Genomic DNA, 72,089 nt, shown 5'->3' on the forward strand with positions numbered 1-72,089 from the left:
CTGAAGAGAAGAAGTTTTAAATAGTAGGGCTTGGAACTCTTTCTAATCTTTAACAGGGTAGGGTAGCTACATACTTATTGCAATGGCGTGAACATCCCACATGACCTCATTTATTCCACTCCCTCCCAGTCCCACCCAACCCTTCTTTCCGTTAGGCTCAGGCTTCCCTTTTCTTAACATTTTTTTAATTGAAGAATCTCTTCATTAACAGAAAGAGGCTTTTTCTGTCACTTTCAAGAAGCTTCTAGAAGAGTTGGTTTGAAAAGAAAAAATAAAAACCTAAGATTTGGGATTTGGGTCCTCTGTAGTGCGACAGGGAGTGTAACACATTATCTGACGACCCACAGTGTTTGGATACACCCGTCTAGGATGTGCGCTACACTTCCTATCCCGCTACAGAGGAGCCCAACGCAGAATTTTATGGCCTGTGAATAGACCGGATCCAGCTAATCTGAATCGACCGGGTTTACATGAGGTCATCTGAGACCCATTGCATTTTGGGTCATGGGTTACCTGTGATGAGCCATGAACTTGTGATCACCAACAAGTTAATTGTATCAATCCACCACATCACCTTCATACTTGATAATTAGGTCACTTTGACACCAAAGTTATTAAATCCACCTATCTAGGTTGCCACCCCCCGCTCCTCCATTTAATATTTCTAAAACGGTGGCGAGGGTTTTAATCACATTAAAGCACCTCTTCCATCTTTTTAACTTCAATATAGCTATAATTTCTAATTAGACCAGCCATTTGCCTTTCCTCTAATGGTTTATGGACTTGTTCTACGTCGATTTCACATTTTTGGACAATAAAAACAACTTTTATTATCATTCCTTAGTTTCCTTCACCCATGCTGATGGTTGGATAGGACTCCAAAAATATTACCAATTAAGGGCATTTCTGACTTTGTAAAATAATGGGAGAAGAGAATAGTGACAACCCTGTGGGTTGGATTCTCTTCACCTGTGGTCCTCTAGTGTGAAGAATAAATTTTGCCTAGTTTTAGTTTCCAGCCAACCCTCCAGTCCTATATGTAATTGTAACTAATTGACCCAATAGATCTAGTTACCAGTCATTACAGTCCTATATATGTAAATTACCACATTTTGATAGCCTTGGGCCCTCATTTGCCCTGTGCTGGTGTAGAAGCCACACAACCAGACAGTGATCTCTTGCCCTAAACAAAAACAGAGAATGTGACAGGGAAGACTAATTAAGATTTTGTATCACATTGGATAAGAACTTACCAAATATGAACTGCTGAATGATAACATGCTCAAGTAATTTGAGGCTGTATGGCCCGAGTACAGATCTGCTACCCACATGGGGATGGGTGGGGATATTTATCTGAACCCTCCATGGGATGTGGGACCCGCCTCTAAGGTGTGGGACCCACGCCCCTAGGAGGGGTCAGATCAGTCCCCACCCGTCCCCATGTGGGTAGCTGATCCGGATTCGTATGGCCTACGTTCTATAACTCAACTTACCAAATCTGAACTGCTGAACGCTATCATGCTCAAGTATTTTGAGGCTGTATGCATGGCCTACCTTGTAGTACTTAACTTTCCAAATCTGAACTGCTGAATGCTACCGTGCTCAACCAATTTGAGGCTGTATGACCTACCTTCTATAGCTCATTTATTCCAGTCCAGTTACTCTGCACGTACACTCAATGCTCAACACGTCTCATCCATTAGAGTGCCTTAAATGACATTTTCGAAAACAAAAAGAACATGTGTTGAGGGTTAAGCGTATGTGCAGCATGGCTGCCACTCTCCAGTCTCCATATATCCTTCTCTTTTTACTAGTTCAAACTATGATTTTTATCTTTCGGGAAATGGCTGGACATGCTGCTAGTGTGGTCAGGACAGCATGTGTCTTACTCTTTCTTCCCTTTTTTGGAAAAGACCCCTTGCTTTCCTGTGCCAACCCTGTGATTGATGTGTGCCACTAATTTATTGAAAGCTGGCCGTGAACCCACCCCAGCCTTCTCCCCTTATCGTTTAACCATTTTTCTTTGCTCTATTTGAACCAGTCTATTCAATGAAATTTAGGCCCCAATTAACTGGTTCTGCCACGAAGACGAAAAACCATCCCCTTCCTAGAAAAGAATGGTCTTTTGTCTGTGATAATAAGAGTATATTCTCGTACTTAGTAGTCTCAGTCTTTTGAATCTTGCTAAATAGTATGTGTATAAAAAAAATTGGATATAACATGTAGTTTGTTGCAATGGTAAGTTTGCTCCATTTCAACCCAATGGTGGTAGGTTCAAGTCGGGAAACAACACAGGAATCCAAACACATGATTTCATCAACAGCAATAGTTTCTCTTCTCCCACAGTGAAGGAATTCTTTCACCATGGCCATCGTACCGTCGGATTGCATTAAAGAGGAGTAGTATCATCGACCATACTTGTGGAATTTATGTAGTTCTTTCGGGACTACTATTTTCCAATGCATCAACTATACAAGTACATTCGTTCATTCATTCTCATATACGTAGGGGTCTAATTATGCCTAAAATTCATGAGCCAGCATACGAAAATGTTGTAACTTTGACATAGGAGACGGACCAAAGGTTACATAACCAACTACAAGAGATTCAAGGTTATCCATGAGGTCTCCTTCGCTTAATTATTGCATAGTGTACTGAGACAAAAGGTTCATGAAGAATTTCCTCAAATTTTCTATATTATAACATGTATGTAAGGGTTAAAGGAATTTTAGATACCTGTGCGAAGACGGTTTTTCAAGCCAAGCGACAAACCTCATATTGGTGGGGCAGAGCTTCAAATGAGTAGGAAGAAAAGAACTTCCAAAATGGTGGCAATCTGGTATTCCCCTCCCCCCCCCCAATTCACCTCAGACTTGATTTCTGGTCAAGTGTCTCTTCATCTATTACCATCTATGAATTCAGTTTCTTCATCATAGGGTGCATCTTTTTGTTTCCTTCCAATTATTTTATATTCTACTACTCAAGAATTTTCTCTCCAGTTGAGAAGAAGTTCCAGACCAATGTGCCAAAGATATACAAGGCGACAGCCACTTTAAAGACATCATCCCACGAACCTTCAAGAGTTAAATAAGAAGATCAAATAATCAAGTTCATCCAAAACAGTTGAGAATGAATGTGATATCTTCCAACTGTTAAAATATTAAGTAAACAGTGCTGGTTTTGTGGCTGTACCTCGTTGGAGAATGTATCCAGTGGCGGCTGTGCCGAAGACTCCAGCAAGCACTCCAGCAGTGTTTGATAGTCCCAGCAATACTCCCTATGTTTCCAAAATTTACAAAACAAATCGAGTTTTCGCATGTCAAAAGTTAAAAGATTTCCATCGTTTCCATGAAATATGAAGGAGATATGTGCAAATAAAATAGACAAGACTATTGATATGTGTTAATAGTCATATATGAATATGAAAAGAGAAGATTTTGATTGTCATCATTATTTGAAAATTTCATTTTAGCTCCCTTAACTTATTTCTTTGACTCACCCACCCTAATGTAGTATATTTTAAAGATCAAAACAGTACCAAGAACAGGATCGACATACAGAGAATAGATGAGCACATTTAGGATCAAATTAAACTAAATCAGATGGATGGATGGGGCTGAAACTCAATTGTGTTCAGTAAACATGTAGGACAATAGTTTCTGAAAATTAGAAACTGATCAAATGGTTGGATCAGAAGATGTAGGAGAATCCTAGTCGCAATAGGATAGGGGTAAAACAGTAATTTGGCCAATCAAAATAAAGAATAAAGATCAAGGAACAGAATTATATTGAATTTTTAATTCCGATCACAGGGTATAATTATCAGCCAAAACAGATTAATACTGACACAAATCGATTCAGTGAATAACTCAGTAAAAAACAGTAGTGTAAAACATAAGAACAAGGGTAGTTTAGAGATTTAACTAAATATACAAATTTGAATCGAGTTCCTCTTTAGGGCTGAGGAATAACTGGTCAACTTTTGGATGAATTCTAACGACTGGATTGCTTAATCTCAAGAAAAGGTTTAACGTATAAGTTCCGGATAGAACAGAAGTAGCAGAAAATTTCCAGAACTTTAACTTACTTGTTAATAGCAGATTTAGAAGATAGAATAAAAAAAAATCCAGTATAAGAGTAGCATCACAAGGACATGAGCACTAGAACAATCCACCCAGGCTTCTCACCGCAAGGTGTTGATTGGAATCTCTCCATATGCAGAGCTTCTCACTCTTCACTGAGTCTCACAGCATACATACTTTTTCAGCAGCGAAAGAAAAGGCTCAAACCAAAATCTCATTAATCAAATTCGTGTACAAGACTTTAGTCCCTTACAAACTTATATAAAATACTCAAAAATAGACTCAAACACTAAAAAGGAAAGGCCTAACCCAATCCTTAACTAATAAGGAAACATAAACTGACTAGGAAACTAAAATAATGAAATAAACTAACTCAAAACAGGACTCTAACTAAACTAATGAAGTAAATCTCATTTTCCTACTTTCTATCCATATTTTAGGCCTATTAAAGTGGCTCATTACATAGAAACCCAGGGAATCAAAGGCCCAACACCTACATAACCCAATCCAAGGCTTATTTCTAATAAAATAAGCCCTTTAGGTGACTTATCTGCATCACACCTCCTTTTCAAGGTCCGTCCCATAAGTTCCTTTGTTCAAATTAGTGCCAAGGGTAGTTCAAAAGTTCAGATTCAGCATCAAATTTGTATGCAATAAAAAAGCAAACACTGTCCCATAATGTATCTTCCAAATATGCTAGTCAGAACCCAGATGTGTGTACCTGTTATCCTTATCTTCTTGCGTTTCTCACATCTTTTCATCCAAGGATAAAAGAAATCTTTCCTTACACTTATATTCTTGTGTTCCTCATATACTTTCATGCCAGAGATAAAACAAAACTTCCCTTTGTATGTAGCTATCCAAATTGTGTGATGGTTTACAAAAAGAAAAAAAAGAAAGACTTTGTGCCACCCTATCACCACTTACCATGGCCTCCTTGACAGAGGGACTGCGGCATCGCACTTCTAGTGGGTGTCAGATCTTCCAACTCGTGAAAGGAAATATGTCCCAGGTTTCTGGTTGTGCCAAAGGTCAAGGCCCCTTAACATGTCAAGACAGCTGGCCTGACTGACCTACTCCAACCTGAAACCATGTTGCCTTTTGAAATTCAACTTCATGATTCTGGTCAACCTTTTCTTCAGCACCCGTGAATGAGTTGGAAAGTTTGCTTTTGGTGGAAATATGAAATGTCCCCAGGATCCTGGGTTAAAAGGGAAAAATGATAGAATGGAATAGAGAATGTTGCCAACCCAGAATCCCACTTGACCCCTTCAGAAGGGCCGTAAACCCTGTGCAAGTCCCACTTTTGCAGCGTCCTGGAAGGGGTGGATTGGATACAGTCCTAACATCTGGCACTTCCACACACAAAGTGGCCATTCTCAGACTCAAACCTGTGTCTACACAGTAGATGATTGCACCAAGAAATGGCCCCTACTCACCCGAAAACTCAAAAGAGGAAGAGGTCAAGCTTAGGGACCCCAAAGTTTGCAAATGTAATAATACATTCGAGCGCAGACTTGATACCCCAAAGACTGCAACATAGAATGAATCCCTCATTGCTGTTTTCTTCACTATTACCGTATGAAATTACCTTTTGTTTTCCTGGCAGAATAAATTTATAAATACCATAGAGGTAAAATTGCTTAAATGGAGAGCAACGATTTCTGGAGCTCATATCAAAAGAAACATAAGAAATCTCACACAAAGTAAGCAAGATATAAAAAGGCAAACTCACTGCGTAACGTGGTCCAATGTCTTGGTGATTAGAATAGAGACCAGACTGTGAAAAAGCATCTGACCCCTGTAAGAAGGAAAATATGTACAATCAATTTAGACTACATTACAAAATGGTTTTTCTTCATTCTTCATACATATTTCAACTGCTTTTACTAAATTCTGTGTTCTCTAGTACTAAATTATGTGGAGAACAGGCTATATAAGAGAAAGGATACAATAGGCTACTACGTACAGTAGCAACCTGGGGTCCGAAGCCAAACTACCAGTTTTTGTGTATGTTTTTTTCAAGCTAATGATTTGAATATGTGTAACCATACTTAAATAGGTTTGCCTGAAGTTTCAGGGGAAAATTCAATTATTTGACTACCGAAATGCGCATTTCGGACTTTTAGCTGAAATGTGCAAAATTTTGGTTGAAATTTCACTATTTTGTGAAATATATCGGTTTCGACCAAGATCGAAATTTTGAACCTTGATCCCAACTTATTGGAGTCGGCCACATGACCTGTCACCATGCCACTCAATTTAAAGACATATCAGCTTTAAGTTATCCCATTGTTCTTATCATAATACCATCTAAGTAAAATATTAAGAGCCTAGCAAAGAAATATTGAAGTGTCTTCATTGATAGAAAACTAAGTCCATCTTTTTATTTAAGACCATTTTGACTTTTCTCTAGCCAGTCTTTTTTCCCTTACCTCAAATTTGATTGCAATTTTTTTGGTTTCAGTTGTTTTCTCTAGTTCCTTTGAAGCTTTGAAATAGGATGCCGGATACAGGTGACACAGCTTAGTTTCTCAATATTTATTTCACTAATTGCTCCACTGGATTGATTTTCTACCTCTTCTTTGAAATGATTTGCATATTTTGCGACAAACTGGTTATGCCTCCATGCTAACAATTATACTACTTGATACAAAAGCATATTCAAACCCATGTGAATGCCCAGGCATCAGTATGCTAACTGTGTTGACTGAATAGTTCTTAGTGTACAATGACTTTTTTTTTCTTTTTTACCCTTTTGTCTAGGGAACATTATAATCTGTACAATTACTTCCATTCTCTTTACAAGATCTGTTTAAATAATCAAATTGGCATAAAATGACCCCAGAAAAGGACTAAGTGAATTACCAACTCAAAGCAAGTCAATAATAAATACAATCAACCCCAAATGCATTTTTGCTAATTTATGGGACCAAACCTGACTGCATGCCATGCATAGCACTGCTAAGGCTGGGGTTCGGACATGGCTCAGTTGTGTGAGAAAAAACGCTGGGCCCAGGAATCCAATTGATTGCATGATCTGCAGCAATGGAGGATTTAGAAGAAAGTTAAAAAAGAAATGGAAAGCAGAAAAGTGTTAAATCATAGTTTCACCGAACAATTTTGAAAGCATTACTGGTTCTCATTACTAAAATTTATTTTATAGCTTATGGTCCAAATTAGTTCACCTTGTAAAATATGTAAGTTCTAAAAAATTACAAAAGCATTTGTTAAAGGGACTGTTGGACTCTATAATTACGTCGTTGGGAAAAAAAACAAACCCTTTCCCACTTGTATGCAAGTTACTGGAGATACACAACAACACAATATGTGCAAAGCTAATAACAAAAACACACACCAATTTTTAACGTTGAAAACATGTCAAAGGTGAAAGGGAAAAACCACGAGACCTAGTCCAGAAAAAATTTCCACTATGAGAAATAATGGAGTTACAATTCTCTCTAGTCAATGCTAGAGAACTACCAAACATCAAGAGAGAAAAAAATCCTCTTGGAAAATAAAACAGCTCACCAGAATAGGTTGATTTACAATAGCACAATACTCTCACCTCAATACCCGACATGACAAACCCAGAAAAAACTGCACACTTCCTTCTTCTCTAGACAGAGAGAACATCACCACGCTGCAACCTCGTACAAGGAAAACCTCCTTTTGAGCGTGTACCATTCTATGTGCACCATTCCATGTACACTATACGCAATTCTGTGCACTCTCTATATGCCATTCTGTGCACCCCAGAGCAGTTCCTGTACTACATCTCTCTCACAAAGCACCCTCTCTGTGGTTTAACTGTTCTCTCTTTTCTCTACACTCAGGCAACAGGATGATAAAAGGGCTGGCAAGCTTGTCACGACTCATGAGGATGCTCTCATGGCAGCAGGAGAGAAATCCCGCATTCTCTCCATTACCGCCTCTCTCTCCTTTTTATACACAAAAAAGTTAGAAAGAGAGGATGAGTCGGATACAAACTTCTCACTGCCATTAATGCATGTGGATCTCCCTCCTTCATGTGACGAGGATACCCAACATACATGCATATACAGAGAGTGAAAAGCATTAAAGCTAATTAATCCAGACAACTCATAGTCAAATAAGAACAGGAAAAGCAATTATTATCGGTTATTTTACAATAGTAGATTTTCTATCGTGAACCATAAGCTTCTAATCAGATATTCAGAAACAATGAACAGATAGACACAGTAAAAGCACTGGAACATCCACCTTGATGGGCACTAAGAAAATGTTCATAGATAATTCCAGTTATGTGCTCCTTGGTCAACACTGAGCAGAGCTTACCTTTCGAACTGCAGTTATTGAAAGACCTTTGGTTACGAGAGTATCGGCAATCCACCCTCCTATATTTGCAAACACAGCCATGGTTAACCACGGTAAGACACACAATAATCCAGATTCAGTGAGGTTGAACTTCAACACCTGCACAAAGAAGAGGGGAGAAGTAAGATTCATGTAGCTCACTGTCATCTTAGTCAATACCCTGTATTCTATTTGAGGGATGATATTGAGTTCTATCAAATACCATTACACATGTGTGTACTTACCATGTGCACTATCAGATACCATTACATTTGTGTGCTTACTATGTGCATGTGTTCATTACCAGTACAAGGAAAATCTGAGTTTGCAGCTACAGTTTCATAATAAAAAAAACAGGAATATGTATTCTGTGCTTCAAGAAATCCATTGAATTGTATAAAACTTTATTTGTTCGTGGAAGTTGAATGGGTTCAGACGTTGCAGCACTAAAAATATATCAATAATTAACAACAATAGATATCTGGTAAACATTTTATCCTGCCTCCCTCCTCCAACCCAAGTCTGCACTTGTGGTTAATAATTAAGTAGCTGACCAAGATTTCCATTTGTCAAAACCACAAGGCCCATGAATTTCTACTAAAGCTGAATGGCTATGCTCATGGTGCATGACATCAAGTGATAGGATTAGAATTCAAGCCACACCAAAACAAAACCAAAAAAAAAAATTCAAAATCTTCTGGGAGCATGTTTTAAGCATGCGAATCCAATACATGGAAATGGCATCATGGACTTATTACATATGACAAAGTCATAATGTATTTTCATTCTATCCATGCCTTCTGAAGTACTTACCACTTCTCAAGAGCTCAAGCATTAAATAGATACCAATATATCATCAAACTTCAAAATAATTATCTCCTACTCTTGACACGATCAAATACCTGATTATAGTATGTTGGCATCCATGTAAGAAGAATAAAAGTTCCCCAATTATGACAAAAATGGGAGATTATAAGAGCCCAAACAGGTCGTTTTGACAAAATTAGTTTCCATGGAATGACAGAAACAGGATCCTTCAAAGCACTACCACCCAAGGTAAGCTTTTCATCAGCAGAAAGCTCTGGGTCTTCTTTTGGAGAGCTGTGTGCCTATGAAAAGCCAAAAAGAAAAGGAAAAAGAAAATTCAGAAAAACTTCCACGAAATAACATTTGGAGCATCAAATAGCACTCAAATGTACCATTTTATTAAGAAGTAATGTTAAATAGATGAGAGAGAAGTACTGTTAAGTAAGAGCGAGATCATCAAATAGTGTTGTTGCCTACTATTCTATTAAGAAACAATGTACGAGAGAGAGAGAGAGAGAGAGAGAGAGAGAGAGAGGTTAGCTCATGCATTTAAGTAGGCAAGTATATTATAAATTTATTCCAGTGTAGAAGCTAGGATTTCTTTTCTCAATACCACTATCATGTCCAATGCCCCCAAAAAAAAAAAAAAATTACCAAGACATACCTTATTCAGCCATAGTGCGAACCAGATACTTCCAAGGGAACCAAAAGAGTAAAATACAGAAGGCCAACCAAAATTTTGGATTAAAAAAGGAGAAAAGGCCAGGCCTGTCACAGAACCAAGGTACATGCCACTGTATACAAATGCAAGAGATCTGCTTCTTTCAGATACAGGGACCCACTTTGAGAGTATATTATTCATAGCTGGCATAGCAACACCCTGAAGAGAGAATTTTGATGAATAAAAACCCACTACTCAGCCAAGTAATTTAGGTGCAATAAAGTCAAAATAGAAAAAGCTAAACATTTGAACATGCATGATAGAAATGTCCTAAGTTATAATTAAATCAATATAATGTATCATGAGAATAATTGAAAGAAATAATAGAATCATATACGTGTAGAGAGTCCTAGGACTAGGAGACCAACAATTATCCATTCTGAACGGTTTAACCAGAATCAGCATTAAGCATGTACCTTTTTGTATATGAAATTACTAGGAATATATAGGAGGTCTCAGTGTAATGTGGTTCTGATAAATGAAACCAATACCAACAGAACAGGATCGTAAAACAGAGAGAGAATCCAGAATTCAATAGAAATATCACCAAACAAAATCCAGAAGTCAGGATGCTTGATAATCCTGGTCGAGTGTTCCTCTTCAGGACATTTACCCAAAAAAAAAAAAGAAGTGTTCCTCTTCAGGACTAGGGTAGGTGATGAAAAGAACATCAAAATCCAAGGGTCGGATCTGCTGAATTAGGCAATTCCTTGTTGTAGTAGGAAACCTCAAGTTTGACTAGCCAAGTGGTCTTTTGGACGATCAGGTTTCAGAGCCCATATCAGCACTATCAAGTATATTCCCACTACTGAAATCAGACTTGTAGAAAACCTAGGACCTGTAACCAATAACTTGAGAGAGAAGAAAAGATGAGGAAGAGGAGAGAACTGTTAAACTTATTAGTCTCCCTCATAATGCTTGTATTTATAATCTCAAATTACAATAGAAAGGGGAACTCCTAATCAGATTAGTAATTCCTAATCATGATAGGATTCCAAGTTACAATAGGAAAAGAACTAGAACTAATAACTCAAACTGAAACTAAGACTAATAACTCACAGTAGAATTAGGACTTGACATAATTAGAAACTAGGACTCCAACTAGGACTAGGAAAATAGAAGATACACATATCAACCAAATCACTGTTCATGTGAACAGTGTCACATGAACAGTACTTCAACACTCCCCCTCAAGCTGGATTATCCAAATAAGTAAAGAAAGAAGATCCAGCTTGAACTAAAAGGAAAAAAGAACTCCAAATAATGCAAACACTCCCCCTCAAGTTGGCGCATACAAGGTATCAATGCCCAACTTGAACAAAATGAGAAGAAACTAAGTTGCAACAGAATCCAGCTTGACATATGAATGCAACTCCCAAATAAACCTTCAAGAACTTGAAAAAATAGATCTTCAAAACTTGGACAGACATGATCAGCAAACCGGGACTGGAATGTCTTCCAAAAAAGGTAGCTCTCAACGATCTTCAATAGCTATCCAGTGATGAATCTCAGATTGTCATAGTGACTTAGAATCTTGAAGTGAAATAACTAGAGCAAAGAAGCAAATAAAACAACCGAATCAGCAGCGGCAAAAATACTGTATCAACCCAACTGAAAGTCCTCAAATAGGCAACAACCATATATCTTCAATACTCTTCAATACTTCAATCTCCCCCTTACGGCAAACTCAACCCAATAACAAAGTAGATACCCATTGGCAATGGTGAAAACTCTGATCTTCTATGCTTTGCACCTAGTGTTCCTGCAAGTTCTGCTTCTACAATGTCTGCAGGTGTGTTGTACATAATTCCCCCCTCACGTGGACATAACAGAGATAATGTAAAAGATAGGGCAAAAACATAGTATTCCAAAATTTTCTAAAAGTGCTACAGGTAATTATTAAGGAAGGAATGGTAAAATTGTAATTTACCAGAAGTTTCCAAAGGTGTTATGGGTAAATACCAAAGATATGAGATATGAAGGGAATTATTGAAATGGAATGGAGTTGGAAAAAGGATGGCATGGCTGTAATTTGGTGGAAATCCACTTTGAAATACAATCCAAGCCAAAGGGCAAAATGGTAATAAACCAGAAATTTCAAGGGTCAATTGGGTAGGCAAATAGGGGAATGGATGAAAAAATAATGGCAGTTCCGTAAATAATCAGAATTTTGCAAGGGCTTTTTGGTAAACAAAAAGCAATGGGATGCAATGAGTAAAATAACCAAAATTTCATGAATGGCTATGGAGGGTGGCAATTTGGTAAATAACCAAAATTTTCAAGGGGTTATTGGAAAATAATGAAGCAAGGGAACAGATTTGGAAAATAATTTAATTCCCTAGTAGAAAGGGTAAACTAGAAAAGGAATGTAAAAAATGGATAAAAGAGAATAAGAGACAAAGACAAGGGAATTATTGGAACTCATAAAATAAGGTTTTTAAATAAACCAACTTACGAAGGTTGTCTTCAACCTTACGACAGAGAAACCAGGGAGATTGAAACCTTCACGCAACCACGGTTTCAAGCTCAGGACGAAGCCAGCAAAGGCGGAAAAAAGGATCCGCCCAAATCAATAACCTCCAGACCCCATCGTCACCTTCACGAAACTAGGGGCGGTAGTCATGGATGCAGCGGCAACCCTGCAAAATCTCGCAAGGAAGAGAAGTAGTCCAAAGGGAAGAGGAAAACCACAGCTGCTGCAAACACCATACAACCAGAGCACTAAACACCACAACCAGCCCAGCAGGAAACTAGTTAGTCTTATTCTCAACCAAGTCTTCAATGCTAGCAGTAATAGATCCAAACCAGGTCGGGGAACCGCCAGCAAACGAAGAACTTTCAGCAATCGAACAAGATCAACCGATAGCAACCACAACATCAAATCGATTCAGCAGCAAACCAGAATTTAATTCCACAAACAAACCTTCGATAGCAATCAAAGTAAACAACAGCAGCGACAATTGATGAATCGATCCAAATAAAATTTCCCACAGCAATAATCAACCCTGGAAACCAGAAATCGAAGAACAACTTCTTCTCTATTCACTTGCTTCTCAGGAGGAGAGGATCTAGTCGAACCGAGAAACCTTCGTCTTCGAACCGACCGTACGGTAAAGTAGGGAAGAGTTGGGGAAGCAGCAAAAACAAAAGTTCCAACAGATCAATTCAGCAAATCGATGTCTGTTCTTCAAAAAACCAGATTGGAAACCCCTGCAAGATGGAGAAGAAAAAAAACCTGCTACTGAATCTGGCAGTAGCAGTGGTATCGTAGTAGCGGCAGCATATCATATACCCAACAAGGAATAAAACTCCTCGAATAAAAACAGCGGCAAACAAGAACCAGATCTGAAACTGGCCAGGAAAAAGAGTTGTTCCCAATAATAACCTTGATCGATCTCCAAGGAATCTTCAAACAGAACAGCAATCGATTCCAAAAAAATACACTGCAGAAAATAGATCTCCAAAAAGGCAGATCAGAACCTGAGCAAATCAAATCAGCAACTCAATGTACGAAACCCTAGTTCTTCTTCTTCTTCTTCGATGAACTAGGGTTTCTTTCTAAAAACAAGAAACCCTAAACGACTCTCAAAACGGCAATCTTGGAGAGAATCAGTCACTAGTTGCCTAGCTCTGATACCATGTAGAAAACCTAGGACCTGTAACTAGTAACTTGAGAGAAAAGAAAAGATGAAGAAGAGGAGAGAACTGTTAAACTTATCAGTCTCCCTCATAATGCTTGTATTTATAATCTCAAATTACAATAGAAAGGGGAACTCCTAATCAGATTAGGAGTTCCTAATCATGATAGGATTCCAAGTTACAATAGGAAAAGAACTAGAACTAATAACTCAAACTAAAACTAAGACCAACAACTCACAGTAGAATTAGGACTTGACATAATTAGAAACTAGGACTCCAACTAGGACTAGGAAAATAGAAGATACACATATCAACCAAATCACTGTTCACGTGAACAGTGTCACATGAACAGTACTTCAACAGCAACAGAATTCAAGGGGGGAAAAAAACAGTTCTTGAATATCCACCCAAATTAGCAACTGATGATTCCAACTCAGATTAGGATTATAGCATTCAGTCAGCAAAATCAAAACTTGATAGCAGTAATATGTTTAGGATCTGACCGAATGAATTCTGTGGAATCAGAACGCAAATCTGACCTGTTTATGATCAGTTGCAACAAATCCCAAAGAAGTAGGAGAGGTGTATCACAGGTTGCTTCTGATTCTGTTGCAGGATATGGCAGCACAGTTTGCTGTATTTTGAATGGAGTTGATAAAGAAGAAGATAGAAGAAGAAAGATCCAACCTGGGCTTCCCACCGCAAGGTCTGACTGGTTTCACCACCGATCGACACCTTAGATCACCACAAGGCAAGTTACTGCTTCACCACAACCTAGATAAAACATAAATCTGTAAAATGAAAATCTATTGATGTATACATTGACGTTGCCCTTCCCTAACAGTTTGAGCTTTTAGGTGAAACGGTAGAGAACATGGTATCAGAGTAGGGAGGTCACGTGTTCGACTCCTGGGAAGTGCAATCGGAAGAGTTTTCCCGACATTGCTTCTCCCTTGGTGCCACGTGAAGGAAATGCCGCATGAGCTCCACGTGCAAGGACCATGGGATCTTGGCCTGCACTTGCAGGGGAGTGTTGATGTATACATAGACATTGCCCTTCCCTAACAGTTCTAGCTTTTAGGTGAAAAGGCAGCGAACAAAATCATGGGCTGCAATGTTGCCCCGTCTTTTATTTATAAAAGCGACTAAGAGACAAGTATAAACAGACTAGGATACCCCTAGCCGACCTCCCTAGTAGTCCCACGGTCCCACCTTTCGTAAACTCTATTTTTAAAAAAAGGGAATAAGATAAGATTAACTAAACAACTTAACTTGAACCTATTGAACCATCGGTTCAAGAACTGAACCAGAAGTAACTTAAAACAACTTAAAATAAAACAAAGTGGACCCAGACCACATTAAGCATGTTCAAACCAGAACTGGGCCACGTTAGGCCTGGTTCTTCCTGGACTTCCTACGCTGGTAGATCTTCAATTCTGCATCAGCTTTACCCTGCTTGAAATCATTCGTCACTAACAAATGGGGGAAAGAAATGTAATGCTCATAAAAATCCGGGTTAGGGGTGTCAAACTCTAAACCAAACCGGTCAAACCAACCGAAAAAAGCCTAAACCAGACCGAATCGATTGCTTATTGGGACACCTTCAGTTTGGGATACTATGGAACCGGCTGAAAATCGGACCGACTGATAACCGCACCGAACATGGAAAATCAAACTGGACCCGAGTCCAAACTGATAAGAAACCGATATCAACCCAGAAAACATGTTTTTCCCCATAATTGTGTCTATATATAAATGGTGAACCGATCCTAAACCAGATATCAACCTGATAAGAGCAAATCCAACCAAAAACTGGACCAAAACCGAACCTTCCCTTATTGGTTTGGTTTTGGATTCACCCATTCTCACCCCGAAACCGATGCAGCCCAACCACAACCACACCGAACTGACTGATTGACACCCCTAATATAGGTCGAGAGGTTAAAAATCATCCGCATGGATCCATGTGCATTTGTGTCTTGGACGACCTTTCCATTTGACAAAGAAGGAAATAGTAGAAACCATTATGAATACATCTATTTTAGCTCAGTATATCTATCACTTTCCATCCCACAACTCTGTGAAAGTTGTGTATTGTTTATATCCCATCAGTTGATCCTAATCAGATGGTGTCCATCCATTGATCAGTTGATCTTAACAAATTATTTAGGTGACTACTCTGTGAAAGGTGTGTTGTTTATATCCTTCTCATTATGTGCCTACTTGTTGTTGGAGTATTACAGGATTGACAATCCCAGACTGCAAGTGTCAAGGATAGTGATCAAGAAATACTACAAACCCCTCCCCTTTTCAATTCTTATCATCTTGGATGTATTATCCTAAATGGATAAGAGGGGAGGCACACACACACACACAAGCATTTGTCACTTGTAAATGTTTGTATGAGAGATGGCATGTAAATAACAGGGGCTCAAGTAGGATGTGTTTTGATGGCTCAGTGCATTATATTGTCCTCAACATTTACGTTATAAAAATTAAGAGTACCAACAGTGATTCACAGAACCAAAATCAAACAATGCAAGAAGCCAACCTCACCAATCCCCATAAAGGCACGCATGATAAGCAAGAAGGGAAGCCCAAGTTTTGCAGCTATAGGTGTTAGAATTGTTGCAATAGACCACCAAACCACCCCGAAACCTAGTACAAGCTTTCCGCCAACCTTATCCGCCCATATACCTCCAACAATCTATTCAGCATTCAGGGGGAAAATGCAGTTAGATATAACACATTATATGATTTAGATATTCCAATCGTAAAGATATTTTGAAAGAACGATAATCATAGACAAGAAGAAAAAATAACAAGTTGTTGAGGGTAGGATGTCTTATATTCTGTCACAGGGGTTTGTGGGCAGATTCCGAACGGTGTTAAAAGCCCGTAGGGCCCGAAGGGCCTGAGGGGAAAAAAATTAGGGTTATATGGGATTTTGGTACACTGTACCAATATATTTTTCGCTATAATTTGTAGTGAGGGAATTCTCTGAAAAAGAGGAGGCATGAGGACGAGTGGCTGTAACTCTATTCTCCATTGTTAGTGAAGCACTGAAGCAGTTCTCGTCTCATTGTAAATGTAGGCAATCTTGCCAAACAATGTAAATCTTTATGTTGCGTCTGTGTGATTGTTTTTCTTTCTGTTGTGTTTGTTTTCTTGCATCATGATTAGGTTTCAGGTTCCTACACAAGTATATAGCATGTCCGGCCTACAAAAAAATTGACATTTTAGTAGTCTGCTGCAGTGTTGACTGGTAGGATTGTCAACTGTCGTGATTTGAGTTTGCCTCTATTTGAACAGTTCTCTTAGACCCAGCTAGAACTATTAGGACCACGTTAGGGGGGGGGAGGGACTATGCTTTTGACTTCTTGATTAGGAGCTTTTGATTAGTCCTTCTGATTGATGGGTATTAATTAGCAACTTTTTCATTATTAATTAGCTCTCATTAATAGAGGTCGCATTTTCAAAGGTTTAAAAACTTTCCTTAATTTAATGGATTGTAGATTTAATAGTATTCAAATTTTGACATCTTCAGCTCTTTTATAGGAAGTTTAATCAACATTTAATGGGAGATAATTGGTGAGCAGTATGATTAACTATAAGTTTATAGCATATTAGTAGTCTTTCCAAACCACCGACACACAAATCTCATTAACCACAGAATTTAGTGAGTCGAAAAGTAAGATTACTTTAATTTACTATGTGCATTTAGTTTATACAACATATGAGCCAGCTCAGACTGACCTGAGGCCTTTCCAGTTCTGTGCCCAGGTCAGGTTTTAAAAAATTGGTCCATAATTTGGTCAACATTGTCTTCTAAGAATAGCAGGTGTCTAACATTAAAAAATGAAATCACAAATCCTATTAATACTAAGTATCTACCTACCTGGTGTTTTCATGGACATTTTGCACCAGGCAGAAAGACCATTCAGTGGGCCTGAACAATAGTCTTACGTCATGACTTTTACCAACATAATAACCATTGACTGGTCAACAGATTTTCTCGTTCAAACAGTTGTACTGCCTATAGATCATTCAGACCAGACATTCGGACCTCTTCATAGACCACTGTTACAGTGTACAAATCTTTTTTAAGGTTTGAAAATGCCTCTTGAGGTGCATTGCACAGGATTTGAATCCCAAGACCTCCCAAGTAACAAACGATCCTAACACCAAGCTACACTCGATGAGATATAAGAATGAATCTTTTAATATATGTTTTGAATTTTTATTTTCCTACTTACCCACACTGTTCAGACAGTCAACTGTCTGACTGCCAATGGCCAGGTCCGATCTGTCTAAAGTTGTTGTCAAACTATTGTTCTTGCCACATTTTTTCATGTCCGTTTATGTGCGGGCATCCAATTATACAGTTTGCATAGACTGACCGAGACTGTCTTTTGTAGCATCCCAAACAAGAACTTTGGGGTAAATCACAATAATGCTAGGGTGGGACCACCTAAAACAAAACACATGTGAACTCTTTTGGTGGAACATGCCATTTTCATAATACTCTCACTTTTAGGGTGTAGAACTCCACATTTGGGTTTTTCCATTTTCACAACCAGATATTAACACTGCTACTCATGTTATTGTTAAGGAGCCAATATTCAAGGCAAACCTGAGTCAGTAGGTAACCCCAGAAAAAAGAAGACTGAATTAGACCAACAGTTGCAGAATTCCAGTTGAACTCCTGTGACATTGGAAGTATGGCAATGCTCATGTTGACCTGCACAGAATTTATATTGTTTAGTGCCAAGGAGTCCATAAATTTTGGGATGGTCCAAACATCACTATAAAAGGAGATCAGCACTTACACGATCCATGTTGCAGAGCAGAAATGCAGAAAAACAAAGTAGTACGATCACCCAACGCTTTGGAAATTTCTCCCGCCAAGAAAAATTTTGCACACTCCCTTCCACTAAAGCAGCTTCATTCGGCACTTCTGAAGAGCTCAGTGAGTCCAGTTTCGCCCCTGCTATGTCATACTCTTCTGATTTATATTCAGCACGTGTCCTAGATGCTATATGAAACTCAGAGTGTTGGACGTGCCCATTATATAAACCAAATTTATGCAGCTTTCTGGGCTGAACTGAACTGCCATCAGGGGGATATGAAGAAATAAAACACTTGCATCTTATTTGAATTCTTTGCTTAAGATTTAATGCATGAAGATTTTCAGCAAATGGTGGGTATGAATGAAGATGCTCTACTTCACCAAGGGTTCCTGTCATTCGTTTTCCAGTTTTCATGTCTGAAGGACCAATAAGATGAATCATTGGACTATACAAGTTTCTAGACATGTAGGAACAGCATTTCCTTAGAATAGGTGATTTTTTGTTGAAAATGTTTCCCCGTGCATATCTCGCACCACAAACACCTTGATGCTCTCCCCTTTGACGTGTACCAGCCTGCTCTGTTTGAAATACTTTTCCTGCAGTGATTATTAAATTACTAAGTAGCAAAAGAGACCATCAGAAGTGTCAAAGTGGAGAAAGTACCAAAAAATAAATACACAAGTTAGATGTGTTCAGGCACACTGAAGCCAAAAGCAAACAGTAGTGTTGCAGAATAAGTGTACATCCATATCCACAAGAGGAAACTGCTGGATCATTAATAACAAGAGTAGGCATTAAAGCATGCTCCATCTACCTGTGCATGCACACAACAAGGACAATCTACCTTACTGCTTAGTGCTGAATATTAACATTCTAGCAAGCTGTTATCCAAGCAGAACGTTAAGTTCAACATGAAAATAAATGGACAGATGAAATGGGGAGCTGTTCTGCATCCTTATACAAAAGCTGCAACATGAAAGATACTGGAGTTAAACACCTCCTAACACTGGACCAGCTTGAACTAGCTCTGCAGTTAGCAGTACAGTAGAGTGGACAAACACCAGAAATTACAGTCATTGTCCATTTCAGGCTGTCTAAAGCCAAAATGTCATAGAAAAAAAGTGATAGAAGATACTAGCTAGTTGAACTGCGATTCAAATGCATAATACAAGAGTTTTTTTTTTTCACAGAACCTCCATTATTCTGTATGTTGGACAAAATACCTCTTGCAATCCCATTATACAGTATGTCTCAGGCTCAATCCCTATTAACATATCACAGATGATTATCTTTTCTTTCTTTTTTTTTTGGGTTGAGGGGAGTTGGAGAGGGTAGCCAATAGCTATGCTAGAATCAGTAAAAGAAAAATGATAAACATTTCTTTCCTACATTAAAAGAATGTATTTTCAAAAGAACAAAGGTCCAAATTTAGACTTCATGTACCAGTAAACCTTGCTCAAGTTGACAGAGGAATTTCATAAACTTTGTAGTAAAATCCATGCTGTCAATTTCGACAATAGGAAAGGTCAAGAAAAGAAAAAGAAATACTATATAACTGGAACATAAGTTTAGCTCACTATTAGGTTTGATGCATAGAAGTTTTTTCTGCCTAAATTCTTTGATCTCCAATTAATTTCTCTTTTTGTTTTGATCGTGGGGGGGGGGGGTGGAAAAATTGCACCAAAGAACATTAATCATTATTCTATTACGTACAAGAACTGGCTCCATCCAAAATCCAGTGTCTATTAAAGATATTTTAACCTTCATTAGTACATGAAATGCTAAAATCTGGTCAAGAAGATATTGGGAGTGAGTGATAGAATCCATAATAGAATCAGAACAAGATCCTGGGCACTTAACATCTTCATCATTTACAGAAAGACGGAGTAGAGTGAAAAATGACACACTATGCACAAAACATCAGAGAAAATTATCACAAGAGCTTGGGCCTAAAAAAGGAGACTAAATTCCTGAATACATACTATCATTCAGTGTCTCATTATTTGAAGCATTAAACAGAGAAAAAACGGATGTTTCTATGTGGATCTAATCCCACTTTTGGATTAAACCTTACATCTTTAGTCCACACAACCTTCCAAACCATTTCAGATAAGTTAAGATCACATGCATGCATAAGCAAATCAGTTTCATTCCCACCGCCCTGCCCTGCCCCACCCCACCCCCAAAAAATTAAAAATTAAAAAACATTGAAACATTAACCAGTTCATACACAATAATATATTTAACAAGGAAACAGAGAACATGACTAAAATTATACAGAATCCTCTACAGAACATCTATACTCCCAGTGACGAAATCAGAGTCATGACACTTCCGTAAACACTCCTTCCAACACAATGGGCAGCTTTAAGCATATAATTCAACGAAAGTAACTGTATGCAGTTACAAAATTAGCTCAAACTAATTTAAAAAACTACAGAAAGGTCCTATGACTGCACTTCTCTCCTTCAGCAGAGAAAGACCAAAGCAAGAATCGAAACCCGTGCATCAGCAGATTCAAACCGATTTCAAACAGAGAAAAAGGTAAAGAAAATCAGAATGAGCACAATTGATCGATGGAAACACAAAATGTAAAAAATAAATCTAGCTCAAACCACTCTTCCATTACAACCATCCATCCCCAATCCAAAAATAAGATAAAATAACCTCAAAAATCAAAGACAATAACAGAATATTGGATAAAGTATATATCAGATTTAGAGTTGAAGATCGATACCTGAACCAAGAAAATAACCGAAATTACGGCTCGGAAGAACCGCACCGACTGCCATTGCTCCGGCGACTACAACATCAACTCTTTGAAAGCAAAATTAATCTAAATTTGTTCAGATTTCACAATGAAATACGCACAATCTTTCATCTAAATTTAACTTCTCACTTCCCTTTTCTCTCCCTCTCCTACTGATTTGCTTGTATGTGTGTTCATGAAAGAGTGAGAATGGATAACAGAAATCCTTTTCATGCAAATTAATGCGCTTTTTTTTTTACTTCCTTTCCCAAAAGCGGGAAAAAATCCACGTTAGTTACTGGTTTTTATACACCGAGTCTGAAGGAGGGTCGAGCTATGGACACGTGTCATTTAAAAATCGTGATTGAAAACGGAAGATCACATCATTTCGTAGAGAGAAAATTGGCGTTATGACTTACGACTTATGAATCCGCAATCCTTGTTAACATTTTCAAAAGATAAAATAATGGAAACAATTGCATTCAACCCGCAACTCCACAAGTAGCAATTGCAGCCCTCAACGACCTAAAATATTTACCGGAAAAAATAAGTCCCGAAATAGGGATAAATTAAATCACACGTGCGGCGTGCCTACGCCCCTGATGTGGAAATTTTCGCTTCGAACGTATCGCTCGTTCCCTTCCACGTATATTGTTCAGTTGCTACCCTTATGGCCTTTTATGCTTTGTAGATGCAATCGAATTTTTATTGTATGCAGTTTCCTAATGCCTCTCACAAGAGGAGGGTGGATCCCATTCAAGCAGAGTGTTCGGTCAGATGTCTCAGGTGGGTCTCACCCCCCTCTTGTGAGAGGCAATAGGGAATCGCTCCGGTCAAGGAATCGTAGATGATAATGATTCATATGCGATCTCTTTTGATTGTGGATTATGGGAGAGGTTCCCTACTCTGTGCAAGTGCAGTTTCGGCTAAATAAGGGAAATTTAACAAAAAGGTGAAAGGCATGATCGCATGACATATGTGAGGGGGTGTGCAATTTGAAAAATCGAAATAAGTTATGTCAAATCCTAAACCAAACCAATAAAACCGATTAAATCTTAATTGAACCTAACTGATTCCTAATTGGGTCATCTTCATTTTAGGTATAATGGTAGAAAACGATTTAAAAAAACAAAACATTTTTCCATAATTATGTATATAGGGAGGGGGTTTGTTGTCAAACTACTTAGCTCCTACACCAATGTGAGAGCATCCAACAAATGTAGGATTTTCATTTTACGAGGCAGGGCGATCATTTTTCCCTTCTTATGTCTAGGTGCAAGCTCCACACAATCTAGTGACTTTTTTTTCCCCTTATGCATTTATATATACAGTATCCCTTATGTTTTATTGTTTTTTGGCAAGGGTTTTGCAGATTATCGATGTGGGGGCATGGTTTGAGGAATCGATATTGAATAGGCCAATTTATTTTCCCATGGCTCGGTAAATGACCACCCTTATTGTCACAATTTGTCACCTCGGTAACCAAGGGTGGTGACTGGTGAGATCATGTGATAAGACTCCAGACCACTTTCATAGTTTAAACTTTTAGCCCACCACAAGTAGAATAATTGCCTTAAAAAGTTATTTTTTATTTTAAATGACCGAGTTTCCCTTTTTTTTTTGTTTTTGTTTAATAAGGGTAGCTTTAACTTTGTCAATAAAGGTGAAAATGTAATGATGATCATCCAAGTGTCCAGTTAAGGAAATTTTATCCTCTCAATTACATTGGCCTTACTTGACATTAAGTATATCTAATAGAGGGAGGTAAATCCCATATGGACCCCATCTCGGGCAATGTGTTTGGGCAGGGATAGGATAATCATTTCTGCCTCCTCTATTAGATATATTTGACATCAAGTACGGGCAATGTAATTGAGAGGATAAAGATCCCCGATTAGTGGTCACTTCACTTATTTAAAGAGATTCTTCCTTCTCTTCGGCCTCCAATAAAGGAAAATTTTTGAAAATATATATTTTTTTTAATTTTATGGGAGAGGGTTCACTAAGCAAGCGACATAGATGAGCTCATCAATAAGATGTGACAAAATAGTATCTTCCATAGGAGTGCAACAAAATCATTTTGTATTAGGAGGAGAGACATAGACACAAAAATGTTTGTGTATCCTACTCCAATAGTTCAAAGAATCCCACACCACACCCCCCCCCCCCCCCAAAAAAAAAAAAAAAAAAAACCCCATTGGATCCCACTAAAATGGTAGTGGTAATCTTGTATTTTCAAGTAATTGTGTACGAACTTTTAATCTCTTCACCAAAGATATTGGCGTGGATTCCACAGTCACATGGATCGATCCATAGTCATCAACATCTGCTGCATGGCATGAAAGCACGACCATAGCAAGTGTAATGGCAAGATCTAGGGTTGCAACAGGGTTGGGTTGGGCCTAGGCCCAACCTGACCCTGATTTAGGACTTGAAAAATCCAACCTTGGCCTTAAGTCAGGGTCGGCCTAGACTGACACTAGATGGCCCTTGTTTAGAAAGTATGCCAACCTGCAAGGAACTTGGACTCTTTGTGGTCCAACAAGAATCTTAGCTACATGGAAGAAGTATATACAAGTAAAAGGCTTTGATATTGGTACAATTCTTGATGAAGATGGATGTGTTAGGTTTTATTGTGTTGAACTTGAACTACCACCTACTTTATCTTGATATAATAGCTATCGAAGACAGAGAACAGGTCGAGTTCAGCCTGAGGCCTCAACCTTGGCCCAACCCAGCCCTGACTCAAAGCCTAAAATTCTCAACCCTGACCCGCCCTCAGGATTGAGATATCTCAGCCTAGGCCTTGTTTGGGCTTAGGGCATGCTCAAGCCAACAAGGCCAAACTTGCACCCCCTACCTAACAATGTCACTTGAATTATAAAGACTAAAGTCAATGTGAAAGATTCATGCCATATAATTATTAAATGAGAAATGGTTCCCTTTTAGATTCCACTTAGGAATGCCTCCTATGCAACCTATGTGTTTGCCATGTGGCAAATCAAATCAGAGGGGACTCAAATTTTATAGACAAGTAAAGCTCAAATGGCCACCCCCAAGGTTCAATCTAAAATTAGACTGAACCTAACATGATAGTAACCCGATTACAAATATATATAAAAAAAAGAGGAAAAAGATCTCTACTTGGTGGTGTTTCCTATGCCCTCTCACAGGGTACCGTGAGATGAACATAAACTGAAACCTTAATCGGTTGGTTTCAAATTGGTGCAATACTAGGCCCAGAGCTAGTTCAAATCATATCAACCAATTGACACCTTGCATTCTCTCTCTATTTCATTACAATAAAAAAATTTAATATGCGCTATGACAATATGTTGAATATCATGGGCTACACTAAAATTTGCCCATCGAGAAAACACACACACACACACACGCAATGTTTCAAATAATTATGAGTTCATCAATTACTACATTTAAATTGAAATGGAATTTCCATATTAACAGTCCCTCAAAGTGTCAAATAATATGTAACTTTACTTTTTATCTTTATAGTATGTGTTCAACGTGTCAAATAATATGTAACTTTACTTTTTTATCTTTATAGTATGACACATAATTTGTTTCCAATGGATGTAACATTGTCATCACATGTATACTCAAAAAATTGCATGACAGACAACATCTTTTGATAATGAGAGAATAATATGTCACTTTTAAATTATTTTTTAAAATCTTTTTACACTCATATCTTGAATAACTTTTAAAAATAAGATAATGGACAACTAAAGAAAGATAAATATACGTATAGAGGTGTCATTCAAACACTTCCATTGAAATGTGAACATAGAATGGAGACGACAAGCCGCAATTGGTTAAAGGACATCTTACCATATATTAAACAAATTAGTGTTTGCCACGAGTCTTCCTCCTCTGATGTTGCATGTTTCATTTAAGTTTTTTTTCTTTTTTTGAATGCCATTCTCAATTAAAATTTTATATTTATAATTATTCAATAAAAAAATACAAAATCGATTTGATTAAGAAAAATTGTTAAACAATACTTTGTATATCTATCTGTCTAATCTCTATTCCATCCTAAAGTCTATTCTTTCCATATTATTTTTAATTTTTGTTAATTTTTTTATTTAATAAAGAGTAAGATATTTTTTTCCATTCTATAAACCCATGTATCGCACGGCTTTATGCGGCTGGTCGCCTAGTCATGCCTGTGGGTCGATAGCATGAAGCAAAGCAAAGCAATGCAAGAAGGTGGGGCTGTGAGTCCCATCTATACACTATCTGCCGGTGGAATAGAAATCCACGTCACCCGTTGGCACCTGGGGGAGTGGGGATTCGAATCTAGATCAGCTACCCACATGGGGACGGGTGGGGACAGATCTGACCCCTCCATGGAGTATGGGTCCCATACCCCCATGGAGGGTTCAGATTTGTCCCCACCCGTCTCCATGTGGGTAGCAGATCTGAACTCGACTCGGGATTCATGGTTGAGTCACACAATGCGTCTAGAAGCACGTGTGTCGGTGCGTAGGATGTGATCTTAACATAACTCGGCCCTCTTCGGTCTTCAACACTCCACCTTGACTTGATTAGTTCAAAAAAAATTCGAAGGGAAACTCATTTGTATAATCTAATTCTTGTAAGAAGTAGCAATGATGCGATAGATAGACTATCAAAAAGTTAACAAACACATTGTACTCCACAATAGTGCTTCACGAAATGTCATGAATTCGTCCAGTGCAACACACATGAACTTGAAGATGTTATAAGAAAACGGTGAAGTTGAATCATGCCAAAGGTCACTCACTTTAAGATTGTATGCTGCAATCTAGGTAATGAAAATTAGGTTCCAAGATGAAACAGCCCCAACCGACCCTTCAAATCAAGGGTTTAGGGGTGCTTCTCTGCTTCTCATGCTACAACTACCTCTTCCACTTGATGGAGCTTTTGGAACTCGTATCCATAACCGTGAAGTTCAGTCTACGGAACGTAAACTTCATTCACAACGAAATGTTCTTTATTTTGCTATTCCCTTTGGTTTTGAGGCAAACTATAAGGGGGGGGGGGGCAACTGCAATTATAGTGAGGTTAGTACTTTGTTCTAACTCGATTGGAGGTTGGGGAGACGACACTTTATTTTAAAGGTAAACCGAAGAGGAAGCAAGCTTTGTATATTGCTATTTACTTCAGATGACATCGATCACCACACATCGATTGCACATTGGCAGTCTACTAACTTGCTTTAAGAGAGGGTCGGGCACAAATGAGGAGGCTCAGCCTGATTTGCGACCACCCTTTTGTAAATGAGTAGACAACACACGTTTCGGGTCGAAGCGAAGCGCTCAACCAAGTTGTGCTCAATCAACCAACACAAAAGTATAAGAACATTTTTCTCAAAACAATGAAAATATAAAGCAAACATAAAGTAAGAACATCACACGACTCGATCTGTTTAGCATGTGTATGTGAAAACAAATTTAGTGCAAGCGTTACTCGCCCTAATGTCTTGAAGTTTTTCCCAAATCAACCTTGCAAGCCACATAGTAAATTAAAGCATTACAAATTATTGAAATGTTGGATCTTCAAAAATGGTTGGATGGTGAACATTTTTAAAAAGGGAGAGTACTAGAGAAGAGAAGTTCATAAAATGGTTGGCCATGCAATTGAGATGGCCCTCAAAGTAGAAATGTGGCCACTTATGAGGGTGTTGTATCCAGTATCCATGTACAAATGAATTTGTCACATTGTTCTACCACGTGACTAAAAACAAGCAGTTCCAGATTAAGGTCATATAGAAAAAAAAAATGTTTCCTATTCTTTACTAGTTTTCATATATCATCATCTCTTAAAGTTTATTTTTGCTTAAGATTTCAAAAAAATAAATAAATAAATAAATCAAGCATTGAATTGGTAAAGGACCCAAATCTAACTATCTATTTTATTGATCAAAATAGTTGATTGAAGTAACTCCCTACTTTAATTAACTTAAATTATAACATAAGATCAAGAAAAGAAAAAAAAAAAGATAACAATTATAGTCTTTGGTTGCAAACAATTTTCCTATGCATCGCTCAAGTCCTAGTTGCAAAACAACCTATTCAATTAGAATTACATGTGTAGTACCATATGTGCTTTATTCGATTGCCATTCAACCTTATGTGGCATTTTGATTTAATTAATTTGAGGCGTGAATGCGTGATTAAATTGCCAATGCTACAATATCTACTAGACAATTATATTTTGTTTAATACTATCTGATCCTTTTCTAATCTCCGCTTGTGTGCATTGAATTTCAGATTATGACATTATCAAATCGTCTACAATTAGTGGTCGAAAATTAGGAATGGTGTCCAACAATTAGTATAATTGATTCATTGTCTCCCATTTAGTAAGATAGAGCAAATAATAAATACAGAAAATTATTCTAACATAATGGTTGATGCATAGGCAGTTTAATTATCAATCGAAGATATCATTGCAATGATGCATTATGATTATATATATATTAGAGGGGATAGTACATGTGTGTGTATCTATATAAATAATAATAATAACAATAATAATAATAATCTAGAACCGTCGACGTGCGGCATGCTAGTTGAAGGGCACCAATGGGTGTGCAGGACAAGATAATACAGGAGGGGTGGGGGTCATAAGGTCATTAGAAAGGGGGAAGCATAGAGATAGACTCAACGCGATCTAGCATTTGGCATGTGGGTGGCGTGCCCGACCTTTTTCCTGTGTGCGTGTGTAGTTATAAGTTGTAGCATTCTTTTGATTGCCTCTTATCTTATTCTAAAAAGTTATTAAAGTCAAGGGTAAAAAGGAGTTTTCAAAATAAGTTGAAAGTGACATATCATTATGTCATTTTCAATGACAACAAAAGTTATTCAAGTCAAGGGTAAAAAGGTATTTTTAAAATAAGTTGAAAATGACTTATAATTATGTCATTTTCAATAGTTGTCATTGTCCATGCAAAATTACATAATTTACCCTTGAAGAAAAATAATTGTGTAATCTAAAAGGGCAAAAAGTAAGGTTAAAATCGTGAAGGCACCAATGAGGACACAGGACGTGACATCATATAGGAGGGGTAGGGGTCATAACAAAGGGCGAAAGAGAGAGACATAACGTTCGCTAGCATTCGGCATGCGGGTGGCATGCTGGACCTTTTTCCTCTATTTGTGTAGTTATAAGTTGTGGTTTTGTTTTGATTGCCCCTTGTCTTAATCTAAAAAGTTGTTTAAGTCAAGGGTAAAAATGTATTTTTAAAATAAATTGAAAATGACTTATCATTATGTCATTTTCAATGACAAGAAAAAATTATTCAAGTCCAGTGTAAAAAGGTTTCTACGAAAAAAAAGAGTGTAAAAAGATATTTTCAACATAAGTTGAAAATTGTGACTTATCATTATGTCATTCAATTACATAATTTACCCTCGACAGTGTTAATGATAAAAAAGTATGATTAAAATCTTGTTGTCTTACAACAAGACTCTCTCTCTCGCTCTCTGGGCCTTAAGGGGTACATGAGTGCTGGCATCTTAGCTGCCGAGGTAAGGTTTTCTTAGCCGCCAAATTATCCTACATCTTCTTACATAGAACAAGCCACTGAGTAAAATAAAACCTTAAATATTATTGAAAGGTCAAATTTTCGAAACTAGTTGGATGACAAACATTTTTATAAAACAGAAAAGAACTGAGCAAGAGAAGCTCATAAAATGGTTGGCCATGCAATTGAGATGACCCACACAAATTGATATGCGGTCAATTATGAGAGTATCGTAGCCATATTACTAATGAATTTGTCACATTGCTCTACCATGTGAATCAAAACAAGCAATTCCATATTAAGATCATATAAAAAAAGTGTTTCCTATTCTTTATAGGTTTTCATATACCATGAAGATTATTGTTGCTTAAGAAGAAAAAAAATTCAATGAATTGGTAATAGATCCGAACCTAACTATTTATATTGTTGAAAAAAATAGTTGATTAAGATGTCATCAAGTGCTAAAAAAATATATATAACAATTATAGCCTTTGTTTTTTTTTTGTTTTTTTTTTTATGGGATTATAGTCTTTGGTTGCGAAACCATTTTTCATAGGCATCACTCAAGACTTGGTTGCAAAACAATCTATTCAATTAGAATTACACATACCATATGTGTTTTATTCTGTTGTCATTTAATCTTATTTGGGATTCTCGTTTAATTAATTTAAGACATGATTAAATAACAACACTATAATATCAACTAAGTGACTATTTTTATAATAAAACACTTACTGATCATTTGCTAATCTCAGTATTAATTTGTTTGCGTTGTTATGACATTATCAAATCATCAACAAACTAGTGGTTGAAAATTAGGAATGCTGTCTAACAATTAGCATTGGTTAATTGAATCACATTTAGTAAGATAGAACTAATAATAAATACAAAAGATTGTTCTACCATAGTAGTTGATGCATTGCATGAACAATTTAATTCTCAATCCAAGATATCATCACAATGATACATCTACATTACATTACGTTATGTTATGCCATATTACATTATACTACATTACACTATAAGAAATAAAAAAATTATATTACCCTTGAATAGGGTTGAAAGGAAAAGATTCCTTTGCTCCAAACCCCTGCCTTTTTATCTCTCGGCTCGAGGAGAGGAGATACACTTCTCTGTTTCTTGGAGAATTCTCAAATATGGATAAGGGCTTTTTGCCCAAGGAGTTTTCCCTAATTTTCAGACCCGTTGGTGGATCCTTCACCCCCAAAACTTAGATTTTTCTTGGGTGTGTCCTTGTAAAGAGGATGGGGGCTATTTTTAACAATTCCATAAAGGGAAATGACCAAATTTTGCCCAATATGGGACTATTGTTGCAAAAAGGATCATGCGAATCCACATGTACCTCCCCGGGGATCCATAGAGGGCAAAATGGATGGACAATAGCCCAATGTTCCGATGGCCATAATTTGTGATTAGTAAATCCAATTTTGACGTGCGATATAACATTGGAAATGTCTTTTCGAGCACAACCCCACACCAGGAATAGATTTGACCAAAAAAGTTGCTGAAAAAGTGCAACAAGCAGTGGTGCTTGCTTAGCAATGTGGGGGAATTGATGGCTGATTTGCGCCATTCTTGCACCATTATCTAATGTTCGGGTTTTTAATGTTAAAAATACTTATCATCATGTAGAATATGGCTCTAAAAATCATATTATCAATAATAAGCATGTGGGGTGTTTTGGTCTTTTTCACATAAGCTGAATTCCTTGAGAGAGAGAGAGATTGAGACTGTGGCCATCCTAGGGTCATCATCGTGGGGGGGGGGGAAGTGATAAAATGAGATGTATACAATAGAATCACATTGCTCAACCATGTGAATCAAAATAAACAATTGCATATTAAGATCATTTAAACGACAAGTGTTTCCTATCCTTTAATGGTTTTTATATATCATTATAAATCTTAAAAATTATATCTTACTGTATATGATTTTGCATATCTACCTTATATGTTCATATCAATCACTGACTAGGATAATTGATCCTTAATTCATTCTTTCCTATCTAACAGCCTAACCATAGGAGTAATTGGGGTGATTGGCCCTTGTAAATCTTGTATATATTTGACTCTTTACATCAATAGAAGAAACACAAAAATTCACATTCAATCTCTTACCCTAGCGAAAGCATGATGGGCCCATAACCCACAAGTCCCAGGATCGGAATCTGGCTCTGATACCATGTTAAGCATATGGTAAGAGATTGGATGTGAATTTTTATGTGTCTTTTATTAATGTAAATGGTCAAATATATACAAGATTTACAAGGGTTATGATTAGGCTGTTAGATAGGAAAGAATGAATTAAGGATCAATTATCCTAGTCAGTGATTAATATGAACATATAAGGTAGATATGAAAAATCATATACGGTAAGATTATAGTTATTTAATATTAAAAAAATCAAACACTAAATTGATAAATGATCCAAATCTAATTTTTTATGTTATTAATCAAAATAGTCGATTGAGATGTCATCAAGTACTCCCCTAATTTAGTTAACTTATCTTATAACATGAGGACAAGGAAAAAAATATATACATAACAATTATAGCCTTTGGCTGCAAACCCATTTTTCTTATGCATAACTCAAGAATTGTTTGCCAAATAACCTATTCAATTAGAATTACATGTGTAGTAATGTGCCTTATTCTAGTGTCATATAACCTTATTTGGGATTATGATTCCATTAATTTGAGGCATGATTGAATAGCCCATATTATAATATAAGTTGGGCGACTAATTTTATAACAACACATTGTTTGATCATTTGCCAACTTCAGCTTGTCCGAATTAAATTTTAGATTACAATATTATCAAATCACCAACAAACTAGTGGTTAAAATCAGGATGGTGTCCATCAATTATCATTGGTAAATTGGCTCATAATCAATAAGATAGAACTAATGACAATTGCAAAAGATATTTCTAACACAATGGTTGATAACAAGAGCAGTTTAACTAACAATCAAATATATCATCTCAATGACGCTTTATATATGAAAATATCTTGTTGTTATCAGGTTTGGTGAAGAAATTGTAATGTTACCTTTTTGCCCTTCTAGTATAAGCCATTTTCTAATGAGGGTAAAACCTTGCCATTTCATGTGTGCTCGACAAAAACATGCTAGACAATGACAATTTTAGAGAAAAAAAATTTGTAAACTTTATTTTTTTGGATAAAAGATCATCTATTGAGAAGACTGAGAACAAGATAAGGGATCATGGAGGTAGAGCTCCTAGATCCAAGTAGAGGAATTTGGCCAAACCATCCTACTTGCTAAGGAGGGGGGCCTTCCAAGCCAGAGAGTTAGCTACACTATTTAACTCTCTTGGAATATACAAAACAGAAAAAGATTGAAAGCAAGCACAAAGACAATTAATATCCTGAATCAGAGGAGCGGCGCTTGGAGGAGGATGGTCACCAAGAATAGTGAACTTAACAGCTTCTGAGCAATTTGATTCAATAACAATGTTATCGATGCAGTCGCCAAAAGCATGGAGGAGACCAACTCTAATCACCAACAACTCTCCCATTAAAGGTGAAACGAAGAACATAGGCTCCGAGACAACAGCTGAAGGAGTCCCATGATGGTCACAAACAATAAATCCCAATCCTCACAAGGTTCTATCAGAGATAAATGATGCATCGCAATTGATTTTATAATAACCTTGAGATGGGGGAGTCCAACGGGAGATTTGAAGGTGATTGCAAATAGAGGTTAAAGGAACAGCACTGCTACATTTTTCACTTAATGACTTAAAAAATAACATTTGGAAATAAATAAGAGACTATCAAAAGAAGGTTACGATTTCTCACTTCACAACATTGATTAATATATATTTGGAGGGGTTGCGGCTTGATTAATTCTCTACTTCAAGCCCTCAAAGACCTAAGTAGTGGTGTAGAACACATCTTGAATGATACCATACGATGAACAAACTTTCTTGATATAAGGGTATAACAAAATGAATTGATGACTAAATCTAGGGAAAAGGTTATCTGAGCAGCCGCCAAGGTAGGGTCTGTCTCCTCTTCATATGAAATGACATTGCTATCCTCGTATGTAAGATACTATTTTATCACATCTCATTGGTGCACTCCCCATGCCTCAGATGACTTTCTCTTCTAAAATTACTACCATCGATAATTGTTTATGATATCACTAGAGGAGAGAATCTTCCCAAGTGGCATAACTCATAACCCCAATAGTTATACTATCTACTTGGAGATCCGTGCGATGGTCGTTTGACCTGTCGTAAAGAATTGGTGATTTCATTTCACTTCGTGATGGCCAATTAAGTGATTAACTGTTTATGATTAGGGTAATTTTGAGATTTTATAACACAACGACGAGTCACGACTCGAAAGAAATAGCGTAAGACACTGTAAAGAAATTGCGTAGACCATAGGTTATATTTAGTTTCTTCCCTTCAAATAAAAAAATAAAAAATTATTTGTTTAATAAATCATTTATCATTTTTTTTTTAATATTAAAAATCATAAACATCTATCAGACTGTATCAGACATCTTCATTTTTCTCCGCTTCAGAGTTCAGACACTCCATGTCTCTCTATCTCCTTATCTCCCATTACTTTATTTGATGTTTTGTCTCGCCATTTCTATTCTTTTCTCTAACTTCGTTTTTCTCCAGACCTGACCGTCAAAATTCTGTAAATCTTGAATCTTTACTTTCATTTTCCCTTTCTGTTTAGCTTATATAGGGTTTCGTTTTTCCTCTTCTGGATTTGACTGAAAGCCAGAAAGTAGATGGATGGTGACTACTTAAGGTTAGTGGTTTGAAAGATTTATAATTGCAGTAATATGTCTTTTGTTTTTATTTTGTGTTTTTTTTTTGAACAAATGGTTGAATTCGTAGATCTGTGTTGGGAGACTGAGTTTTCTTAGTTGTGATGTTTGAGTGGATTACGCAGCTAGCTGGTGCGTTCGTTTCATAGTTTGATTGTCGTTACAAAGAAATTAGTTTGTTTGATATTTGCGTCTGAACTGTACTCAGTGGATCCAACTGAAGTTTTTCCGAGCTTTCGGTAGATTTTGTGATATTTATAAGATTTGTCTGGTTACAGCAGTTGAGTTGACCGTGGAACTAGAGAGATCTCAGTGCTGGACTGAAAACCACTTTTCATTTTGATTGGAGATGGGCTTTGAATTTTAGCATGGTTTGGTGGCATTTCAAAAATAAGATTGAAAGATCGCCCTAAAGTAAAATCTTTTGATGGTTTGAGAAGATTTTGAATTGCAACTAAATCTATGTCATCAACGGAATTATCTGTGTTTGTAGTGCTTGTACTCTTAGTGTGTTCCCTTTTTTAGCTCAGTATGGAATTCACCTCTTGTTTCCTTTGATTTTTTTGGTCTAATTGCGGAGAAGGATATAATCTATTGGTTGGCTTCGGATATTTATCCCAGTGCACGAATGGCATCTATCTATTCCGATAATTTTTTTCCGTTCTTATGTAATTCGCTGGTAGTCAAGACTCTCCAGGCCTTGTCTCAATGACTTGGGGTCGGGCTCATGAACCGTGCAGTTAAACTGGTGCTCTGCACCCCCTCTCCTCCCTCACACTATTATCAGAGGCTCCGGCCCCACTCATACCACACTTGAATCTCTCTCTCTCTCTCCTGTGATGCCAGGAGAGAAGGTGTGACTTCATCGGCTATTGAAACAGTATCCTTCCTCAAGAATAACAAAGTCTCCCCCTCTCAAATCAGATCCTTTTTGGCAGACTCCAGTGTTCTAGATTCACTGTCCAACACAGGAGTAAACATAGATCTTTACTTAAACGAAACATAGGTTGAGAATCTGTGAAAATCCAAGATTTCAGAAGTCATTTTATTGCTCAAAATGCACTTTGCCACTGTTCTTCCTCATGTAAACATCAAAAGCATTATAGTGGTTACAACCATAATAGCGCTTGGTGGCACCAAGTCAGCTACCTACCTTGAAGCTTTGCTTTTGCATGTGTGTGTGTGTGTGTGTGAGAGAGAGAGAGAGAGAGAGAGAGAGAGAGAGAGAGGTATTATAGCTCATGTGGAGAGTAACTACTCTCCTTGCCCAGGGGGAGGATGCAGACTTCTGGACAGTAAATGCACACAACCAGCTTATAGATTCATATCTTTAATTAGTTACTTCAATTGATCATTCAGTCTGAAATTTCTGAACGTTTTGGTGATCCTATATGTCCAATTCCTTTCAGAACTTGGATGACAGGTATTCTTGTAATGGCTAGCAATCCAATAGGTGCCCCACCAGCTGCACGGTGAAGAGTTGCTAGATGTACGACACATAGTGATGTTATGTTTGTCAAACTATGCAACACTCATTTACATACATTGGTTTTTAATGTAATGTATTACAGTTGAGCATACCTTGTAATGCATATATTTCCCGATTGTAGAATAAGTTAACTTTGGTATTGAATCCGTAATTAAATTTTTTTCCCATCCATGACCATTTTCCTTTCCGCTTCTCCAAGCACTTTGTCTTAGACTTGAGTAACTGTGTGACTGGAAAAGATGATAGCAAACATACTTATAGCATCTATCTGTGGGTGTTAGTTATCAGAAACCAAGACTTCGTGTTGTTTAAATATTATTTTAATATATATATATATATATATATATATATATATATATATATATATATATATATATAGTTATAGTTATAGTTATAGTTATGCTACTTAAATGATGGACCATTGCTTCAGTTAGACGTTGGATTAATTAGGGATTTAGGGTTATTTATTTAAGGGGAAGAGATCCGCACACTGTTAGTGTGCAGATTCTTTCGCACGCCCTCACACAAAATTGAGGACTCTACACATGTCTTTTTTTAATTTTATTTCATTTGTTTTGAAAATGCGGCTCCACATGGATGATACCCTTTTCAGAACATTGATTGGTCTGGTGTGCAGATTCCTTCCCACACTGCCAGCGTGGGAATCCCTCTCCCTTTATTTAAATTGTAATCTTTATTTTATCTTGTTGGAGTTAGTTAACAACTGGGTTCAGTAGGAAGTTGAGTTTGAGTTATTTTGTAATGTTTCCTTTTATCGCTGTTGATGGAGTCGTTGTTAGAGTTGGAGTTTATTTCAGTGTTGAGTCCAAGATAGAGTCAAACTCTGTTTTGGATTTTGATTAGGATTATGGGTTTTTTGTGTCTTTAAATACATGCTGTAATTAATGATTCATAGATATCTTTGGAGTGAAAGTTTTGAGTTGAATAGTTGATACCTTTGACTGCCATGAGCTGCAGATCCCTCTATCTTCTCCTCTGATTTTCTCCCATTTGTCTCGGGTTTTTTTTCTTTTTCTTCTCTTATTCTTCTTGTCAGTTCACTATGTTCTGGTGTTGGATCTTATTCAGCAAGAGGGAACTCAATCTCTCTTGTAACTTCTCTTTTCAGTCGTTGTTACAGAGATCCAAATCCCCACCTGAAGTCAATGGTCACTGTTATCTTTGTTTTTACTGCCATATGCTATTTCAGAAAATTTCTTTGACTGGTTGCGTGCCATTTCGTTAGATTGATGGTTGGTATTGGGAACCTTGCCATACAAATTTAGATTCAACAAACCTATATTGAGGGAGTGATTTTCTCCAAATCGAGAGTGTCTTCCGCCACTGGTTCTGTTGGATCAAGGTAGAAGACGATCCCTCTTCTTTTCCTTTTTGAGTAACCCTTTTAAAACTCAAGTTCCATAAGTACCCTTGCCTATTTCTTTTAACCCTTCTTGGCCTTATTTTATTTCCTCTTCCTAGTTTGCCCCTCCTCATTAATTAAAATTCATTATTTATCCTTTCATTTTGTCTACCCAAATACCCTTTTAAGATTCTTCCTATTTACAATTCTGCCACTGGTCTGAAACCTCAAAATATTTACTGTATTGCCACTAGTGCTTTTGATTTGAGTTATCTAACACTTCAGTGGGCCTATAGCGAGCCCAAATAGGGTTTTGTTACCCGGGTTCCTCATCAACCATGAATAAGAATGGACGGTGATGTGGTGCTTAAACAATTTTGAACTACACTGCAGCTGAAAACATATGTAGGTTGAACTTATGTCAAATAGTTTCCTGTTCCATTCATAGAGCAATTATATGTTAATTCAAATAGTTTTCTGTTCCATTCATAGAGCATCAAAATGACAATATTGGTATTTCTATGCTGAGCAGGGTTGTTACCTCCCTATCATGCTCAATTAATTCAGTAGAATGAGGCAAGGGTTAGAATGAATCTTGGAGATCATCCCGTATCATCAAAGTATGTCACGTTGATTATCTTTTCTTCATTGGTGCACAAGGAAGTAAGTGATGTAGCAGCTGGGCAATTTAAAGCGGAATTCGTAGGGTGGACATATATTGTTGTTTGTAGTTTTACTGTAGCTGAAGGGTGGATGTGCCACTTTTTGTGTTATTTTTATATTATCTTCTCCTTCCTTTCTTCTGAATAGAACTATTGATTATCTATCTACCAAAATACCTTTACATACCTTGACACACTTTCACACAAAGGCAACAAGACGAGGGATGATCAACTAAATGGTTTGATCATGTGCAATGATAACCAATTTACACCTTGACACACTTTCACACAAAGGCAACAAGACGAGGGATGGTCAACTAAATGGTTTGGTTATGTGCTATGATAACCAATTACTCTACTAGTTAGGAGTCATAAAGTGCAAGTTCAAGGTTATAGAAGGACAACAAGAAGGTTGAAAAGGACTTGGGTAAAAATAGGGAAGTCATTGCAGTTTACAAATTTTAGGAAGGACGTGGCCTTAGATAGAGAAGAACAGTTGAAAAAGATTCTTATATCTGACCCAAATTAGTTGAATTAAGATTTTGTTTCCTTCAGTTACGTAAATCTGCATATGCATGGTTTTGAGTCTTTATAATGGTCCTAGAATATCTTGATTTGGATTGGGATTGATTGCTCATTTCACTGACACGATGGGACTGTGAAATATTGATCAACATATAATCAAATACAGTTAGCTGATCCTACCTCATGGGTTTTTGAATCTGAAAGGTCGAATCAGATCCAAATCTGGATCAGCTGATCTTAAAAACAATTGTACGTACATACTGTTGTCAAAGATACATTTTATGATGTTTTCTGGTAGAACTTCAATTGTGCATGCCTTGCATGGTTAAAATGTAAGGAATCTATAATTGTCAGAGATAAATTTTCTGATGTTTGCCTTACAAGTATCTCTTCAATGTATGGAATCTTATTTTCCATCGAAAAGCTAATACTGATTCTCTTTCCACAGGTTCTTATTGTGCACATGTTCTTTCTCAGCTTCACTGTTAACTCTGCTTGCTCAGAGTCTGGAGTTGGTAGGTGTTGCCATCTGCCGGTTCCTTTTTGATGAGAAGGTCTTTAGGTGTTAGCCATTGGATGTTCTCATCGTGTTGAATGTTTCATATCTGGTCTGGTGTTGTTTGACTTATTGTGAAATTGTGACTTCTATCTGGTGAGCATTGAAGTGCAAGAACACATCATCACTTCTGTAATATATTTTAACCTAAAAGATGCCTTCATGGTGGGGGAAGTCTTCATCCAAAGAAGCGAAGAAAAAATCAAGCAAGGAAAGTTTTATTGATACATTGCACCGAAAATTTAAAATTCCATCTGAAGAAAAGGGTAATATTAGATCATCTGGACCTTGTCGACGACGTAGTGATATAGTTTCGGAAAAGGGTTCTCAGTCCCGTGCTGCATCAAGATCGTCTTCCCCCTCCAAACAAGTATTACGATGTCAAAGTTTTGCAGAAAGGCCTCATGCACAACCCCTTCCTCTTCCAGGGTTGCACCCTGCAATCATAGGACGGACGGATTCCGGAATCAGTGTATCTACAAAAACAAGATCGGAAAGATGCTCTAAGCCGTCATTGTGTTTGCCACTCCCAAAACCTGGTTGTATCCCACACAGGCCAGATGTAACGGATGTCGATGGAGATTTGGCCACTGCATCTGTTTCTAGTGATAGTTCAATTGATAGTGATGATCCAGTTGACTCACGCCATCTTAGCCCGCAGACAACCGACTATGAAAGTGGGACCAGAACGGTAAACAGTCCTTCCAGGTGAGCTTGCATATGAACTGATTGCATATATTGAGGTTTCCTCTGAGGCTTTTTTGTTGGAGCATCCCTTATTTATGAGTGCTTCTTGATTATCTTTTATATTCTTTCTTTTGATTTTCCATAAATCTTACTCAAAAGTTGCCCTGTCTTGTTGAAGCACGATGCACAAGGACCATTCCCCTATCATCACCCGAAAGAACTCAACAGAGGCGCTGAAGCCGGCTAATCTATCGTTCAACAATCAGATTCTTTCTACATCATCTAAACGGGGACCGCTAAGCAATTATGCACCAAATTTACTGATTCCTCCGCGTGGTGCTTTTGGAAGTGCTCCGGACAGCTCAATGTCAAGCCCTTCAAGAAGTCCTATGAGAGCATTTGGCACCGATCAGATTTCTAGCTCCGCCTTCTGGGGAGCAAAGCCTTATACAGATGTTTCATTACTTGGATCTGGTCACTGCTCGAGCCCAGGTTCAGGTCATAATTCTGGGCATAATTCAATGGGAGGAGATATGTCAGGACAGTTATTTTGGCAGGCCAGCAGGGGAAGCCCTGAGTGTTCTCCAATACCTAGCCCCCGAATGACAAGTCCGGGTCCTAGCTCCCGTATACATAGTGGTGCTGTCACTCCTCTGCATCCACGGGCTGGAGGGGCAGCCACAGAATCATCAACAGGCTGGCAGGAGGATGGGAAACAAAGCCACCGGTTGCCGCTTCCTCCTATAAGTGTTTCTAATTCTTCCCCTTTCCCTACGCCAAGTTCACCTCCAACAATGTCCTCTTCACTTCCACGAAGTCCTGGAAGGGCAGAGAATCCAACGAGCCCTGGTTCGCGATGGAAGAAGGGAAGGCTACTGGGCAGAGGCACCTTTGGACATGTGTATGTTGGTTTTAACAGGTTTGTATCTGAAAGAGTTGAATGTTTTCTTGCACTCTCATGCGCGCATGTCACACACACAAATGCACCTGCAAGTTTGTGTGCCTGCATCCCCTAAGTTTTCATGAGCATTATGTACAAGATATTACTGTTTTCCTTCTGCCTGCAATCTCATTTTTTGGAAGTAGGTAATGGTTGAATGCTTTTGTCACTTTATTGATTATCATGCAGTTCATTTTTCAGTTTTAGGTAAAGAGAATTATTTGTGCATTTGAATATTGTTTGGTTAATTTCATCAGTGCATTCTTTAATTCTCAATCTAAAAACCAGTCTGAGGCTGTTTAAAGTCATTGTGATTGGGTGCATTTGCCCTGATTTTGTGGAGAAGCCATTTCATAGTTCTGTAAATTCTCAAAAAGTGGTTCTCATTAAAACATTTCTATTGTGTTCTGTTGCTATGATTTTAGCGAAAGTGGTGAAATGTGCGCTATGAAGGAGGTTACCCTATTTTCAGATGATGCGAAGTCAAAGGAAAGTGCAAAGCAGTTGGGACAAGTAAGGATTTTATTTTATTTTTTAAAAATTAATTTGAATTTCCCCTCTAGTAGATTTGTTAGGAGGATTTTGGTCTGAACTCTGAATTCCGAAGTTAGTTTTCCCCAACATTATTTTTGCTATACGTTTTGGTGTGAGAGAACTTCTCAGTTTTTAAAGTTTATTATGACAGGAAATTGCTCTTCTTAGTCGCTTGCGGCATCAGAATATAGTACAGTATTATGGTTCTGAGACGGTAAGCATTCTGTCAGTTCTGAACAGTTCAAAATGCTTTCTCTGTATCTCACTGGTTCAGTTTTATTTTTCATTCTATGTATGGCTAATCATGAATTGGTTGCTGATGATTTGTTTGTACAAGCTTTATGTTCTCTGTAATGCTTCTGGTATTGTTGTGTTTTTGCCGCAATCCATTCTAATGCTTCTGTTTCTTCTGATTGATACGCTGCAGTTCACCCATCTATACTTCTCACTGTTGAATTGTTTCTGGGAAACTAGCTATTATGGTTTCCAATTTTTTACTCCTAGCTACTAGGATGGCAGTAAGGTTTAGTGAAATTATTTTCTTTAGTTGCAACATTGTGCATTTATAGTTCAACATAAGAAACTTGAGTCCATGTTGAAAAATTTGTCTGGGGGAATTAATTTATCAATCATTTGGTTTGTTTCTGGGTTGAATATTTAGTGCAGCTTATTTAATTTTTTATTATATGGTGAAACATGAGCTTTTTCCGGACCTTAAATCAATTTAGCTGTACTGCTACATCAGTCTCTTGACACTACATGCACAGCTGCACTTGGTCTAACTTCATGTTTTATGGCCTACATGTGCAGTCACCTGACTGAAATTTATCAACTAGATACTGTGTTGAAAGTCAATTACTCGGACCTTTATTTTTTTGAAGTTACAAGGACCTTTCTTTTATTGGAACAATATTTTTGATATTATATCATTGAGTCATATTTATGGTTTCAAATTTATTGTGCATTTGTTCCTTCCGATTGAAGTTTATACCAGATGATGTTTCAGACTTTTAAAAAAAAAAATTTCTTTTTCTTTTCCCGTTCATTCTTATTTTACTTCTTTTTTTTTAAATGATCTGATTTTCAAAACTATTTTATTGAACAGGTAGATGACAAACTGTACATCTACTTGGAGTATGTTTCTGGCGGCTCCATCTATAAGCTTCTTCAAGAATATGGACAGTTTGGTGAGCTGGCAATACGCAGTTATACTCAGCAAATTCTTTCAGGCCTTGCATATTTGCATGCTAAGAATACTGTTCATAGGTCAGTGTAGTTACTACTTTCTGTTGGTTTTCGTTAACTAAGATTTGGCTGTTATTTCTGCTTTTAATGACTATATATTGTTGCAGTTCTCTGTCTTTACATATCAGCTCTATTTCTGTACAGGGATATTAAGGGAGCGAATTTACTTGTAGACCCCAATGGACGGGTGAAGTTAGCAGATTTTGGGATGGCAAAGCATGTAATATTTTTTTTTTCCTTTTTTGGATTCATTCCATTCTTTACCATCCCACTTTCAGTATGTAGTCAAATAATGTTAGAAATTTCTAGCGTAATCTGTCGAAATTAGAAAAATATTTCTGTTTCCTTCGTGGTTGAAATCTATCGAAATTGGAAAATATTCTGTTTCCCTAGGGGTTGAAATCACCCCCATGTGAACTCTCTAACGTTGGTCATAGCTCAAATGATTGCCAACCAATCTACCACTGGTTGTGAAGTAATTTGGGCTGAACAGAAGCTAGGGCAGTGTCCTGTTAGGGTATTTGCTTGTTAGTTAATTTCCAGTATCGGTGCATGATTACACAATTGAATCACCACGCCTTTTGTTTTATGGTCCCTGTTTGATTTTCCTGGTTAAGAAAAATCTTAATATTTCTATCATCATTACAGATTACTGGACAATCGTGTCCCTTATCTTTCAAGGGAAGCCCTTACTGGATGGCACCTGAGGTCAGTACATTTTACTTTTCTTGCCCATTTTTTGTGGTTTTCAACACACTTTCCAGTAGTATCTATCATTTCCATTGTTCATTCAGGTTATAAGAAATTCAAATGGTTGCAATCTGGCTGTTGATATATGGAGTCTTGGATGTACTGTTCTTGAGATGTCTACAACAAAACCACCATGGAGCCAGTTTGAAGGGGTCAGTAGTTGCATATCAGGACTGGAAGAACCTGGAATTATTCATATATATTGTAGTTCGTCATAAGTTGGCCCATGTTTAGTTGTTTCTTCTATAAATGAATGTAAATTCCATTTTGTTGGCTTCTTATACTGATATTATCTGTCCTTTGGCTAAAAGGTTGCTGCCATGTTTAAGATTGGGAACAGTAAAGACCTTCCAGCAATACCTGATCATCTCTCAGAAGAGGGGAAAGATTTTGTCAGGAAGTGTTTGCAACGCGATCCGCAACATCGTCCTTCAGCTGCTCAACTTTTGGATCACCCTTTTGTAAAAAATGCTGCACCACTGGAGAGACCCATTTTGGCTTCTGAGCCTACTGAAATACCACTTGGAGTTACTGATGGAGCGAGATCTCCGGTATGGATATATTTCTTGCCTAGCTATTTTGTCTGGCATACTTGTTTCTGGTCTCTTTTTATTTTTTTATTTTTTTTTATGACGTGTGACAGGATGCATTATAATCATAAGTTCTTGGAACGAAGTTGCTTGTGTCTGTCAGCTGTTTCTGGTTATTTCACCAGTCATCGTTTGTGAGAACTTTTATTCGTCACTTTGCATGTTTACTTTGGTTAATTCCACATCTGCGTGACCTGAAAATAGGTCTACCATCTTCCTCCTGTAACATGCAACTTCGTAGTTAGGATGACATGGTCTGTAGATGCACCATAGGTGTAGCTATTACGTTTGCTGAACAGCTGGGTAATAACAGGATGGTGCACATGGAAAGTATATCTAGTTAAACATATTGACAACTTTTATCATATACACTTCTTCTCATCAAGCAAGAGAGAGTTTCTTCTATTTGAACTTATTCCAGCTTTAGTGAGCTGAACTTTGATACAAGGCTGCTGACTTGGTCTCCTAGGCAATACAGAATAGGTGGTAGCATTAGAGACGAGAATGCTACAATGTTGGTCCATAATTGGGGTGAACTGGAATTGGTAATTCTCCGGCATATTGGATTTGTTAGATGAAGAGGATTTATGAAGGTGATTGTAGAGGGTGATTGTAGAGGGTGATTCAGCCATTGTTATAGGGTGAGTGCAATCTTTTGTTGTAGGTTCTTGAAGTACTGTCATCTTCTTTGGCAGGATCCGTCTTCAGTACGTCATAGGAACCTCAAGTTCTGTGGGGTTTATTTTTTTTCCTGTGACATTGCAGATGAATTTCAAACAAAATATTTTTGGCCTAGGATTTGTATGGGACATATATGACTTAGTATTTGGCTGATATTGGTATTTGTTGTGTTTTTTAGCTTGCTTTGATTTGGTTTGCTTTATTCCCATTCAGGGTGTTTTTTAGCTTGCTTTGAAGTTAAGAGAATGTGGATGACCTTAAGGGTGGGCGATATTTCGGGGGGGGGGGGCGCTTACATGTACAAAAATGTACGATTCTTTTTTGGGGGAGGGGGAGGGGGAATCTGGAGGATGGTAGCGATCTTTTTTATGAGTGTACAACTGTACATGTAAAAAAGAAATATAAGAAAAATGTTTTTTTTTGGGGGGGGGGGTGGTGGGGTGGAGGTTGCCTTTTTTTTAACTTAACTCTTTTTTGGGAGGGGGGAATGGGGAGGATGGTAGCCATTTTTTTATGAAGCTTATTTTATTTTGTGTTTTTTTTTGGGGGTGGGGGTGGCGGGAAGAGGAATAAATGTTGACCTCAATGATATTTTCTTGGCAGCTCTTATTCGCATCCAGTTGGAGTTATATTTAATGATTTTTGGGTTCTGATGTCAGAAATGTTTTCTAGTGTACCGGTAAGGAGTGTAATGATTATATGATTCAAGATTAGAGGAGTTAAAAGACCAATAGTAAACCAAAACTGACTTGGGAAGAAGTGGTGAGAAATGATATGAATGTAGTTGACTCAAGTGACTATTGCTATAAACAGAGCTGAATGGCAAAATGGGATCCGTGTAGCTTACCTCATTTAGTTGGGGGAATACTTGAGGTGAGTTGAGCTATGTTCACAGTGCCTTTCTGGATCCATCATTAAAAGGACAAAATCCAGATCAAATTTCAAAGGATTTTGATCTGTGGGTTTTGGGCACTCTTTGGCACATTTTCTTGGTGGAAGCGGTTATGGTTTGGGTTTGGAGTTGATGAATAGCTTTAATTGAAATGGTTTGATAAGTGGCAGTTTTCAAGAAGATAGTAACGGACAATGAGGTAAGAGTTAAGGGTGGAAATAGTAATGGTTTGTCCAGGTTGTTATAGCTTGAATCTGTAGCATGGTTAGAGCTTCTTATCTGCTAAGAAATGCTTGAGGTCTGATCTGAAAGTTGGAAGAAGGTTTCAAAACAATGACCAAAAGGTTAATAGGTCTGTGCTTCTATGGCTGACTTTTCCCAAGCATGAAATTAAGGATTGCATCCTCGGGGGTATTTTCAACTATAGGTGTAATACCGAGGCTTAACAGCTGTAGAGCCTTTTGTTCCTGGTTCATTTCTTGTTTTACCTTTTCTTTGGCTTTGTACTTACATGCATGGGTTGCTGATGGGCTTTCTTTATATGATGACATTAAAAAGAGCAACCCAGTGCATGAGGCTCCAGCTACTGCAGGGTCTGAGAGGGGAAAATGTACACAGCCTTACCCCCTGCTTTGCAAGAGTGGCTGTTTCCAAGTTTTGAACCCGCAACAAACACTTTAATATGACGACATTAATATAGTAAAATGAATCTGGTTTTTGTAATTTTGGATGTTTTACCTGTTGATATTATCTATGATCATCTTTCAGGGTGTTAGGCATGTGAGGAACCTTTCTTCCTTGGAGACAGAAGGGCTAGCGATATATCAATCCAAAGGTGCCAAAGGTGGCCTAGCATCCAGGTCTCTCCCTCTCTACAGACCCAAAACTTAATGTATTTGTTGTCCAAATGTTATAAATATCATCACTTCCATTTATCCCTTTATATGTTTATTCAGTCTCACTTTGCTCCCCCCCCCCCTCTTATGTTGTATGTTTTGAACTTCGTAAGCCTATATTAAATATATATTTGCATTTATACGATGAAAAATATTCCTGGAAAATATGGCCTGGGATATAACATAAGGCGCCGCCTAGGCCTTGTGAAGGCCTTTCCTAGGTGTCAAGGGCCCAAGGCTGCTGGCCACTGCTGTGGTTCGCATTGGCACCATGACAGCTATGATGGTGTTTAATATCAGATAACATATTGCTCTTGTTTTCCTTTTTATATTTACTTTCTGTTCCATGATTACTTTTATGCCTTTGCATGATTTCGAACTACATGTCAGAGGCTCAGGCCTAGTACCCAACCTGTTTCTGATTATTTTCTTAGTACCAATGCAAAAGACCTCAAATCCATTTTGGTTGGTTGTGATTAGTTATTAATGACCCATGTATTGAATGAGTATCCTTTTGATGTCCAGTGATAATATGCTGAGGAACATATCATGTCCAGTATCTCCTATTGGAAGCCCGCTTCTCCATTCCAGATCCCCACAACATGCGAATGGAAGGATGTCCCCTTCTCCTATATCTAGCCCTCGTACCCCATCTGGTTCGTCCACGCCTCTCACTGGTGGAAATGGTGCTATTCCATTTCATCATCTGAAGCAGTCAGCTTACTTGCATGAAGGCTTTGGGAGCATGCCAAGGTCCCCAAACAGTCTCTATGGCAATGGTTCCACATATCACGATCCCAGACCTGACCTCTTTCGGGGGATGCAGCCTGGATCTCACGTCTTCCGGGAACTAATGTCATCTGAAAATGATGCTCTTGGAAAGCAGTTTGGAAGGCCTGCCCATGGGGATTCAAGGGAATTGTATGATGGTCAGTCTGTGCTGGCTGATAGAGTATCTCAGCAGCTATTGAGGGATCATGTGAAGTCAAATCCATCTTTGGACCTTAGTCCTGGCTCAATATTACGCCGCACAAATGGTATATGACTCCAACTTCTGAGCATATTCTTTGGAAGGTTGATATATAAGCATGTTATCAGCAAAGAAGGCCCATTGTACGATAAGGACCCAGATTGAAATTCTGGAACAAGGTTCGATCTTTGGAAGCTAAAGTGGCCAACAAGAGGTTTCTCATTACGACTTCTCTTTGGTTTCTCCACATGGTAAGCAACCTTGCTATCCTAGTTCATGTTTTAATGCCTGAACTATCTGCACTCGATCGACTTTGACATGTGGCGATGGCTGAAACGTGCTTCAAGCTTTTAAGCTTTTCTGCTGTTATCAAGCTCATTGTGTTTTGATTTGTCAATCTCTGTGGAACCTTGCTCGAGTCACTTGACTGAAATTTGAACTGGAAATCTTATTTTGAAGGGGAGATGGCTTCCAAGGAACGAAAACTCAGCAGTTTCTTGCAGTAGGGTGGGGGAGGGAAGGGGGGGGGGGAATCCCTGTGGTGAAAAGAACTGTATATTTTAGATCATCATACAAATGAAAGGGGGGGAGTAAGTTGGAAGAATTATTAGGCATTTGGACTCTATTTTTGGTTTTGCTCTTTATTTTTTTCTTCCAATTTTTAATCCTTTGCTTTTTGCCCAAAACTACTGTACAGAAGACGGGAAACTGGATTGGGGTCCAGATTTTGTTAAGGAGGCAGTTGGCAATTTGCGAAGCCTGTGCTGATAAGTCATATTGCTTGAGCTCGGGTCAGTATTAACTGTTGTAGACTGGTCTACCTAATTTATTCTATGTACATCATAACTGCAGTAAATTGAAGAAATCTGATTCCGTTTCCTTCATGTTACCCCCAGACTCTAATGATTATAACTAGAATTTGCAAATAATTTGTGTTCGAGTGAATTTCTGAAAAAGATTTCCCTTCTGTCAGTATGACCTGTTAGAATGCCGTGAACCCTGGAATTGTCTGAGATGCTTTGCCGAAGACCAGCGCTTTCAAGGCATTGCCTTCATCGGGCATATCTTTCATAATCAAAAGCTTGGACTGGGTTAACGTGATGTCTTAACCCTTCATAAAGACATGAAGGTCGAGAGGAAATTTATTTCTTATTCACTAACCCTCATGTGGGGCTAATAGTTTTTAGGGAAAATGTTCTCAGCACCAAGGGCGTAGGATGCCCCAGATACATGGGTAGGTAAAATGACCGCTCCGCCTCATGTTTCTGGGTTGAATAGACTTTTTTTTTTCCCTGAGCTTTATGTGGTTTTATCCTTGACTGTTTCGGTTGCTCTGATATACTTAAAAAGAAAAAAAAAATAAAGGGAGAAAGTTGTGTGGGAGTGTGGCCTATGTCAACACTCTCATGTGTCTATCTCGTTCCTCTCCATATCAAAAGACATATTTGCCCCTTTGTTTTGAGGAGGAGAGAGAGAGACAAATGGGAGTGTTGGTGTAGGCCACACTCCTGGATAGAGAACTACTTCCCAAAAATAAATGATACAATTCTTGTGAGTTGAAGAATACATGGACTCGACCCTACCATCATGGCCACCCAAAACTAGGGCTATAAATGGATAACCGAAAATCCGAATTCGATCCGCATCCGTATCCGTTTCGGAGCATTCGAATTCGTTTAGAGATATCCAGAAAAAAATCTGAATACTCCGATCAAAATCCGAATCCGAATCCAAATGCCTAATTATAAAAAATTAAATAAATAATGATTTTGAGGGTTTTTGAAGATTCAACAGGTTCTAGAATATGAGGAAAAGAGAATCATGATCTAAAACTATGGATTGAGAGTGAATTGTATCCACTAGGGGGAGGAAGGTTCGGGTTACACAAGGCAAAGGTGTAAACGGATGGTCAAAAATCCGAATTCGATCTGCATCCGAATCCATCTGAATTCGTTTAGAGGTATCCGAATTCGATCAAGAAATATTCGAATCTGATTACATCCGATCAGTATCCGAGCCGAATCCAATCCATTTACAGGCCTACCCAAAACATGTACTTATCCTTCCTAGTGAAGCTCGTACACTCAAACCCCAAGGTCCCACCCAATAGTTTATGTACCTGGTTAGCCACCTCTATCCCCAACTTCCCACCAATTCAGATCCTTTACGACGCAGATGCCCTAGCGGCCTAAATGGCGCAAACACAGTCTCATGCGTAATGACCACCTTACCCCTGCCAGAGCGGGAGTTAGGTGGTCATTGCGCGTGCGGCTGTGTCTGTGCCATAGTAGATCTGGATCCACTTCCCACCACCCTTGCAAGTCATCTCCTCAGGCAACCTCTCCAAGAAGCTTACTTGGTAGGTGGGTCTAGGGTTCATGAAGAAGTAAGTGTCCAAGAACTTCATCCCCCTCACCGTCGTTCCATAAAACATACGCTGCTCCGTCCTCACAGCCAGTGACACAATTCTGTCACTAAGCTCTACAAACAAAGCGCTGAACATTAGCAGGAATGGTTCCCTGCAAGTAGTCCCTTCAGGACATATCACCAAGTCCCCCTTCTCCAGCAGCGCAGAGATGCGTGTAGTGTCTGCGACTCTTATCACGTGTCAAGGCTACCGTAGGAATAGGTGACTGGAGACGCTGGACGCGGCCAACGCTGTAGGTAACACAAGAGACCTTACGGCCCAAGGCAATGGCGATGATGATTGGGTCAAGCCCCAACGGTGGTTGCAGACGAAGAGTGAACCTGGGGTGCCCGGGGTGGGTGGTGGCGGGGGTGTGCCCTTGATGACCAATTAGATTCCCATGAGGGCGTAGGTGTGACGGACTATGCATTCTAGAAGCGGGAGGTTGATGTATACGCGGAGCTGGGAGAGCAAGAATCCCCATGGAAACCATAGGTAGGTGAGGACTGCGTTCCCAGGGGTTAGCCTTTGGACAAGGTGGCCATCATGGAAGACGATCGGGTTCTTTAGCTGCCCCTTAGGTACTAGTTTTGCAGATGGGTCATGATGGACCATGTATCCTTCCAGTTTCAGAATCAAAATTACATATAAAGATGTAAGTGATTTGGGTAGAACTCATCCTTAAAAGCTAGTTTGGAAGGACTTAGCTCTCTTCCCCCACATAATGCTGAGGATCCAATAATGCTGAGGATCCAACCCAGCAAAAACAAGGAGTTTGGGCATTTCACAGAGAGCGAAATTTTGCTGCTACACTTGTAGCAGGAACATGGCTGGCAGCCAAGGAAATGGGATAGTAAAGGGTATCTTAAAAAATTCAAAAAAAAGCCTAAGAGGGTATTTATTAACCCAAAGGGGAAGTAAATTATTCCAATTCCTTGGTTGTCGGCCTTGTAGCAGGAATGGAGCTGGAACATTTTTGCTACAAGTATAGCAGCAAAATTTTTTCGGGCCCGCCTATGAAATGCCCAAACATTCTGTTTTTGCTGGGTTGGATCCTCAAGCTCCCGCCACGGCTGGAGGATAACCGAATACGAGTTATTAACCTTGCAGAGAGACATGAAAGCGTGGTCAGACGCACAATCTCCGTTCCCGAGATGAGGCATATCATCTTCCCCCTCGCCCAAGGATTCAAATCTTCTACGACCTTGTGGGTAGCAGCCATCGCTTTTGGGATTGACACATGGACATATGACGATCGAACAGTTATTTTTAAAATATTTCAAAAGTTGTTTGTGAAACTTGGTTTTTCTCGTCGAACTAAGATGGACCGGTCAGGCAGACCGAAACCGACCAAACCAATTTGGATTCAAAACAAAACCCCAGATTTTGGGAAAAATCGTTCCTCTCTCGTCTTCTTCCTGTCACGCACTGAAACAGGGATTTGGAGATGGAGGTTTGTGGCAATTTTGATGATGCTACAAAACTAGATGGGGTCTCAATACAATTTAGTGAATTCCCAATTACATCAAGGATTAGTTTTAAAAACTCTTATTTATTCACGGTTATCATGAATGATTTAACCAAAGACATATAAGATGAAGTCCCTTGGTGTATGCTTTTTGTTAATGATATTATTTTGGTGATTTGATAAAAGCAAAGATTAACGCCAAGTGACCTTATAGAGATTTATATTGGAATTAGAAGGGTTTTAGTTAAGTGTTGGAGTTATAGAGATCTACATTGGAATAGGAAGGCCTTTAGTTAAATAGAACAAAGATGAAGTAGATGAAAAGGAGATCCTACATGTTGATTATTTTAGATATTTGGATTTAATCATAAATAAAGAAAATGGTATAGAAGATGATGCTGCCCAGAAAGTTAAAATAAGATAGATGATGAGGTGGAAAGATACATTTGAAGTGCCCTGTGACCAACATGCTTTTAAAACTTAGAAAGAAAATTTTATATGACCATCATACGATCAACTATGATACGTGGTGTGAAATATTGAACAAGTAAGAAAAATCATTTGGATAAAATAAGTGTCCATGGTATGGGAATGGGTATTGGCAACACGTAAAACCATTACAATATCGATACAGTGTCAACCTGGATCTGTTGTATCGGATAAAATTACCCCTGAAATTCCTTAAAAAATGAATTATCTGACCATTTTATCTCTTATCCGTATCATTTTACCAATATAATATCGATGCAATATCGGTGACTAATAAAACTGATACATATCGCCTGATACAATACCAATACTTAAACCCATGAGTAGAACGAGTTGGATGTAGAACCGACTCAGGGTTAACTTCGAGAAAGTCGTCTGAAGTGAAAAGCACTCCAATTCTGTCAGATTTGAAACCGATGAGTGGTGAATGAGGAAAAGGGATGTGGCGTTTCCGTGCAAGCGGGGATCCGATGCGTAAGAATTTATATCTGTTATGACATATAAAGTAATGTGTGGTGCTGATCAGGACCTCTCGCTGTGTCAAACTGTAAAAGTAAAGAGGCCACTCCCATTCATGATTCACCCACCCACCATCATCCCTACCTGCCCCCCACAGTTGAAACTTAAAAAACAAGAAAAAAAGAATATCCATATCCACACAGAGAGAAAGACAAGAAATGAATAATTTGAAAGCATCCTCTTCTTCTTTTTCTTCTTCAGTCTTAATACATACACACAAAACCATATAAAAAGAAGGAAGAATGAATTTTCCATGCCAAAGCTGAAGAAGACTCCATACCAAACCATACAGCAAACCCCTAAACACTTCTACCGGATACTACCCTCCATAGATTATAATAATTTACACCAAAAAAAAGAAAAAAAGAAAAACCAGACCCACAACAAGAGGGAGAGTAGAGAATTAAAACAAAAAAGTACAACAGAGGAGACTGATTGGTCATGATTCATTTCTCTTGATAAAAATAATGAAGATGGCATGATTTTATTTAAGCCCTAGATTTGAATGGCATGGCCCTGATGATGATCGTGTGGTACACCGCAGCAAGAGCAGCTCCAATGAAGGGACCCACCCAGAAGATCCACATATCATCCCAAGCCTTGTCTGTGTTGTAGATGATGGCTGCTCCAAGACTCCTAGCTGGGTTGATGCCTGTTCCTGTGATAGGGATGGTTGCCAAGTGCACCAAGAACACTGCAAACCCTATTGGAAGTGGAGCCAATATCTGTCCCACCACCACCCCAAAAAATAGCCATCAAATAATATTAGCATCACAAATAAAGAATCATATACCCTACATAAGATAAAAGCTTTCTCCTAGACTAATCCCTATTATTGACTAACTAATATTTTCCTTAAAAAATGGGTTTTATAATAATCAATTCTAGTGTAGTCCAGGCAGATAGATGAGGACAAGGGATTGATCATGATGTCTCTATGTACACTTCTGGGTTGGTGGAGACCACACACCATAAGCTAAGGATTACTTTACAGAACATCCCCACTACATCACATGCAAAAGCATCTCCCCTCCTTCGAATCAGAAAAAAGGTAAGAGATTAGAGAGAGACCCACATCATGAACCCCATGTGTCTCTCTCCAACTCACACAACCCAGTAACCCACAAGTTGCAGGTTGTAGGTTACAGGTCATCAGAAAACCACCAAACCAGAGACTTGCTTTGTTTCCCTTTCTTCATTTGTTTCAATTCTACCACAGGGTACATACCAGCAGAGCTTCAATCGCATGTTATCAGCGATTTCTGAACTAAACCCAACTTCCTGCAATTTAAATTAGAAACCCAACTATCCTTTTTAGCACCCAACCACTTCTGGGTTCAGATGTCAGAGATTTCAGAAATCTTTTCAGATATTGTACTGGGATTCAACACAGACCACAAGCATAATTAAGAACCAACTATACCCAGTACGAAAATACCAATCTTTAAGAAACATATTAAAAATTAAGGGTAATTAAGGAGTGGGAGAAGAGGAAGGGATACTTACGGGGACGTGGGAGTCACGGGCACTTCTCTTGGCGTCGGTTGCAGAGAAGACGGTGTAGACGAGGACGAAGGTACCAACGATCTCAGCACCAAGACCATCACCCTTGGTGTAGCCATGGCTGACTTCGTTGGCTCCACCACCCAACATCTGGTATTGAGTCTTTTGGAAGCCTTTCACAACACCAGCACCACAGATGGCTCCAAGGCATTGCATCACCATGTAGAACAGTGCCCTAGTCAGAGATAGCTTCCTTGCAAGGAACAAACCGAAGGTCACAGCTGGGTTGATGTGTCCTCCTGCACCCACCACATCCATCAAACTCTAATATTTCAGGAACAAATCAAGAACAAAACAAATCCATAAAAGAAATTGTATAAATCAAGAACAAAACAAACCCATAAAATAAATCAACCGAAACTGGGAAATTACTGAGTATAACAGCAAACGCTTACACCGAATTGCATAAACAGACACTAACATGATGTGAATGAAATAAAATCAGGAGAGCGAAAACAGAAATTTTCTTATTCAAATGTTTCATAATCTTGCAAAACATAAAAATCTGCAAAAAATAGCAGATCTAACAACGAAAGTAGTAGAACAAGTGTAAGGGAAAGAAATCCGCAAGAGATAAACATAGAAGCACATCTATCAAATATTTGCACAGTACAAGGCAAAACAGAGGCACAGTTTGATAAGAAACAAACTGAGAAGAAAACCCAAGAACTGAAAGAGTCCGTGAATAGTTTTACTAACCTGAGATACCAGCAGTGCAGTAGACAAGGGCAAAGATCATACCCCCAAAAGCCCAAGCGATCCCTTGAATACCCACAGAGGCACACATGTTGGGAGCTCTTTTAACACCCATGACAGTCAAAATAGTGATGTAAAGGAAGAGGAAAGTAGCCATGAACTCTGCAATTCCTGCTCTCCAGAAAGACCACGATTGCAGTTCTCCAGCCTCAAACAGAGGAGCTGGGGGTGGCTCCTTGTAATCCTTATCTGTCTGTGCAGCAGTCCCTATGGGCTGCCTCTCAGAGAATTTGTTAGCTCCGAGCTTAACATCTTCTTCCTTGCCCTCCATTTCCTCTCTCTTGCTCTAGATCTTCTCTTCCTCTGGAGCTCTGAACACAACAACAAAAGGCACACTGAAGCAGTAGACTGTAGGAGTTTAGGACCTTAAGTGGTGATGACGAGGTTTGGTGCTTATTTATAGAGGGAGTAATAAGGAGTAATGGGTATTGTGTTTTTTTTTTTTGTAAGCTTTTTTATTCATATCTGCTCCAAGTTTTATGAAGGAAAAAAAATTTGATTATATAAATTGATTTGGATGGATACTGGATAGGGAAGTGCAGAAGAATACTCAAAAATCAAAATATGGTTATACACAAAGGGTTCAGAGATGGTTCTGGAATGATGGAACACAAGGATTTTGACATCTGCCGGTTGGGTGCTTTGGTTCTTATCCTTTTTGCAGAGTCTTCACCTTTTTTATGACTAATTAATGGGTTTTGATGACCTGCCTGGGCCGTTTGATTTCACCTAACCTCTTGATTTAAAACAAACATATGACTTAAAAATAAGTAAGTAGAAAGAGCGATGGTGGGAGAATCTCGTGGCCCAGGTTGTTATGTGGGTCCCCACCCCATTTTGGCCCTACTGTGTAGGCCTCACTTGACATGATAGCTTTTTAAAATATAAAAAAAGGTCGAAGTTGGGCACCCCGCTAGCTTTCCTACAGCTAACAGCTCAATCAATGATTGGATTGAAATAGGAACGGGAGGAGAGTGGCGAGACAAGCAGGCACAATGCTTAAGGGTGTCAATTGGGACGGTTCTTGGTATTTGGGACGGGATGGAACGGTATCGGTATTGGTACTAAAAGTGTCAATTTCAGTACTGTTCTATTTAGTTAACGGGACCAAACCTAAATCTCAGTCTCGATTACTAGCGAGACAGGACGGTACCGGTTCTTAAACGGTTCTAAGCACTGTAGAAAAAGGGAGAAAAAGTTTAATTGTTTCTAACAAGGCGGGTTTATAAGTGTTGTGGAATTTTTTTACTATCATAAAATCTAAGTTGTCTACTGCTTTTTATAAAGCAACTTAAATTATGAAATCATAGTTTTACTTCTTCAAACTCCCTAAGATCATATGTAATAAGTTTCTTATTTTTTTAAATCTAGAGAAGTCCTACAAAATGGAAGAATTCCGTTGTGTTTTCTCTTTGATTTTTCCAAACAAAACTCTATTTATCATACATGTCACACGGTAGTATGGTACGAAATACGAAGTGCTAAAAGGAAGAACTTGATAGATGTAATTGGTCGAGGGAGGAGGGAGTAGGACTGTAGTAGGTTCTGTGAGGAGAGATTTCAAGCTACGGCTGTTGACCTGTTGTTCCTCTTCGTATTCAAAAGACAATTAGTGAAACCATAATGAGTCATAATTCTTATACCTTTTCTTTTTTCTTTTTTTTTTAAAAAAAGATTTTATATACTCTTTCTTTTTAAACAGTACTAGTAGTTTCGGTACCATCCGGTACCTAATTGGTATTTCGATACTGATACCGTTGGGAATCCTGTCCCAGAACCGTCCCATCCCATTTATCATTCGGTACCAAAATCAGATACTAGTACCGTCCCATTTACTAATGGGACGGTCCGGTACCGGGTTTTAGAGGAACGGTATTGGGACGGTTCCCGGTTCCAGTCCCAAATTGACACCCTTAACAATGCTAAAGGAGCGTGGATCATGTTCTTGTACACGTTCCGTCCAAGACTTTCTAGGACCAGTCACATGGAATTCATTGTGAAACCCATACCTCGAAAGCATTGGACGATACTAGTACAAGGACATGATCCGGTCTCATGCTAAAGTGCCGAACCTTTACCCTATAAATAAACAAAAAAGTTTTTTTCGATGTCACTATGCCTTGTGAAGTATAATGCTTCACTATTTACCATGTAGCTATACATGGATTAGTCTATTTGATAAAGAACGAGACAAACATCTCATTGCCGGCACTTTATATTTCAACTTAAAATGGTTAGAGGTTTTTTTTTTTGGGGGGGGGGGGGGTAATGAGTAGCGGAAGTAGTTGAAATTGCAAAAGATTTCATTTTGTATTTTATATTCGTTTCCATTTGATGATATTTTGATAATTGAGAAATTTCACAAAAATTTTGATTCAGGGTTTGAGCAATTTTTACTTGCTTGCTTAGAACTAAAATTTGGCAATTAGGATGTATGTAGGTCCTCTATCATATAGACTAACTCATGTATCGTTAATGATAAATAGTGAAGCATTATATATTGATGCCTAAAAGGACTCTAAGCAAAAATAAAATATGCTTTACTGTGAAGGGAACAATCTACTTTGAAGATTAGATGACTAAAAATATGGGAGGATGCAAGATATCATAGTTGAAACATATAGTTTTTACTGTTATCGATTTCTTTAAATGATGAAGGCCAAATGTTCTTTGTGTCAGGGGTGCAAGCAAGAGTCGCAAACACATGGGGGTTGGTGAAATGATCACCCTGCCCCCTGAATGGCAGGCCCATATGTTTGGGCGCAGGTTGCGCTGCGACATAGAGAACATCAGCCCAATGATGAAATTAAAAAAATGACAAAGTTTTTCTCCACTCATAGAGGACGGTTCACCCACCATCCTAGGGTTCACAAACCCCTCCTAAGGTTTTGGTATGTTCCAAAATACCCTCCCGATATCTATTCCCGTCCTCTCCTACTCTCTTCCGCCTTTTGGTGAATATGATCTCATTCACTGTGAGTGGGTGGAAACTTGGTTGCCAACAGGTTGGACACACTTGGAGCTTCCTCCCAGGCTAACTTCTTCTGGTACGATTCCCCCCCCCCCCCTGTTGTATCCTCCTTCTGGTGTATTCTGATTTTTCTAAAACATTGTTGCAGCGCTAATAAATCTTTTCATAAAAAAATAAATAAGATGGAAACTTGGTCTTTAGAAAAAAAATATAATAAAATAAAAATAATGATGATATCAATAATATGTAGTTCGTAATGATGTTTAGTTGGCAAAAAAATAAAAAAGAATTAAAAAATGTATATATATAATAAGATAAATGTAATGATGATATTAATAATATGTTTATACATATTAATTTTTTCCTTACCAATCAAATGAACCTTAATTAATTAATTTATTATATTTTGCTCTGTTTTTTGGGTTGAAAAAGCTAGGGAGTGGTATTTAGAATAAACTGGTGTGGTGGGTTGAAGATTGCGACGGATTTAATTCTCTGTACACTGTATCCAAGGAAAAGGCCAACACAGCCCACACAGGCCCAAAAGTTCTACAAGCACCCAACCAGCAGAAGAAATCAAAAAACACAAATTTCTTTCAAGGAAATTAGGACGGAAAAAAACAAGAAAGAAACCTGAGGAAAATTTGGCCGTTTTCCGACCGTTGGGAAAAGTTGACAGCCTAGAATGCACTGGACGTTTGTGATGGTCTAAATGTCTAATGGACCAACCCCAACCCTAACCACTGACCCCACAACCCACATGGGCCAACCGGCCATCTCCTCCTTAAAGCACGTGCTTCACCGATCATGTGTTTTAAACCGTTCGTTTAGAATCCGATGACCTCACGCAATACACATGTATTAACTCTATATGTCAAAACATGTGATTTCTGGCCCCAACGTAACGTTTCACGCACCCTCGAAGACTCCATCTACCACGTGTCGATTTCTAACGGTTAGAAAGTATGAAGAAAATTTATATTTAATTCATGGTCGGCCACCCAAACTGACACGTGCCTAATCCTCCAATGAATGAACGAACTAGATATCCTTACGTGGCCCAATATGGTAAATGATATATCAATTTTTTTTCATATTTTTCTTTGTTTATGAATACCCATAAACCTAATTATGCTTCCCAATAAGGCGATTAATCACTCTTATAATGAAAATAAAAAGAAAAGAACTATGGCAGATGACATATCCTTACGTGGCCTAATATGGTAGATGATATATCAAAATTTTTTTCCTATTTTTATTTGTTTATGAATGACCATAAACCTAATTACTCTTCCCAATAAGGGGATTAATCACTCTTATAATGAAAATAAAAAAGAAAATAACTATAGGGAAGGGAGAGAGAGAAAAGGGGACCACACCAGATAGATAGCATATGCTTTTCTTTCCTTTGGCTTCCCATTTGTGGGACCCAATTATCATAAGTTTCATCTTTAATAATTGTTCTTCCCATATTTGATCATATAAGGTTAAGGATGGGCTAATTGCTATCATCCCCTATATAATTAGGGTTTCACCACTTTTTTTCTTTCATGTTATGGGAAAGTTAATTAAATAAAAAGTCATTTATAATTTCAGTAATTATTTTTGCCTTAATAGTAGTTTTGGTGCTAGTTCCGATTGTGTAGCAGCATCTACATCTTTTGGGTTTTGTAGCTCTAGCATGGAAACGATCCCTCTGATGATGTCATTACTACTAGGGGTATTTTAGGATTTAAATTAATAAGGTTGAAAGAGAGGTGCAAGTGTGCTTTATGGGAAATTAGAAAAGAGCTAAGGTAGAGAAGTTTGAAGAAAAAAGAAGGTAACAGAAAAAGGAGGAACAATTATTAGCTCTAAAATGAAAAATAAATAAATAAATAAAAAATAGAACTCTGTCCAGGAGTGTGGCCTACACCAGCAATCCCATGAGTCTATATCTCTCATTTTCATATGAAAAGAGAGGGGGGGGTGAATGTTCACGTATGTGAGTATACGTGAACTATTCACAGTCGTTCAGATGGAACATTCCCACAAAATAGATTCCATCTGAATGATTATGAGTTGTTCACGTATGCTTACGTACGTGAACATTCCCTATACTCATGAAAAGAAACCTTTGCCCCTTGTTTTGAGGAGGAGAGAAATAGAAACATGGGAGTGTACTTCCAAACAGAAAACTACTTCCCTAAATAAATGGACCGATGTTCTCTGTGTCGTAGCGTAGCCTGCGTCCAAACACATGGGCCTGCCATTCAAAGGGGTAGGGTGGTCATTTCGCCCACCCCCATGTGTCTAGGTGCAGCCTACGCCCCCGACACAAAGAGCATTTGGCCTAAATAAATATAAGAAAAAGACTGGGTATGCAAGCAGCCTATGTGTCTATTTCTCTTTTCCTTCTTTTGAGCGGTAAAGGAGTCATTTCAACTTCATCAAATAAGGGATGCAGGACTTACAAAAAAAAAAAAGAAAAAAAAGAAGAGATGCAGGAGCTTTTATGTCATTTCAGAACGACATTCAAACTGTATTTAATACAGATCGTGTACATGCACGACCGTGTATGAAAACTTTTGTCATAAAATAAACAGTAGACAACTCAGACAATGAGGGTGGTCCCCCTAAGGGTTTCTGTTCAGTGGAGTCGCATGAAAATTTAAAGCCCATTTACCAACCAAAGGTGACAATGGGGGTGGGGGGGGGGGCGATTGGGAGAACAAAGAAGAATTGCGAAGAAAAAATCCAAACATCCAAATCCAAGACGAGAGTGGGGCCCACCACTTATCAAGACATCATCACAACCGACCAAACCACATCCTCCATTCATCTGGTCACCATGTGACGTCACTATCTTCCCTAATTTCAATTAAACTACCGTCCACGTCCATCATCCGTCGATCCACAAACCTATTGACACGTGGCGCACATTATTAACATTGGACCTTAACCATGTTCTATATGTATGTAGCCAAAAAAAACCACCGTCGCTATTGCGTGGAACCGCCTCTCATGTTTCCACCGCTGGATTGGAATCTGCCTACGTATGAACCTCTCTTATTAAAATACCGCCTCTCCTGCTCATGTCATGAAAGAAATTCCAATCATTCATCACCGGCCCATTTGATCATATTATTTGAGAAAATTTCTAACCCAAAATTTTTTTATTTAAAATTTGGTAAAAAGAATTCTATCGGGAACGTAATCTACATTATCATTCTCATGTGTCTATCTCTCTTCTTTGTATGAGAAAAGACATCCATACCACTTGTTTAGGGGACGGGAGAGATAAATCAGAGAATGGTGGCGTAGGCCAAACTCTCGGATAGAAAACCACTTCCCTTAAAATTTATTTTCTGGGCATCATAGATATGGTATTATCCTTAGAGACCCACATGGTCATGGTAAGAGAAAATAATAAAAAAAACCCTTTATGAGTGGACTTTATTTTTTAATAAAATTTTAAGAGAAGACGATATTAAATTGACATCGTGGAAATTTTTTTTCGTAATTAATTAATGGGAATAAAGTTCTTTGAACCATGAGGGCAAGATAAGCTAGTACGTCTATGTCTATCACTCTCCTCCTCACATGAAATGATTTACAATCTTCCAATATAAGATACTGTTTTGTCATATCTCATTGGAGTATTCCCCTATGCCACTTGCTCAGAAAACCCCTTCTATTAATTTATCATATAAACATGGAATTATAGAATTAGAATTATATTAGAACATCATGAACCATACCCCTTCTAAATTCTGGTAAATAAATAATTATATAATACAGATCAGACAATCGACCTGACCATGATAATGTAATTAAAATTATTTATAAATGCTGGGAAAGCAGTAGAAGTAGAACAGAGTGTTTCTTGAATGTATTTGTCTCAGATTGAGAAGCTACAAGAATTGCCACCATTTTGAGTTATAAAGTATTCTACTTTATAAATCATTTGTGATACGATAATCATTTTAATTAATTTATTCCCATTACTGTGGTCATTACCTGATGAGGATGATTTTAAATTACCCAAATTATACTTTTTCATTAAATATATGATAATTAGTATTAATTTTCATAATAACCTTACCTCTAATCTAAATAAATCTCTAGATTAATCGTCTCATTAGTTCATGTGTAGACGTCAAAACCCTCAACTTTAACGCCTCCTTCTGTTTATGATTGACATAATAAATATTCGTGATAATGATGTGCCCCAAATTGTTCTAGATCTATCTTGTCTTGAAAATAACGTCTCAAAACACAGAATTAGCCGAGATCGGTCCCATAAACCCTAGAATCGGCATTCAAGATCTTAAAACTCAGCAATCGACGTGTAGAATTGGCCAAAATTGGAATCAGTCATGACCGATTCACTGATTGAATCATTTTTTTAATTACGCTCGGAACGATCTGACTCCAGCTGACCCTTATCAGTATCATATCTATGTTGGTCGAGACCAAGATATATATCAATACCTATAACCTTGATCCCAATGGTGGGATTCCATTCACTTACGGTGATGAAATGTTTTTCCCTGATAGTGTTTATAAAAGGGAAATGTTCTCCAACTTGGCTTTGGTTTGTTTGTTTATAATTTTACATATTTTTAGTTCACGGTATCAGATTTGGTATCGGTCATAGTCGATACCGATAGGAACCAATAACTATCGAGTGGTATTAGTCCAAATCAGCCAAAAAATTCATAAAAAGAGTATCACAGGCCGCACACACTTTCGTAGCAACTGAAACCGTATTGTTCTCAGCTGAGTAATCTCAATTTGACCATAATTTGGTTGATGCTTAAAGCCATTAAGTACCCATCGATCTTAATGGTGCATATCAAAGAGGGTCTAAAAAATTTTAAAAATCGATGAATGTTTTTCTGGATTATTCACACCAAGATTCTCCTGATTTCTGCCGTTCCAGATAATTCTAGGGTTCTTTGGACCGATTCCAATCTGATCAGAATCGGAATCAATAGATGCCGATTCCATCACCAATTCTAAAGCCCTGCTTTATAGTCATGATCCTAACAGGGGTTTAGAGTAGAATTGCAGAAAAGAAAGCAATTAGTCAAAGTCATGAAGATTCAAGACCCTTCTTTCAATTCCAAAAAGAGGCAAGTGGTAACTGCTTCCTTCAAACCTCACGCCCCATCTATTAGGACCTGGCTTTCCTCCAGCCATGGCGGGAGCTGGAGGATCCAGCCCAGCCAAAACAGTGTGGAGGGAGGGGGGGGGGGAGGGTTGGTCATTTCATAGGATGGGGCCTACCTGTGAAATGATCCACGCACCCCTGTTTCAGCTGGGCTGATCCTCCGGCTCCCAATAGGTCGAGAGCCGAATTGCACGTAATAACCCCATAAATTCTCTTTTTCTGAGGGAAATCGGTCTTAATTTCATACCAAAACCCTTTACCGTAATTGAATCGATTAACACCATTAGAACTAAGATTAATGAAAAAACTCAAATGGACCAAGCATGCACGTTAGTGAGTCCAAGATGAACTGCAAACCCGTATTTATGGTAGAAGTGGTCTCGTGCCCTTAACGTACATAGGTTGTTAAAATGGTAAGACCATACATCTCTCAAATTCAACCTTAACAATCCTAATTAAAATGGAGGAGAGATCTGCTTGTTTGTTTGCATTGGTTTCGGCGGTGGTTGATGAGGCATTGACAATCCGACTGGTTCTAAATTCTGCTAGAAAACTGGGGATCTGCTCCGTCCTAGTGTCATCGGATTCTCTCCCTCATCGAATGCTTGTCCCTTTCTCTTCCTTCCTTCTCTTGTATTATTCAAGATATTTGTATATTGAAGGCTTCGTTTATTTTTTGTGATTTTATCCATGTCAACAAGAGTGGAAATGACTTAACCCATACTATTTCAAAGTGAGCCTTCTCTTGCCCTTTGGGTTGTTTTTGGGAGACCCCCTTCCCTAGAGAGATCTTGAACACTGGAACACCATTTTTGAACCGGTTCAATGAATAGATTTATTTGCACCAAAAACACAAATTGTCCTTAGAAGGAACCTCATTTCCAGGTTTGTACCCTATAAGACTAGATATTACTATGACCACCCAGTTCCCCAGTTTCATGGTCACTCTCAATTACGGACAACATAGAGATGGGGCTCCCCTGTAATGAAACAAGGCGTCCGACGCACATCGGATGGCCAGGAGCACCCGGGCATGCAGTCCCATCCAGCGCTCGTGTGTTGGGCTGCGTGCCCAGGTGCTTCTGACCGTCCGATGTACACCGGACGCCCAGCCGTACCACAAACGAAGTGAGTGGAAAGCCTCATTTTTGGCTCAAAAAGTGTAAAAACCAAGTGGACTCGAAGATGAAAACAGATTGAAAATATATTGAAATGATTGTGATAGTGCGCTTATGTCAGGTTGCTTTCCTTAGTGTTGTATAGGGGCGCTTTCCAAGCGTGGCATTGAAGGTTCCGGGGCATGTGACTACTTTTGGAGGGCATGAGGTGAAGAGAGCTTCCTTGCCCACTACTTTCAGCTTAGCTGCGTTATTAGTCTGCAATTCCAAATCTTCATTTTTTTTTCTTGGGTTTTGGTAAAAGCGGAATCCGCTGGTTCAGGAATAGATGCTTCCTTCTGTGCCTTCCTTGACAGTAGACAAGACTTCATCTGGTTTTAGTGCCCAGCTGCATCTGTTTCAACTTCTAATCTTGATTTAGATGTGGTTTGAGATATTGATACGGCGTCAGAGTTCGATTGGGAAACAGATTCTATTGAAACTTATTCGTTTGTTAATGCAGATTCGTTTTATCTAGGACCTCTTGCTGTAGCTGCGCTGCGATTTCAGAGTCTTTTGGTTCGGAAGAAACCGAAGCTCCCTGGGTCCACAACACAGACTAGGGCTGTACTTTATTTTCAAATCTCTTACACAGTCAATCTCATGTCTATGTTTTCAGGGATAATTTTTCTGTTTTCCCTACTAATCATGTAATTCCAAAAGTCCCTCCAAAAATCTTCTTTCCTACAACCCCCTTCCAAAAAATAAAAAATAAAATTTCACAATTACGTAATTCTCTTTTTCCCAAATTTTAAATACCAAAAATACCCACTAGAACATAACCCAATTTCTGCTTGAAGATCTGGTTCTTCCACTACATCCCCTCTTCTCTCTCTCTCTCCATAGCAGGTCCATACTGCTCCCTCACCTCTTGATTCTTCCCGACTTCAGTCCTCATCAGATGAACAATTACACTTTGCTTTAGTTTGCCCGACTACAGTCAACAAAATCTAACAGAATCAGGGTGAAGAACATTATTCTTCTTTCAAATGCTTTTTTAACCCAACTACAGAACTGGAATGATGACTGGCGCGGTGCATGCACCCCCCCCCCCCCCCTCTTTCTCCCTCTCTCAAAAAATCAAAGAAGGGAATGCACCGACAATCTAAAACAGAGAAAACTGAACAAAATTAAAATGATAAATTTGTTCACCCATTTCTGTTTTGGGAGAGGATTCTTTGAAACAAGCTAGAGTAGTGCACCAATGAGATGCGACAAAATGTTTCGTACATGGTAAGGCAGTGAGGTGCTTGCCATCTCTTGGCAGTTCAAAGAATCTTTTCCCTTGTTACTGCAGCTTTTCCAAGCCATTGTTTTAGTTGCTGTTCTTATTCTGGAGACTGATGTCTCTATGATGAATCGTTGGAAGGAAAATTTGAAGATTGGGATGAAACATTTTTGGTGCATACCATTATGGATTTTTTTTTCCTCTAAGGTTCCTTGACCATATGGTTTGTGAGGTTCTCCTTTGAGATGCTCGACCTGTGTCAAAACTGCATCCAACTGCTGGCTTTGACAAATACAGTTTGCAGAGCTGGTTCCCAAGGCTACAGTAACTCTCTCTCTCTCTCTCTCTCTCTCCTTCCTCTCTCCACTCTCTTCTCTCTCCTCTCTCTACTCTATCCTCAAAACCAGCCTTGTCTCTCTCCTCTCTCCACGTTTCAAGTTCCCAATGAAACAGCAAAGTGCGCAGACGTCTCCTCTCTCACTTCTCCTTCTCTCACTTCTCCTTCTCTCGTCTCTCTCCTCTCTCTATACTATTTCCAAAAATCAACGAAGAGCCTTGGAGAAACTCCGGTGAAGCCGAGCTTGGTCACCCCTGCAAACTCCGGCAAATGCGAAGAAAGCGAAGGCGGCGCCGTAAGAAGGACGTGAAATGAGATTGGAGAAATTCCGAGTCAGATCTTCGAAAATCTGGAGTTGCTTCGAGCTCTCGAGTTCAAGCTTGCGAGCATAGGCACCGTAAGCATTGACGAGGGTGAAGTGATCGTTAGCCTGCTTGTGGATCAAGTCGACCCTGGTCTTCAGTGGATCTGACTTCAGAGCAAGAAATGTCCTGTGAACGTAGGTGTGCACATGAGTTCTCGTGCTCGGTAGAATCTGTGCTCTCGAAGTCCAATTTTAAATTCAATTACGGTCATTGTCATTAATAACTACTTCAAATTTAAGAAGAGATTTATTAATTATTGCAAGACGAAACTTACTGAATCTTGATTGAAGGTGGAGGGGCTGGTGGTGAAGAGAACAGAGAGCGTAGCGAGGAAGAGAAGAGTGAACATAGCAGACACGAATGATCAAATGAGGGCTTAAACCTCACCTGTGGCTCCCAGAGCTGTGTGTTATTGTTTAGAGACAATGGAATCATCACACAATAGAATAGGGATTCTATCTTCTTGTTCTGGGCCAATTCAAATGGATCAAACTCAATAATCTCTTAGTTAATGGAGCAATGTTGCATATGATTCTGTACTCTATCCCCATCTTGAGCTGGGAAAGTAAAGAAGAATGGAATTTTTTGTGGAGTGTTTTAAACTTTGTTTGTCTAGTTTTAGCTTCTGAGTTTTTCTTTTCTATATATAATGTCCATGTTCTACAGACAACATCATAATATCTTCAACGTAAAAATTGATTATTTCATTTATATTTTCTTCGATGTAAGAATACAATTGGGGACTCACCCTATTCCCCTGTGGGACTTTCTCTTCCTCAATAAATTGCTCTTCATTTATTAAGGAAAACAAGGGATCTCGAGCAGCACAGATTCCTTTTTGTTCAAATAGCATGTACAGCAAGCAAGCATTATAGAATATAGAACCAGTAGCATGTACTGCACTCCATTTTACACGTTTGCATCCTTTACACCTTTTTTTTTTTTTGGGTAGAAGTTTGCATCCTTTACACCACGATAACCATTATTAAAGAACATTGAAATAAGAAGTAAACCCATTTTGATTTATCAATATATTGTTCCCACATCAAACATAACAGTAAAAAAAAAAAAAAAAAGGTGAACCAAATAGATTAAGAAGTTTGGGATTGAGAGGCCGAGAGTGAACGGTTGTAGACGCCTGGCTCACAAGATTGCATCGCCTTCATCGGAGTGGAGAACTGAAAGAGTGAAGATTGGTTTATGGAGGACTGAGAATGAAGGTTGCAACGCCTTCGTCGCATGCGCTAGAGTTTGCAGAGGTGACCACCGGAGTTTCTCCAAGCTCTTCATTTTTTCTTTGGAAATAGTTTAGCGAGAGGAGAGAGACAAGAGAGAGGAGACGTGAGAGAGAAGACTGGGCTGTTTCATTGGGAAGTTGCAAACGTGGAGAGTGGAGAGTGGAGAGAGGAGAGAGAGAGAGAGAGAGAGTCACTGGTTGTTTGGGAACCACCATCATAAACTGTATTTTACCTCACAACCGTTGGATTTATCTCTGACACATGTCGAGCATCCCTAAGGAGAACCTCTCAACCGTATAATGAGGGAACCTTGGAGGAAATTTGCTCGTCTCATGAAAGTACTTGTTAAACAAAGCAGGAGTTTGTAGGGTGTAACTTGTGAGACCTGCTGGACACTCAAGATCACCCTCTGTTTTGTTTCATCAATACTTTAAAGTGACTGGAGAGGAGTCACACCGCACCCAGAACTTGATCTGAACGATATACAGGTAGTATTGGAATCTCTCACCAAGTCACCATTAAAAAAAAGGAGAAAAAAAAAAGAATGGAAGACAGAAAAACGGGTTTATGAAAAGGACCTGATTTTCTAAAGTTTTTTTTTTTTTTTTGGGGTGTTAGAAACTTTCAGGGAAGAAAGAGAGGTGAAAGTATGCTTTATTGGAGTTGGAAGCATAGAAAAGATCCTCATAAGAGATTCTAAGAATTACAGGATTACCATAGGGGAGGGAAATTATCACTTTTTAAGGATTTTCTACTTTATACAAGTAAGCAGGAGTGTGGATACAAAACCATAGTCAGAGTAACAGGGCAAGACCAGCTATGAAAACAGGTACACTAGGAAGGCAGTAGTTATGGAGTCGCATAACAGCTCCTCCCTACTGCCAAGTTTCAGCGTTGCTGGTCTCTGTGGTAGTAATTCTGCGGTTTTAATAGAGCTTAACATTCTTGATGCGCTCAATAACCCCAAATTACTACCTCAGAGACCAGCAGCGCTGAACCTCGGCAGTAGGGAGGAGCTGTTATGCGACTCCATAACTACTGCCTTCCAAATTTGGGTCACCATGAGAACACTCAAAGTGTTAACAACTCAAATCAAATGTTCAGTGGTAATTATGTAAATTCTGAGAACAGGACTCGATGAAGGACTATGGGACAAACAAGTAATTAAATTATAAGGAGTATTACAAATCTGGATGTTAATATAGGGGTGAGATAATATAAAAACAAACATAATATTCATGGATTAGTATGTAATTTCATGACTAAATCCTTAAAACGTGATAAAAATAAAGAACTCATCTTCAACCTCATGATAGTTTATACAGGGGCAAAACCAGATTGAGTTCAATGGGGACAACTCACTTATAAGACCATGATTTGGTCTGAGATTTCAGGCTACGAATCCTTGCTACTAGCCCCTTTGGTTGCAAGTAATAACCAGCCCAAAACAGTACTTGAAGGAAGAGATTTGAGGTCTGAAGTCAACCCAGGTGGTAGTGTAGAGGTCAGATTTGGTTGCTGAATTCAATCTAACAGGGAAGGAGGGTGCCGATCAAATCCTAATGGAAGGAGAATCTTCATTAAAAAATCCAGGCAAATTGGAGTTCCAAACAGTGGATTTGATAGACTTCTATGGGTTCCCAAATCACGTCCAAAACATGGGAACAATAAGTGAATGGAACTAAATCGGAAAGAAAATAAAATAAGGAGGATGGAGAATGAGCAAATAAAGAGGATAGAGGGGAAAAAAAACTTGCGAGAATGAGAAGATCAAACCTGAAATGAGAACATAATTCAATAGGGAGGGGGGCGGGGGGGGGGGGGGGGAAGAGGGAATAGACCTGCGCACAAAGCTCTGAGCAGCAACATGGTAAGCACTTTCATTCACTTTTCCATAAAAAAAACTGTCCATGTCGTTGGATTACCCCAATATAAATATGCAAAACTCATTCTCTCACATAAATAATATATAGTAACCACACCAAACTGGGAAACTAAATAACAATCAAATCTCCTACCAATACCTACTTCTCTAATAGAATAAAATTATAAAATAACAAAATGATCCCAAATCCCTAATATCGTGCGACTGGCTGAGAGAAAGACTTAAGTACCACCCAGGCACATTAGGCCAGCAAGGAAACAGCAAGAAGAAATAAGGAAGAAGGAAGGGGAGGGAGGAGGGAGGAGGGAGGGAGATTGCATAGGAACTAAAACCAAACTCCATTTCATTCCATTTTCAGATCTGAGTTCATTGGTTACACTGCTTGCATATATAAAGAAAAGAGTAAACTACTTGTACACCCCCTGAGGTTTGTCCCGTTGACTTGTACAACCCGTACTTTTTAAAACCTTACTTTCAGACGGGACAAACTTCAGTGGGTAAACCACGTAAAATCTTGTCTTGTGTAATTATTTTCTCTTTTTGCTTTTCTTCTGCAAAACTGCCATTCTAACACTTCCCTTAAAGGCTGGGCATGCGGGCGGTGTGCCCAGTCCATAGTTGTGAAGGCGTCACCTACGTATGCCACTTACTATAAAGAGAGGCTCTTGGTATAACAGTTAAAATTCTTCTACCATGACCAATTGGTCGAACGTTCAAGTCTAGTAACAGCCTGTTTCTAAAAAAATTATGTTTTTTTTATAGCTTGGGCTTTGTTAAGTGGGTAGACTGAGTGGGATTTGTTAGTTCCACAAGCTCATGCGCAAAGATATTCAGGGTCAACAGGACGGGGCCGGACTTAGGAAAACCTTGCCAGGGTCGGGCTGGGTTGAGGGTATGCTTGGCCTTGGTAGGGCCGGGCTGGGCTTGGGTTTAGGTTAAGGCTCCTAGGGTTGGGTTAGGGTTTAGTGCAAGCCCGACCCGTTGACACCCCTAGTATATATTGTAGCATACTATAATATTGTGGCATAGTAATTAATTTTGAAAAGGGGGAAAATAAAAAATAACACTTGGGGGCGCCTTGGTCGCCTAGGCGACGCTTAAGTGGGCGCCTTGTCGCCTAAGCGCTTAGACACCCCTCCAACGCCTTGGGTCGCTTTGCCGCCTTGACAGCTATGGCCCAGTCTAAGTCTCTTTCCCAATCCCTATGGAAATGACCCCTCAACCCTCCCCATCCCACCATCACTCCATTGAGCACAGCCGCTAGCTCTAGGAAAGCCAGCGGCGTGCCCAACCCACTCCCTAAAATAAAATTATATTATAACAAAATAATCCCAAATCCCAAATATTGTGTAACTGCATCAGTTCTTGATTACCAAAAAACAAAATAAAACTTAATGACAAGACAAGATATAAAAAATTCAGAAATGCAAGGCTCCTCCCTAGATAACTGTCAGAGCCATCTTTAATGTAAGACTAGATTAAGGTTAACCTAGTCCCAATTACCCACAACACAAATAACCAAATAGCAGCCAAAACACTGCAACCACAGGTCTGAAACAGAGGTTTAGCATCAGAAAATTGCTAACTCCAGAACCAGTAGTTCCCCAACTCGTATGGGACTGATACTCCTAACAAGTAAAGGTCCAATAAGGGTCATGAAGCCCTAGAAATCTCAGCTTCGATTGATGTCTGAAGAGGGAGATAACAGCAGGTCACTAAAATAGAAGGTAAACTCAGATTTAGTAACTTAGGCTCTGTATAGTAACACTTCTGTTCTTTTTTAAGTGTTTTTGGGTCTGACACAGTTTTATGTGTTTCTGTGTTTTTTTAGCACAAGGTTTTAGGTCTCAGTTTCGCCACTGGTTTCGCCAGGCCATGAAACCAAGATCTCGGCAAGATCATGTCTTTTTTTTCCTGAACTCGATGATAGGTTTCGGTGGCCATATGGCCAAGATAGGGGCTGAAACTTGACATTCCCCTATTTTAGGCCTTCTAAACACAGTGGAACCCTTAGGGTTTACAAATTCAAACCCAAAATGTTACTTTGACTACGGACCCTAAGTTGGTAGTGTAAAGTTTAGCTCATGTTTCTATGAAAAATATAGTTTTTGAGATGAATGGTTACCTTAGGTTCTTGAGATGCAGCTTGAAGGAGATTAGCAGCTTCAATCTTTAATGAGGTGTTGGAGGTGTGATTTGCCAAAAGAAATGAAAAAAATGACCCAAAGATGGAGTTTCCCCTTCACAGAGGCGAGATAGGTGAGAGCGAGTCGAGATCTCGTCAAGTTATGGTGTATTATGAGCTTTCTGGTTCTACTGAGTCGAACCAAAACGAGAAATAGCTCAAGATCTCGGCGAGATACCGAGATCTCGAGCAAGATAATGACATATTTGTGTATCGCATGGCGTTTCGTCTCGAGATCCTACGAGAACAAGTTAAAAGCGTCGCCGAGATCTTGAACTATGTTTGAGCTTTTTAGGGTCCTGAAATGCTATATGGTAACCCTGCAAAAAAAAAAAACCCGTTTCTGAAACTTAGAAGAAACAGAAATCTGTATTGGTCGCACTTAATAGAATCGTTTCAATAGCCGATTGCACCAGTCTCAATAGCCCCTCCCCATCACCACCACTACACACACATACCCACACTAAACCCTCACACCCGGATCACAACTCTCCCCTTCACCTTGCTGCCCAAACTATACCCATAGCCACACACGCACTCACAGACCTAGCTACACTTGACTCACACATACAACCCCTATTTAGTCCCATGCTTGAACATCCTCTTAGCATTGGACATGAGGAAGAAGGTTGAAGGAACACAGAAATTGAAAGGAATTTGAAGGGTTATGTAAATCTGAAGTGAACCACTAAGGCGAGAATTAGTTGGAATTCCATTTGTTACAAAGATTGGAATTTTGGTGAGATGTAGAAATTGAGTGGTGTTACCAATCTGTTGAAGGGATTTGGTTTTGAACATTTAAACCATAATGGAACATTGTGATGGAAGGAACTGGGCATTCATAAGTCACAAACGAGAAGCTTTTATAACAAATTCAAAATGAGAAAAAGAAGGGGGGGGGGGGGGAAACTGGTGGCAAATGAAGAAGGAAACCATATCCTTCTTTAGGGTTACAAGCTGGAGTAGTTAAATTGGAATTGCTGGTAGACATGGTTACCTACTGAAGGTGGTTTTACATGTATGGTGTTCATAGCCAACAAGTAAAGAAGAAAATGGACCTTCAATTTCAGTATTTCCACCACAGAAGACAACACTCTCCCAATTTCATTCAACAAATTTTGAAGCCTAAAACTATCCAAACCTGAGACACAGGAGCAGCACGGAACAACCAACGATCGGCAACGAAGAGGCCATGCTTCGAGCACCGATGGAAGTTGCTGAAAATCCTTCCGAGTTTCTGTGAAAGGAGGGACTTTGGGAGTGGCCATTTGTGGATCAGGGTTTATCATAAATCACAAATTAACCACCGATAAGTCTTGGGATGAGGAGCAGAGGTTGTAGGTGAGTCTTCACAAAAGAGCAGAGTCGGAATGTGAAGATGAGAGGTCGAGTTGCAGAGGTTGAGCGCAAAGATGGAGAGGACGAGTTGCAGAGGTCAAGCACGAAGAAGAGAGGTTGAGTAGCAGAGGTCGTGCGCAAAGAGGAGAGGTCGTGCGGGAAGCTGGAGAGGGCAAATTGCAGAGGTCGTCGTTCTTGCTAAGATGAGAGAGCCTTTGCGATTTCGGGCTACTTTTACACATTGTTATGTTTTGATGACAAATTCCAGTTTTGCCCTAGTTAACTTAAGTCAGACTTGTGTTTCTCTGAAAATTGGTAGAAGTGTTTCTACCAAGTGAGAAACAACAATTTGGTGTTTTGCAAATGTGTGCTAAAAGTATGCCAAGTGCCCAGTTCATTTCAAAAAATAAAATAAAATCAAACCGGACATACCATTCAGTTTTTAGTGTGTTTCTGTTCCAAAAAAGCGGAAAAGCACCAAAAACACTAAAAAAAAACGTTACCATACAGAGCCTTAGTGAGTAGAGACCAAACCAGCCGAGAACGTAATCAAACTTGGATCGATTGGTGCTTGTATGGAGGAGAAACACTGCTGAAAGTTTCAATTGATTCTGATGGTTGAGCTGGATGATATGACAACTCCTCCCAAAATAGAAACTAATTCTCTGTTGGCCAAACTAGCCACCAGTTTGGGCTCTAACTT

General features: G+C 38.6%; 3 protein-coding genes and 1 pseudogene across 6 annotated transcripts; 1 reads left to right on the forward strand and 3 right to left on the reverse strand.

Annotated features, from left to right (window-relative positions):
• Positions 1-2,960: 2,960 nt before the first annotated feature.
• Positions 2,961-21,432, reverse strand: LOC122664368 (ascorbate transporter, chloroplastic-like). 4 transcript variants are annotated; one of them, XM_043860159.1, is made up of 11 exons: positions 21,172-21,429; positions 18,414-19,030; positions 18,218-18,325; positions 16,136-16,291; positions 9,889-10,104; positions 9,320-9,526; positions 8,400-8,537; positions 7,021-7,122; positions 5,818-5,883; positions 3,188-3,277; positions 2,961-3,069 (listed from the first exon to the last, which is right to left on the reverse strand). In XM_043860159.1, the coding sequence occupies exons 1-11, from the start codon at positions 21,224-21,226 to the stop codon at positions 2,977-2,979; spliced, it is 1,848 nt and encodes a 615-aa protein (XP_043716094.1). In that variant the 5' UTR covers positions 21,227-21,429; the 3' UTR covers positions 2,961-2,976. The 4 variants fall into 4 exon arrangements, with proteins under 4 accessions (XP_043716094.1, XP_043716095.1, XP_043716093.1 ...); XM_043860160.1 differs by having other exon boundaries at positions 2,961-3,074; positions 3,193-3,277; positions 18,414-19,024; positions 21,172-21,428; XM_043860158.1 differs by having other exon boundaries at positions 2,961-3,074; positions 3,193-3,277; positions 21,172-21,427.
• An 11,801-nt stretch (positions 21,433-33,233) lies between these two features.
• LOC122664367 (mitogen-activated protein kinase kinase kinase YODA-like) lies at positions 33,234-47,206 on the forward strand. The gene is made up of 12 exons (XM_043860157.1): positions 33,234-33,526; positions 38,033-38,848; positions 39,006-39,746; positions 40,193-40,280; positions 40,453-40,515; positions 41,407-41,567; positions 41,691-41,766; positions 42,195-42,254; positions 42,341-42,448; positions 42,608-42,847; positions 45,228-45,319; positions 45,881-47,206. The coding sequence occupies exons 2-12, from the start codon at positions 38,295-38,297 to the stop codon at positions 46,398-46,400; spliced, it is 2,703 nt and encodes a 900-aa protein (XP_043716092.1). The 5' UTR covers positions 33,234-33,526; positions 38,033-38,294; the 3' UTR covers positions 46,401-47,206.
• Positions 47,207-48,573: 1,367 nt separating this feature from the next.
• Positions 48,574-49,954, reverse strand: LOC122666049 (annotated as a pseudogene).
• A 1,689-nt stretch (positions 49,955-51,643) lies between these two features.
• LOC122664369 (aquaporin PIP1-2-like) lies at positions 51,644-53,869 on the reverse strand. Its single transcript, XM_043860162.1, has 3 exons — positions 53,471-53,869; positions 52,715-53,010; positions 51,644-51,933 (listed from the first exon to the last, which is right to left on the reverse strand). The coding sequence occupies exons 1-3, from the start codon at positions 53,796-53,798 to the stop codon at positions 51,697-51,699; spliced, it is 861 nt and encodes a 286-aa protein (XP_043716097.1). The 5' UTR covers positions 53,799-53,869; the 3' UTR covers positions 51,644-51,696.
• Positions 53,870-72,089: the final 18,220 nt, after the last annotated feature.

This window comes from Telopea speciosissima, chromosome 6 (assembly GCF_018873765.1).
Source record: "Telopea speciosissima isolate NSW1024214 ecotype Mountain lineage chromosome 6, Tspe_v1, whole genome shotgun sequence".
Classification (NCBI taxonomy): domain Eukaryota; kingdom Viridiplantae; phylum Streptophyta; class Magnoliopsida; order Proteales; family Proteaceae; genus Telopea; species Telopea speciosissima.

Excerpts from the sequence above, each read along its gene's own strand:
- LOC122664369 (XM_043860162.1), bottom strand. The coding sequence starts at position 53,798 with ATGGAGGGCAAGGAAGAAGATGTTAAGCTCGGAGCTAACAAATTCTCT. Across the intron at positions 53,011-53,470 it reads CTGCACTGCTGGTATCTCAG|GAGGACACATCAACCCAGCT; the intron begins GTTAGTAAAACT and ends TGGTGGGTGCAG. Across the intron at positions 51,934-52,714 it reads CCCGTGACTCCCACGTCCCC|ATATTGGCTCCACTTCCAAT; the intron begins GTAAGTATCCCT and ends GTGGTGGGACAG.
- LOC122664368 (XM_043860159.1), bottom strand. The coding sequence starts at position 21,226 with ATGGCAGTCGGTGCGGTTCTTCCGAGCCGTAATTTCGGTTATTTTCTT. Across the intron at positions 16,292-18,217 it reads GGGGTTACCTACTGACTCAG|ATTGTTGGAGGTATATGGGC; the intron begins GTTTGCCTTGAA and ends AATGCTGAATAG. Across the intron at positions 8,538-9,319 it reads TGCCAACATACTATAATCAG|GTGTTGAAGTTCAACCTCAC; the intron begins GTATTTGATCGT and ends TTCTTTGTGCAG.
- LOC122664367 (XM_043860157.1), top strand. The coding sequence starts at position 38,295 with ATGCCTTCATGGTGGGGGAAGTCTTCATCCAAAGAAGCGAAGAAAAAA. Across the intron at positions 38,849-39,005 it reads ACGGTAAACAGTCCTTCCAG|CACGATGCACAAGGACCATT; the intron begins GTGAGCTTGCAT and ends GTCTTGTTGAAG. Across the intron at positions 40,281-40,452 it reads GTGCAAAGCAGTTGGGACAA|GAAATTGCTCTTCTTAGTCG; the intron begins GTAAGGATTTTA and ends TTATTATGACAG.